This window comes from Polyodon spathula, chromosome 2 (genome assembly GCF_017654505.1).
Source record: "Polyodon spathula isolate WHYD16114869_AA chromosome 2, ASM1765450v1, whole genome shotgun sequence".
Classification (NCBI taxonomy): Eukaryota; Metazoa; Chordata; class Actinopteri; order Acipenseriformes; family Polyodontidae; genus Polyodon; species Polyodon spathula.
In genome coordinates this window covers 25,498,429-25,570,517 of record NC_054535.1, presented here as the reverse complement: position 1 = coordinate 25,570,517, position 72,089 = coordinate 25,498,429, and the positions used below count along the sequence as shown (strand labels likewise).

The 72,089-nt window shown below is 39.9% G+C and overlaps 2 protein-coding genes across 3 annotated transcripts in view; one reads left to right on the top strand and one right to left on the bottom strand.

Moving 5' to 3' along the window:
* Positions 1–29,706: 29,706 nt before the first annotated feature.
* On the bottom strand, positions 29,707–61,326 carry gba2 (glucosidase, beta (bile acid) 2). The gene is made up of 17 exons (XM_041218643.1): positions 59,982–61,326; positions 54,878–54,969; positions 52,231–52,346; positions 47,245–47,463; positions 46,342–46,581; positions 45,044–45,146; positions 42,844–42,997; positions 42,353–42,478; positions 41,875–42,059; positions 41,090–41,194; positions 40,459–40,566; positions 39,894–40,045; positions 37,982–38,088; positions 35,499–35,641; positions 34,904–35,019; positions 33,320–33,511; positions 29,707–30,632 (listed from the first exon to the last, which is right to left on the bottom strand). Exons 1-17 carry the CDS (start codon positions 60,173–60,175, stop codon positions 30,432–30,434), a joined length of 2,553 nt encoding a protein of 850 aa, XP_041074577.1. The 5' UTR covers positions 60,176–61,326; the 3' UTR covers positions 29,707–30,431.
* Positions 61,327–63,600: 2,274 nt separating this feature from the next.
* Positions 63,601–72,089, top strand: part of rgp1 (GP1 homolog, RAB6A GEF complex partner 1) — a 10,605-nt gene continuing 2,116 nt past the window's right edge. Inside the window, exons 1-8 of one of the 2 annotated variants that reach the window (XM_041218631.1) lie at positions 63,601–63,808; positions 64,572–64,701; positions 65,330–65,463; positions 69,205–69,288; positions 69,708–69,857; positions 71,395–71,541; positions 71,661–71,788; position 72,089. The exon at position 72,089 is cut by the window's right edge and continues 177 nt beyond it. In XM_041218631.1, coding sequence (XP_041074565.1) covers positions 64,586–64,701; positions 65,330–65,463; positions 69,205–69,288; positions 69,708–69,857; positions 71,395–71,541; positions 71,661–71,788; position 72,089 — 760 coding nt within the window. In that variant the 5' untranslated portion in view covers positions 63,601–63,808; positions 64,572–64,585. Of the gene's footprint in view, positions 63,809–64,562; positions 64,702–65,329; positions 65,464–69,204; positions 69,289–69,707; positions 69,858–71,394; positions 71,542–71,660; positions 71,789–72,088 lie in introns of both variants that reach the window. The other variant, XM_041218621.1, reaches the window with a different exon arrangement.

Below are 72,089 nucleotides of genomic sequence, written 5' to 3'. Positions count from 1 at the left end.
TTAAAAATTTTGATGAGCAAAACGAACATCAAGAGAATGACAAGAACAACATCCAGGACCCTATTAACAGTGGTGACCAGACAGCAAAAAGAAGGGAGGTCATGATTGAGGTCATGATAGCAAGTTCAATTCGCAGTTTGGACCCCCTTACTACAACAATGTGCTGCCTTCCAGGAGCCTCTGTCACGCACATCACTGAGAACGTGAACAGGCTCCTAGAACGAACAGGAGACGACCCGGTAGTAGTCGTCCACATCGGTACAAACAACATTGGAAGAGACGGACCAAAATCCCTGCAAAACAAATTCAGAGACCTAGGAAGGAAATTAAAAGAGAAAACCAAAACTGTGGTATTTTCTGGGATTCTACCGGCACCTTGCAAAGGATCATATGGACAGCTGGAAATAATTAATCTAAACGCATGGCTGAAGACGTGGTGCACACGAGAAGGCTTCACCTATCTTGATCATTGGACCACATTCTACAACAAAAACTATCTGTATAGATGGGACAGACTGCACTTAAATAAAAAGGGAACCAATCTACTTGGAGAAAAGATCCTCGAGCAGGTTCAGGAACTTTTTTGACCTGAAAAAAGAAACAAGGACCAGGAGTCACAAATGGAGATTAGACAAAGGGGCATTCAGAACAGAAAATAGGAGGCACTTTTTTACACAGAGAATCGTGAGCATCTGGAATCAACTCCCCAGTAATGTTGTTGAAGCTGACACCCTGGGATCCTTCAAGAAGCTGCTTGATGAGATTCTGGGATCAATAAGCTACTAACAACCAAACGAGCAAGATGGGCCTAAGTCCTCCTCTCGTTTGTAAACTTTCTTATGTAATTTACCGTTCCTTCAGAAGATCCTGCCCTGGATTTCTATTAGCTACGTTCAACGTTTTAAAGACCTTTCCAGTCAATCACAAACTCCATTTCAACCTGTGGCGGCTTGTGCTTTCGACTGGTCACAACATGCTCCAACAACACTGCTGTTCTACAACTCTTCCACTGGTGCCTCTCAGTCCATGACTACCACGGTAACGCCCTCCTTGACTGACTGCGGGGAGTGGTAAGTCGCCATGGTGACCAGGCAGCTTCATCCGACACTACAAGTGCCATGCCTCAGTACTGCAATATTCTGGCTTGCTGCTGCGCTTTCACAATCTGCGAGGGCTCATTCATCTCATCGAATTGTGACATCTAAATACTGTGTTAACATATTTATATACATGGCTATTGTCCTAAAACATGTAGCGAAGATATTCAAATCTAAAAGAATATGCAATTGTTCTACACTGACAAGGATTTTAATCACAATAACCAAATATATTCTACCTGGCTTCACTCAAGCCAATGGTTAATTCCAATCATAACCCCTAGATAGCAGTATAACACCACAAATTCTATACAGTCTTTAAGCCGGTTTGCTATCACTGTGAAGCTCGCACACTCCAGTTTTTCTATACATTTCTGCAATTTGTTGTCACTGCAAGGGATTCTCGGGAGTCCCCCTCCTCCTCAACCTTTTGTAGCAACTAACATTCTCCAATTTCAACTCTTCCACTCTTCAAGGACCTGGTCATGAAGCAACCTTACTCAGCTGTTTTTGAGATGCTCAATATCTACTATCATAGTAACATTCAGCTTCCCTGCATCATCCTGTGACTTATTCCTGTTCCCAGATTCATGTTTCCTCATCTGGTGCTGCTCCTCCAATCTGACCAGCTTCATCAAGGCACCTTATTCAACTTTCAAGTCATCATTTCATCAACGTGAGCCGCCAGTCAGACACGGAACCATGTCCTACGATTATCAACATTCCAGTCAATGTCCTCCTACCCCAAATTGACAATAATCTCATAAACTGCTCCCGACTTTCAATACTTTCAATCAATATGTTTTGCAGACACCTTGGAGCAACACATTCTTCATCCTTTTGGGTTCTGCAGCGGTCTCAGATCTCTGCATTCTTCATCTCTCCCAAAAGAAACCCCATCTCTGGCTCCATCTAAATCTGCCTTAACACTGAAAGATTCAGCAGATCCTTACTCTCTGCAGCAGACCACTGCACTCTACCAATGGTAGTCCGCCATTCTCTACTGCAGATCCCTGCTCTCTACAGCTGAGCCTCTGTACACTACTGACAGCACTCCATTGTTTTCTTCCTCAGACCTCTGCTCTGTTCAGCAGATCCCGTCCTCTACTGTTAATCGCTCCTCACTACAGCAGATCTCTGCTCCCTCATCAGATCTGCTCACTACTGCAGCATGCAAAAGTTGCTCTAGTTTACTGTTTAAATCTGCAAGTGCACTTCTCCAGAGCCTCCAACTCTCCAGCCTTCCTCCAATATGCAGATCGTGGCAGCATTCCCACAATCAAGGCTAACGCTAATCCCCATCTAATCAAAATACGGGGCACTTCCCAATCATATTCAGCAATCCTATTCATATCTCCGCTTATCCTCTCAAATGCTGCAGCATTAATACTTGGTTTGAGACGTGGTACGAGACTGGAAATCTGTTTTGATTATGAGCTAAGGAGTTCCACTATTAAGAGAATAACTGGTGTTGCGAAACCCAAATCTCTGAATGTGAGTTTACCTTTTCTATTTCAAGCAGACATGATAGTAGCAAACCGTTGATTGATACTGTATTAACTAACACATAGAATGTCGGCATCTCGTCGCTCTGCCCTCGTTTCTAGAATATGAGGCGCAAAGGCGTCGAGCTTCCCCAGTAGCCGATTCATATGTTCGTTCAGTCCAGCTGCCACCTCAGCCCTCAGTTCCAATTCTCCTTCTGCCTCTACCTTTGGTATCCAAGTTCAGTCAACTGGTCCCATCTGCTTCCACAACCCCCATCCAGAATCCCCTGCTTCTCCAGGTGCTATTTAACTGAATCCTACTCTCAGTAACCTACTATAATCTGCTCAGCATTTTATGTCTGCAGCCCTCGCTCCTTGTTCAAGAGCTCCTATTCTACAGCCTGCTCAGTGTCTTCAACTTTCTGTGCCCAGAATTGAATAATCATAGCCCTTCAATCAAAACCAGATCCTGGCTCTCATCGTCCGTGCTAGGGATTCTTTCCAGCTCCCTCCAGCCTCTCCACACCAGCATTCTGCCTGACCCTCTGTGGGATTCTTAAGAGCTTTCCCTCCTGCCTCACCTTCCTGTCTGTCTATATCAACATACATTCTCCATTTGCTAACTTACACTCTTCAGAAAAGCCGATTCTCCCCCTACAAGGACGTACCTATGGAGATCAGCTGTCTCTCGGCCGCCTTCCATGCTTACTCCATCACTTGGCTGCATACCTCAAAAGAAGGATCAATTCAGCATGGTCGGTTCACTCAACGGTCAAGTATCAAGTCCCCTATCCCCCTTTTCAAGGTATCTCCCCAGCAGAAACCCCCCACCCCCTCAGACCCTCTGTTCATTGATTCCTCTGACTCCTATCCTCACTTGCTTCCACCCTCACCTCCGAACAGGCCTCCCTCCTTTCCTCCACCCTCGCCTCCGAGCAGGCCTCCCTCCTCTCCACCCTCGCCTCAAGAGTAGGCCCCCCTCTCAACTCCACCCTCTCCTCCGAGCAGCCTCCCTACTCGACTCCACTCCCTCCTCCTCTCCTCCACCCTCGCCTCCGAACAGGCTTCCCTGCATTCCTCCATCCTGGCCTCCTTCCTCTCCACCCTCATCTCCAGAGCAGGCCTCCCTCCTCTCCTTCACCCTCGCCTCTGAGCAGATCTCCCTCCTTTCCTCCCCCTCACCTCCAGAGCAGGCCTCCCTCCTCGACTCCACTCTCTCCTCTGAGCAGGCCTCCCTCCTTGCTTCCAGAGTAGGCCTCCCTCCTCTCCAACCTTGCCTCCAGAGCAGGCCTCCCTCTTCGACTTTTTGTGAGGAGCCAGGGGTCCATCCTTTGGGGGGACAAGTGAGTCTCACTTCCCGACCTCAGGGCTAGGCATCAGCATCCCTTAAATTTCAGGGGGGTTCTCACCATGTGAGTCAGAGCGGACCCCCGGCCACACTCTGTCCTTTCGCAGCTCCTGTGCTCACCTTGTCTCACTCAAGGCTCTGTTCCATACTCTGCCTCAATTCGGGACATGGCTACTCTGTGCTCGAGTCCCAAACTAACCTCTATGTCTTGTTCTTATTTCAGGTCTCAGGCAGCGTGATGTCTCTGCCAATTGGGGGTCTAACGAATGCCCCTTTACAGAAGGCGTAGATGCTGGGTACCTCTCCCTCTCTATCTCCTTTCGTGTCCCGGTCTTCCGGGACTGTCTTTCTCCTGAGGGGTGGCTCCCCAAGTCATAACCCTCGTATGTGTTTTCGGTTGCTGGGTCCTTTGCCCCTGGGTCGTGTTGGCATCGCCACCCTCAGTCAGTGACCATCTTTCTATCTGGTTTCTGTTGCTGGGTCCTCTGCCCCTGGGGTATGTCTGCATCACCGCCCTCAGTCAGTGACCACCTTCTATCCTAGCTTCCATGTCCAGCTTCATTGGTCTGCTACTAGAGTTGGCCTCACCCACTCTTCTATCCCAGGTCCGGTCCTACTAACTGCTCCCTTCTGCTTCTTCTGCCCTATCCTTACACCCCCAGCTCACGCCCCGTGAAATATTGTACTACTTTTATGGCTTCCGGTAGACTTTTGCGATTGTGTAGTTTTTTTGATTACATGATGTTAAATAAAAGATCTAAATTATGTTCATATGTGAAGCTGACTTAATGGCCCTGAATATCAAAGCTTTTCTGACCGTCGGGAAGGGCTTTTGTGGCAGTGTTTTAATTTCGGCTGTTTTTCGTGTTCCAAGCAAAAATAAAAAAAATGGCCAGGAAGGATGAGTACTGTGGCAAAACTCCAATTCCGTCAGTATGAGGAAAGTTATGCAAATTAAGTGGGTATCTAATTTACATACTACCCGTGCAAAAATCAAAAGTGTTGATGTGGTCAGGTTGAATATTTTCCATCTAAAGTGGTTCCATCTGTTTCAAAGTCCTAATGGAGGTAGGAACCAATATAAAATGCTGTGGGTGGAGTGGCTCTTTGATTTATGGTGGTGAAGCTCAATATTTGCTAGGGATTGGTATGATTTTAGATTATGGAAGGAATAATGTATCCCAGTATAGAATCACAGACTACACCAAAGGTATACCCCATGGGTGTATCATCAAGGGGCCACCTGTTTGGGTTCACAGAAGAGCAAGTGCTACAAAGATATCGAATGGATAAAGCTCTTGATTTTCTCACATCCAGTGGTGAAGGAATAGTCAATGCAGCTGGGGAAACTGCACAGAAGCCCCAACACTCGGAGGTTTACTGTTTCATACATGTTAACATTCTGAGAATAAAATATTTAACACTTGACTTGGCATGTTTTAGGTTTATAAAAGTATTACATAAAGGTCGGGGCCCACAATAAGGTCCTGCACCAGGGCCCGCCTTTCTCTTCCTCTGCCAGTGCTCATGACTGACTACATTCCCCAGTTCAACCACACACAGGGACCAACACATCCACTATCATTTTAATGCCATGTTTACATGCAAGAGTTTAAAAATTGGAGTGGGATCTCCTAAGGATCCTCCCGGTTTTGTCCATAGTAGCCACGTCCGCTGACACAGGTAAAATAAAACCCCAAGAACAGTTGCTACAACAAAAGAAAAAAAAAAGATTTAAAAAATAAAAAAGGAAACAGGGATAAAGCCCTTACTCACTCAGCTCTGTGCATACCCTCTATGCATTCACTCTGTCTCCCCTTCATTTCCAGCTGTGTCCTCTGGTCCTGGTTTCTGTACTGCACTTAAAGTAATGGTTATAGTTCATTTTGTAAACTACTTTCTACTCTTCTAAAATAGTGAAGATTTTCTGTTTAATTCCTTGCACACATCTGACTAAGGATGTACAGTTTGTAGGAGTCAATATACCATGGACCAGAGATTGCAGTCATTAACAAGCCATCTTCACAGATTGTATTGTGCATGGTCCTGTGGTAGACCTAATTGAGCTATGGAAGTAAGTGGCAGCTTCCGTTTTAAGAGTGGCTGCTGAACAGTGAAGATTAGACCAGAGTGACCACATTTTTCCTAAACTCGCTATCAAACCACAAGCATTGAGAACCATTAGCTTATTCTGACATTAACTCTCAAAACATTGGTCTTAAGATAATCAAACAAACTGTGGGTCATGGTATGTGGCACTGCTAAACAACTTATAACAAAGAAGCCAACCTTTTAGTTTATAGAGGATATCTAATTCAATTTAATTTGTTTTATATCTATAGCCCAATTTTAAAAAAAGAAGAAGAAAAGAGGTTTGTTTTTATTTTTGAAAAGCAGCAATATACCCAAGTAGCCAAGCAAAAATTATATATATGAACTGGAGTCCAAAGTAATAGGCATTCTCTTTCCAGGGCTTAACAGACTGCAAAGGCCATTAGCTCAAATAGTCCAAGACTGTAGGGTCTACGGGGGAGGCAGCAAGCAAGCTATATATATATATATATATATATATTATATATATATATATATATATATATATATAGATATATATTCAGTCATTAATCAACAAAAAAATATAGAAACTGTGCAATAGAAAATGAAAACAGTTCAAACTAATCACAAAAGGTAGAAAGGCAGCACTTAACAATAGCGAGGGGAGTGATTGAACCACCGTCCCCTCTCGTAGATGACAATAGCGTTGACTCAAGTGTCTTTGCTGCCGGTTCGCTCAGCCTCGCTCTACGGCCCAGTTGATCTCTGTTCCGCAGATCCAGCTGTCCGCTTCCTCTTCAGCGCAGGTGTGCGAGTGCTCTGCTTGTCCTCGCTTCGGTCGATCTTCAGTTTTACAAATTAGTAAAGTGAATTAAAAATCCTCCCGAGAAAGTCGGGCGATCACGTATCCCACAAACTAAATATCAAAACAAATCAGTTAAAAAAAAAAAAATAAGATACCCCTCTCATTCAGTATTATTTCTATGTGTTCCCCGTCTTTTCTGTGCCTTTTTTAATAGCTTTTCTGTAGTCTCTCTAGATTTTTCTTCGTTCTCTGTAATGCTTCTCCCCCTTTCCCCCGTTCTCCCGTCAGCTCTTCTGCCCCGTCTTTTTTTTTTTTTTCAGTCCCGCATTAGAAAGAACAAGGCATTTAATCAATTGTATCAAATCAGCTGCAATTCAAAAAGGAAACCAAACGCCTCTTCCACAAAATAAATAAACCACACACTTTTAATTGAATATCAGTTAAACACACAGAGAGAGAGAGAGAGAGAGAGAGAGAGAGAGAGAGAGAGAGAGAGAGAGAATCGTGCAATTAAAGTGACAATACTTAAGTAGTAATAATAATGTGCTCATAAATCAAAACAACTAATCACACCTGCGACAAAACAAACAAAATTAAAAATAAAATCGGCCAGACTTTTTTATTGCTTATACCACGTTATTCATCATATTATCCAAGCGTATTATTTATACAACCCCTATAATCATACAATTCAAACCACATATTAAATCAACTAAGTGTGAATGGATTGACTTCACAGGGGAGGTCGCAGTTACTGTCTGGCAAACTGGGGCTGTATGATCAGTGTTGTCAATCATTCCAAAGACGTCAGATGAGTGATGGTGCTATATAAAGCGCTGGGGAAGTCTGTCTGAGTATTCTTTGCTTCCCTTCATCCACCAAGAGGAAAATTATGCTGTCAACATCTTCTCAGATCTCCTTGAAGAGCGCCATAGACAGCATGCTGAGCTGGAGCAGTCTGAAACCCAGAAAAACACCGCGCGCAAAGGACCTGGGGAAGTCTCCGTGTCTCAAGAGCAAAGATATCTTCAGCATCGTGGTGACCCCCGATCGCATTCCCAAGTTCGTCATACCTTCATTGGACGTGGAGCATTTCATAGTGCAGGTGTGCCCTGAAGGTGACGAGCCCCAGTCCAAATGGAAGGCAGCCTCGGAGCAGCTCAATGGGAGCAATTGCCGAACAAGAAGTGACTCAGACCCGTGCAAAAAGTCTACCAAGAAAACTCTCTGCAAGAATATGTCAATAAAGTCGTTCGAAGGGCCGTTGTTTCCACTTGATCTGGAACAGGTGGTAGATCACTCTGATCCTGCCACCAGAGGAGCGCTATCGCTGCCGCACGTCGCCAAGGTCACCACTCCTTACGGATTCCTGGCGCTGGGGGAAAGCCCTAACATTAGAAGAAAGGAGTCGATGTTTTTCGAGCAGGATCCCAACGATATCAGGACCCTGCTCTCCCAGAGGAAGAAGAGCAACTCGCTATCGAGGAGTTGCTCGAGTCCGCTGAGCAGCTCCAAACAGCAGCTTCCAGCCCAGAGTGAAGAGACACCGGCGCTGCCCATAAAATCCAGTAGATCCGTGTCCTGGGATGCGATCTGTAAAGGCAGTCTATCATCATCTCCCTCTCCTCCATCGCCAAATCCCAAGAAAAACAAGTTCCAAAGCTTAATCAAGAAACACTTTTCCAGTATCAAGCGTATGCGCCCGGGCAGCATCTCCGTGCTCAAAGCGTCCTCTTCAGTGGGCAGGGCAGCATCATCGCACATGCACACAGACAAACCGACTTAGAACTCATCAGACATTGAGGTCTTGCACGCACCAAGCCGCTGCACAGACCTTAAAAAAGACACACACACACACACACACAAACAACATTTCGGGACCCTGGACAAGATCAGACGCTTGCTCGAAACTGAATTTGTATTTTTTTTATGGTAAGTATTCCACTATTACATCCATCCGATAAAACTGCCTGCCAGATCATTCGTTTATTTTATGTGGATCCATGAGCGGCATGCAATACTACCCTAGAACGGCAAGGGAAGCAAGTTGCTCTGTCGGTTTACACATAGCAAAGTGCCATGATCAGTTAAAGTTTTCTAAACAGACAAAAAGCCATTGGCTGTGTACACATTAAAATCAGAAAGAATACAAAACGATTGCACCGTCCAAAAACACTATTGCAGTTTACTATATGAAGAGCGCAATTGTACCTTATTAAGTTTCCTACCTATCCTAGATAAAATATACGTATAATACCAACTGTTGTGTTGTTGTTTTGTTGTTGTTGTTGTTTTTTTTTTTTTTTTTTTTGTTTTTTTTTAAGTTATGGCAGGACAAATTCTCGAACTCCATGGAGTTCACAAAAACTGTTAATTTAAATAAATTAAAGAAATGAACACATCTAGCGTTTCTTTTTTATTTATTAGACGTGTCACTGGTAGTTATTAGTAATGCAAAACTAATACAAAACAAAATCAAGTAGAGAAACGTTTCGGCTAGTGTCTTGTACTAAGTGTACCTTAAAATGCATTAACTGTTGGGCGGTGGTTGTGTGTGTTTGAATTATGATAATTTTATTTATTTTTTAGTTTTTTTTTTAACTTAATTCTTTATTGTTGTTTTAACAGGTCTCTGTTTATACAATTCCACCGCAAATTTGCACAAGGGATATTTTTTGGAACCACCTCTCTGATCACCAAGACGTGGACCACAGCGCATGGTCAGGTGTGCCGGACGTGACGCTGTTTGCTTTGCCTCCCCCCAGTGTGGGCTGAACTGTGTTATCGGTCTGTTTATCTCTCCTTGGGTAATTTATTATGAACCTGTATGTATTCATATTTGTCTTGTGTTAACCAGTTTATTAAATAAACAAAATGTGTTTTATACTACTGTGTCGTTTCTGATGTTAAGCACGAAATTTAAAAACAAATATGATTTTACAGAAAAGAAAAAGGGGGAAGAGTGATAGGTTGGGGTTTCACATAGCCACATAATAATAATAATAATAATAATAATAATAATAATAATAATAATAACTAGCACTGAGAAGCAGTTTTACAGCTTCCAAGTTCAGTACCAGTGGAAATTTTGGCAAGCTGTAGCATTTCAGCACAAGTGTCAGCAACAGATCAGTTTTATGGAGCAGTTTCAATTCAAAATACTTCAATAGTTCATTATCACACGATGCTTTATAACTTTAAACACCATAGTAACCATGTCCCTATCTACACACTGTAAGGAGTTAGAAGCTAATTTTACATTTAACCTTAAGGATTGGTCAAAGGTCACTATCAAGGTCATTTTAATAGAGTATATATGGGTTCCTAAATATGTTGTATAGCAACCAGAACTCCATGTGTACTGTAAAGAATTAAGCTAGTTTTACATTTGATCTTAGAGAGATCAAAGGTCATAGGCAAGGTCATTTTTCGATAGAGTACATATGGTTTCCTAAATGTATTGACATAGGAATGATGCTTATCAACTTTGGAGTTTTAAAATTAAAAAGAAAACGTAGGTCTGGACATTTCATTGTCCCCAGGATGATGCCTACCAAGTTAGGAGTTAATTGGTTAAACAGTTTGGAAACAAAAGCAGTTTGATGTTTGGGCGCATTTTGGTGAATTTGGTGGCAGCCATTTTTATAGTAAAATTTATCAGAGCAACTTCTGCTTTGCAAACTTGAAGCCGGTTTGGTTGCTGTTGACATATGTAAAGTCAATCAGTTCACCGGTTTCCAAGAAGAAGATTTTGAAAGGTTTTTCAAAAAATTTGTCAGGCCACCATCTTGGTTGGTGCAGGAGAGCATTTTATTTTTTTGCTTCTGAACTGTAATCTACATGGGATGATAAATATCAAATTTCGTGATGATTGGTTACACCGCATGCAAACAGGAGCAGTTTGAAGTTGATAAAAAAATGATACTAATAATTAGAGTTGGCAGCAACTTTATGGCTTCCAGGAATAGTACAAGTAACAATACCAGTATCAAATACTTCAGCAAATAGTGCAGAATGGCATTTTTACACATTAACCATGACCCTATGTGCACTCTATTATGAGTTTAATAAGGCAGTTTTACATTTGACCTTTATGAGAGGTCAAGGTCATGGGCAATGGCATTTTTTGATAGAGCATACGTGGGTTACTATATGTGTTCCATAGTAACCATGTCCTGATCTGCACTATACAAGGAGTTATTAGCCAGTTTTGTAAGTTGATGATGTCATGCAACGTGGCCGCCATGTTTTTTATTGTAACAACTTCCCTTGACCAAATCTTAAAGACAACCATACCAGGGTCACATATGCCAATTTTTGGTTCAATCGGATTAGCGTTTTGGTAGAAAAAGATGTTTGTAATTATGACATCTGTACAGTGCGATTTTGATGCTAGTTATGAACACCAGTAAATCTTGGACTATCCCTCAACAAGTATACCAACTTTCAGCAATCTGCAATAAGTCATTTTCAAAAGATGAATTTTTACATTTAGGCAAAAAAAAAATAATTAAATCCAATATGTGGCCAAACTATGTGACCAAACTATGTGTTTCCATGTGAAGCATCTACCATCCTACCGAATTTTGTTAGTTTTGGAGCAACTTTTGACGGAAAGAAGAAGAAGAAGAAGAAGAAGAAGAAGAAGAAGAAGAAGAAGAAGAAGAAGAAGAAGAAGAAGAAGAAGAATCCCAGCAATAATAATAGGCTAAACAATAGGAAGCTTAACAATAATAATAACAATGTTGAACCCTCAAAGATCGCAGACCACGCAGTCTGATTCTCTGATCCTGCAGTTTATTGATTTGATTAAACTATTTCCCCGTGTTGCCAGGAGGTCCCATTGCTTAAGCAAGTTAGCACTCAAATAAAACAAGTAGTTATTTACTTGTTTGGAACATGGTACAGTGGCTGTTGTCATGCATATCTCACTGTTTCTCTATAGATCAACTCTGTCCTATTGCTCTATTGATATTATAGCATCCTGCTACCTGTGGCCGGGGGATGATCTGTGGAAAAGATTCTCTGTAGTAAATAACTGTATAGCAGCAGTGGAGCTGCTCATCACTCCAGTCTGCACTGCACTCAGATATCCCTGAAGCACAATAACGGTAGCCTGAATATATACATGATGGCGCCTGATTACTTATATCTTATTTGAAAAATGAAGATTGGGTTATGTTTAGGCTAAGTGGTAAAGTGTCCTGTCCCATTGGTTGCATGGCTGTGCATCATCTTTTTTTTATTCTCTAAATAATTTCTGTTCATGAACCCATACCAGTGAACAGATTATGTATATTAATCAAAGTTAAAAGGTTATATAATTATTCAAATTTCGGCACAGTTTAGATCCCTGGAGTGGATATTCTGCTAAACCATTCCTTAATGGTTTAGCAGTTTATTTTTACTTTCACAAAAAAGGGTGCAGCTTGGTCTATGCAAAGACATTGATAAATCTGGCCCATAGTACTTGAATTCCCTCAATCTCACCTACATGGAACACTGACAGCAAACATATTGACTTCCTAGATTTAGTATACAAGCAAATTGAATTCCTAGATTCAGTATACAAGCAAAGTCAGTATACAAACATTTCTAATAATGCTTTCATCAGACATAAAAAATATGACTACTGTCACGATCATGGCATCCTTCATATATATGAAGTGTAAGCCATTGAGATATAAATGCAGTATATGGCTTTGTGATAGAAATATAATGATTCTTGGTTGTAAATCACTCTCCCGACCTGTGAGGGTGCTAAGCAGTGAGAAGAGAGTTCCTTGGACGGATTCTCCTGAGAGTTCTTTCGCAGCGTTCAAGCAAAGTCGGCCAGCCAGGGAGGGGGTGAGACTCCATTGCAATAAGGCATTGACCCGGAAGGGAAACAACATGGCAGCTGGAGATTGGAGAGGCGGTTGCACTCGTTTACCAAGGGGTCGGAGAATCGTAATCTGTTCCTTCACTTTGGTTTGTGTAAATAAACTGAGAAGGACTGTGAGAAACCCTGTTCCTAAAAGTATAAGGTACCATGAGTGTTTTGTTTGTTTTGTCTGGTAACTGTCTGGTCTTGCACATTACCAGACAGCTAGCACAGTTCTAGTGCTGTCGCTAAGGGCCAGCACTAAGCCGGAACGTCACTTCACCAACAGTCACTAAATAACCTGTATCACCCACAACAAGCACTACTGCACGCACCCAGGACTGGTGACAGTGTATGTATTATTATGGGTCAGATATTGTGTTTATTGGTTGGGACTGCAATCCCATTATTGTTTATCCTGTGCAGTACACATTGTTGTGTATTGCCAGGGGATTATTGTTTAGGTCACCAGACCTGGAATATAAAAATACAGTTCACTGTTCCAAACTGGATTACAAGGCTCTGTTTGATTACCACACTGCATCACTCCTCCACCTGTTCCAACTCAGCCACTTTGTCAGTGGCTTAAATTAAATTAACAACATACAACAGCTGCTGTACAATATTCTATGCTTAGTGCTAGGCAATGGAAAGGACACCCCACCCCAGCCCAGTTTAAATAATGCATGTCACATTTCCATCTGCACCATGAAACCAGTCCATGAAATCAAATTAATTATCATATCAATCTCATGTGGTTTCAGTATGGAAACTGGGACTGAAACCGGAAATTACACGGTCCAAGATCACCTGTATGGAGCTTTTTATATATGTCTATATGTCATCCACTGATGGTATATGTGAGGTTTGACTGCACGGGACGAAGGCAGAATGGTAGCAAGTGCAGAAACACTGCAGAGTCAGAGGTTGTGGTTCAAGCACAGGGTTGGACACTTTTATCAAATTAAATTAAAAACTAAATACTTTGAAAGTATTTTACAATTAAACAGTTTAGCCTGACCATCTGCTTTCACATGAAAATTAATAGATCATAAAAGAGTAAGTAGCGGGGTTCTGAAAAATTTTGCGTTGCACATCCCCACGTGTTGCTACAACTGTTTAAATAACATACCTGTAATTTTTGTTTAATTGTTAACATCCTGACAACTTTATACACTTACAACTTTAAACTCTGTTTCAAAGCTCTTTTTAAAAGCTATAGTGCACCGGTATTTGAGATCTGTCTTCAAAATCACTGCAGGGAGAGTGATAAAAAAACAAAACAAACATAACAACAAGTGCTCTGGTTTTTCTGTTCTTTACCACATCAAGGATCTTTATTGCTGTGTTATCTGTTTGACAATCTGGGCAACAATCCTTACACTATCAGTGCACTAGAGCGGGCATTTAAAAAAGTCATTATCAACATATGATTGTACATATACTCCATTCATGAGTGGATTCTTAATTCAAGCATAGGGAAACAACAATGTATGAACAGCAGCACTCTGGACACAAATGAGGTCAGAACGTAATGGGTTTCAGAGCATCCCTATGTCACCATATAGCTTGTCAGGAGCAGATTCCAATCTGAAGGGGAAGGGATCCTGTTACTCACTTCAGAATCCCATTAAGCCAGTGCCAATAGATAATGCAGAAATCAAACACGCTGTCCTCCCTTATAAAAGTTTCCCTAGTAAAAGCATAGCAAAGTGCAAATAAAGCACAGTGAAAGCATGGTACAGCATAGGTAAGCATTGTAAAGCATTGAGAGGTATGGTACAGAATATATTAAAATAAAAAAAAAACTTGGTAAACTATGGTAAATGCACAGTATATTTATAGGAACAAAATGGCATCATTACCATGCAAATTTAAAAATAAATAAATAAATATGTGCCTTTAGTTTAACAAAACTAAACTAAAGTACAAATTACTGGAATTCACTAAAATGCAGAACACATTATAACAATAAATACATTCTATGACTCATTATTATTATTATTATTATTATTATTATTATTATTATTATTATTATTAAGAATGTGGGCAGCACTCATTTTAATGGAATAATGCTTGTGAACAAAACACCCAGAATCTCTGAGAAGACTCTCGTCTGAGCCTCCTCACCAGCTCTTAAACTAATGAACCTTGAAAGCAGGGCTGCTGTTGGTGCTGCTCTGTGCTCCTCTGAAGTGCTGTGAGTCATCTTTGCATTTAAATAATCAATTTGAAAAGCTCTAGTCAAGAGAAGACACAGGTTTTATTGAGACGTAGGATCTGATGGACAATGAACTCTCCATGAAGAACTCTTGACTTTTACTTTACAGAGATGGAAAATGTAATAAAAGCTTTAACCTCTCATCATTAGAAGAACAGACAGGATGTTCGATTTCTCATGAACATCACCTGGCTTTCAAGATCAGACCTGACAGCTGTCTTCCTTCCTTCTTGGAGGACAGAAATATTCCAATGCAAAAGGAGTCTGGCATGGGGAGCAGTCACTGGAGAGAGAACTTCAAACACATTCCCTACTACATTTTAGAGTTTAGTTCTTAAAATAAGAGTTGCCTTAAAAAAACCTAAAAATTCTAAAACATAAAAGCAGGCACTTGGACTTACAGTAGATGTCAGTCACAGTGAGTAGACCCTACAGCTAAAAGAAACCTCAGATATGAATCGTTCTAATTTGAATCGTTCTTTTCTTGAATTTCATTCCAGTCATTGGCTGCTGCAAACTGAACTGAGTGACAACCAAAAATTGCCCTGGGAAAAAAAATAGTTTAATAAAACTACTGGATCTTAAGTTGTACAATGAAGAAGAAAACTCCAGTAAACTACACAAGTAAGCAGGCATTTTCCCAGTTCAGGCTCGCTAGATTAACAGATACCAGTGTTTCATTTGCCTTGTATGTAGAGGACTAATTAATCAGATTGTAAAGGACTCAGTGGTGAGTTCTGTAGAGGGCACAGGTGACAAATCTTATAGCAGAATGGTATAAAACATCTAGTTTCATGGCTTTTAGAGACCATGTTTTAAATAACACCACCAGAATCTAAAACAGAAAGTAAAGACATCTGAACTAAAATATATTTGGTGAAATGTGTAAAACAAGATTATCTAGGGTGTTACATAGATTTAGGTGTAATATAAAGAGTTGCAGTGAAGCAGTTAAAAGATAAGATCATTAAAAGCAACTTTGCTTCTTAGTTCTTAGTCTAGATTTTTTATTTGAAAACACAGCACATAAAGTGCTTCTGACATGTACCTACAGCTTTTCAATTCCCCCTAGAACCACATTCTCCCCTTCCTGTGCTTTCAGTTCCTCTTTATAGGGGACTATCAATGTTAATTATCATTAATTATTCTTATAAAGCAGGACACAAAGAACATTGTGGGTGTCTGATGTATTTATGTTCTGTAAGAAAGCAAAATGGATGAATAGATGAAATGGTAGTTCTCTCACAAGCAAAGACTGTATTAGCTGCTCCATCCATAATTAGTTCACTAGTAAAGGAGATAAGATAATGGAGATGTGATGTTTTCCAAACAGCTGTTATTCAGTTTGAACTGAAAAAAATAAATGCTGCAGACAAACAGCCGTCCCCATTGGAAAGATTCCATCACCTCCACCGTTTCCATTAAGGACTGCATGAACCAGGTATGCTTATTATTACCTTAGTGTACGACACAGGTGGGTTGGCTTAGTTTTATGTATTTCACAAAACAGCTTAAACAAACCCTGAGCTCCTCAACTCTTATGTTCCCCAATACAATTCTAAACTGTCAAACTCCCATTATAAAAGTTTACTATGGCATTTTTGCAACAATTCTGCAATTTCCCCATAGCTGCTATAGTAATATAATATCTTTATTTTTTATATAGAGCCTTTCATAGTGGGCCACCATCACTTTACAGAGATAGGCTGTGAACTGTGCATTATATGCAGTGACCTACAATAGGACACTGAGTTAGCATCTCATCTGCAGGATCACACAATGAGTCAGTCAGTGGCAGGGGTGGGATTTGAGCCGGTGACTTTCTGGTTACAAGCCCAGACTACTGGAACACACTGCCTCATTGCTCTATGCATTTACCATAGCTTTTAATATGCTTTACCATTCCTCGTTGGTCTTTACAATGCTTAACTATGTTTTACCATGCTTCCACAGTGCTTTACTACACTTTGCTATGCTTTTACGTTTGTAAAGGTCCCGCACAACCTTTCTTTATTTCAATCGATTTTGAGATGTTTAGACTTTGTTTTTTTCTACACAATTCAATGTGTTGGCGCCCCACTGCAGTAACTTGTTTCTTGCTGATTCCCCCCCCCGCCCCCACTTCACACCAGCATTAGACTTTGTAACCGTGTAGGTGCAAGAATTATTTGCATGGAATCCCTAAAACTCAGTACATTCTAATTAACGCTGTATTCAATTTATTCCCCTACATTCTACTATAGCTAATCATGTAGTGAGGTCAGGCAACGTTATGCATCTGTTAATTACCAATATTACACAAGGTCATTTCTGTGTCTGCAGCAGTTGGCTAACACAGAGGTGGGGTGCAAAGCAACAACCACACACTCCCCATGCAAGCAGCACTGTGCAAAACAGCCAATCTTGTTTGCATGAGCAGTTACAGAGCGTTAACTTTGCCTTACCTGCACAGGATAACACCACTCAGTTACACAAGGAAGCTTGTCACATTTGTGTAAAATATTCTGCTCTGCCATGTTGCTCGTCTTTCTTTAGATAAGTTTTAAAGGTGTGACCAAACGCCTGTCCAGTACAGGTACCAGTGCCAGTACCACACACTCAGGTTTTATCAATAATTTTAATTAACAAACAAATATGGGATTAAAAAATACCATGAACAGTAAGAAAACAGATGCATTTTATCTCACTGTTAATATAAGATTAACCGCCTGTTTCACAATTTAAAAGATTTGTGTTGTGATTGCTTTTCACAGACATTTAGACACCCAATCTAAACTTGACCCATGATTATATTTTTTATAAAACAATTAAAAAAGCTTGACAAAACACAGGACACACCCGCTCATGACATAAATAACATAATTCATGACATATCCTCTATATTATTATTATTATTAGTAGTAGTAGTATAAGCAGCAGTAGTATGTATATAAATAAATGTTCTTCTCTATGTACAGTATTTTTTATATAAAAATAATAATAATCTATGATCATAATCATACAATAGACAGCTTGCAGCAGTAAACTGCAGTTTGGATCCACTGGGACATGTTATTTTCTTCTTCTGTGTCTTGCTGACAAGAGTTTAATGAGGAGCCACATGGGTTTGTGCAACAGTGTTTTTTATTACAATGGGAATGGTAGCTCTGATCAGAGTCGCTTTTCCAGATAATGAAATATCTTTCCTTTGTGTAGAAGTGATCTTCTCATGATGTCTGAGAGTGGGCTGTGTGAGAGTCTGTACAGAGACACAGTCTCAATGGAGTCAGTGTTTATCCTGAATGGCTGTGTGGGCATCACTGTGTAGGTGCGGAGAAAAGACTTTCCTGAACTGGAGCTAAAAATCACATTTATACAGAACAAAGACCTTCAGCATCACAACCGGCACAAAGTCTGAAGCACCCATAGGGAGTCAACCTCATCTGAGTGCATCGTAAAGCATAGAAAAGCATGTTGAAGCACAGGTGAGCCAGCTGAGTCATGGTAAATAAACAAGAGGCAAAATTGCAGTCATCACGAAGTTTCAAGAATGCTGCTAGAAACCAAATTCCCAATGCCAGATACTCCTAGTGGATAGGTGGTGCAGTAGTTAATTACAGAGCCTTTCATGTCTTTTACTTACAATAAAAACCCAGAAAAGCCTTTGGCCAATCAATCCTGCTCAAAAATAGGCTCAAACAAATATGACTTTAAATTTGATTTAAAAGATTAATTAATCCCAGCATTCCTGATATGACTTGGGACAGCTGTCAATCTGCTTCAGAGAGCCAGGGCTGAATGGAAGGGGGTGTCCTGGTGCTCACCTGCAGAGCTGTGACAGGAAGCTTTCACTGTGTCACTGACAGTAGCCAGAAAACTAAAGTGGCTCATTGAGGACATGAAAAAAAAAAATGGAGTAGCTTAAAAACAAAAAGGTCAGTGTCCTGGAGTGGCCCAGTCAAAGACCTCAATCCAATTGAGAATAAGTAGAAAGAGTTGAAAATTGCTGTTCACCAAAGTTCCCTATCCAACTTGACAGAGCTTGAGCAATTTTGCAAAGAAGAGTGGGCAAAAATTGTAGTGTCCAGATGTGCAAAGCTGGTAGAGACTTATCATAATAGACTCATGGCTGTAACTGCTGCCAAAGGTGCATCTACCAAATGACTCAAGGGGCTGAATACTTCTGCTACCAATTATTTTCTGTTTTGTATTTGTAATTAATTTAGAATAATTTGTGGATTTTATTTTTCACTTTGACATTATGGACTTTTTTTTTGTGTTGATCAATGGCAAAAACTCCTAATTAAATCCATTTTTATTCCATGTTGTAACACAATAAAATGTGAAAAAGTCCAAGGGGGGGTGAATACTTTTGAGATCCAATGTAAACCCATTTTTATTTTTATTTAAGAAAGAAAATTCTTAAATAAATCTCTGTAAATTCTCCATGGTAGCTTGTATATAAGGGACAGAATTGAAAGTACAGTATCAGTAGCTACCTGAACTGTGTAGGCTCTAGCGTTAATGAGAACTGTCCACTGCTGTAACTTCCTGAGCACTCAATCAGAAAGCCTCATTAAACCTCATTTACCACTGTGTTTCCTGTAAGTCTCATTATACATAACAATCAAGTCATTATAACTTAATGGTTTTGAGGAACTATAATTTTAAGAAATTAGGTTTAATTTTTGTAAACAAAGCATTGTGATTATCCACTCAAAAGAAGGTTCTCGTTTACAGAGAGAGAGAAAGGGATGCAAAATTATCTTTATGGTAAATTGCATATAAAAGGGGGTAAAAAAAACATTTGAAAAACTTGCCAAAAAGAGAGACTCAAAGCATTTATCTCATATTACTGCCAACAATGCTTCCCCAAAGAGGATCTTACCACAGCCGATGCAGAACCCGAACCTTCAGCCTGAATCAAATACAAACACTGACCCACTACATGCTAATGGAGGTGCAGCTACAGGCCATCCAGATTTCAATACAATTTTATGTACATGGTTACTGCTTGTGATGGTGGATTTTTTATCACTACTATATGTGCACACATGGTGGGTGGAATACAACATGTATGGTTTAATTTATTTGTGGTTAAGACACTCGATTGCAGTGCGTGTGGTATCCAGTTCGCACACTGCCTCTGCTTTGTTACACTAGCTGTAGGAAAACTCACCATAAGACTTGAAAGCATCATTTTGTTTATTTAGGTGAACAGAGTAAAGCAGAATTGCATAGAATTCACTGAAGAGACTTTGTAATATTTATGCAAATACAGTGCAGAAGGTTTGTTTATGCTTTGGGCCTGTACCCAGCTCGTGTCCAGACGAGCTCATACTTCTCACACCTAGTGTCAACTTAGTGTTACACTCTCACCAAGTCTTGGCCGACCTCTTACAGCTGTCAGCTAAGTCTCACCTCAGCTAAGACTCTTTCCTAAATCAATCTTAGATTGGGTAGGTAAATAAATGATGTGGAAAGCGTGCTAATTTCAACTCACACAGCACCACCACGTGCACGGTTTCCATATGCCATGAAGTGCCTAATAGCTGTTAAACCCATAGATCTATCCTGTATCTATTTAAACACTTGACATTTTGGAGACAGGAACACAGGATTATTCACTCAGGCTCATGGTTACTCGGGAGGCTCTGAAGTGATTCAATCCATTTGTTCCAGGAGAGCTTGTCTTGAGGGAAGCTGAGTGCCATTTCCATCATCAAAGCCACATCCCTTAATTAATACCACAGCCTGCTTCACATCAGCTGGCACAGGGCATGTTTAATTACAAAAGACCTCTCCTCTGAAGGTACTGTGCGTCAATGGACAATATTTTGAGTTGTTCTCATTATTTTTATTTATCCTTTTACAGCCTCTTTTACAAGGGTCCTGCTCTTGCATGACTCCTTTGCAGTGTGGATAAGATGCTTGCTTGTGGTGCGTGGGGTCGCCGGTTCATGCCCAGCATCCACCCTGTTATATTACTCCAGTATTGAAACCAAATCACTTGTTTACATTGAAATCTTGCATTGAATTGTTTGCACCTGTAGAACCCTGATTACAGACCCCTTTTGAGCACTTCCTGATTCCAAAGTGAATGGGCCCTGTCTGTTCTCTAGTACCAAAACAATGAAGAAGGGGGCTGTATCAGAGTGTCCTTTTCTCAATGGTGATGTAACAAGCATGAGTTATGTCACCACCGAGAGTTTTCAGGAAATGACAGAACTGGGAAGACCATTTTAGGCTGTATCTTACTTCAGAACAATCAATTTCTCGGAAATACTGCTTTCAATGCTTAAAAGTCAGTCTTTTTAAATTAAAAGCCTTCTATTTGAGGTGTGGGGTGTGTGGGGGTGGTATTGCCCTTTATTAATATTCCTAATCTATAGGAGGCTCATATAAATAAACATAACATTTATTACAAGACACACACTTAAGAGCACTCCAGGGCAATTATGGCGTGTTTCGTAATAGAATATAATTATATCTGTAGGACTGTGTCATTCAGAGCAGTGTACAAACTAATTACTAAAATCAATTATCCTCATCCTAGAGTCTCAGTGCCCATCTCATTAAACGGAATGCATTACTGCTCCTCTTATTTAGATCTCCTTGTAGTTAATTCAGTCACACACCACAACATTATTATTATTATTATTATTATTATTTATTATTATTATTCTTTCATATGTTTTAAACTTTCCATTCTATTCTGTACAGTAAACAAAAGATGACAAGGCCAACAAAAATGTGTCAATTGCACAAACTTGAATTTCCTTTGTTTAAAATAATAATAATACAAATAAAATAAATAAATCTCTCATTGTTACAGTTGTAGGAAACATTTGTATTGGTTACACTATGATTGAAATGTGTGTGTACAGCTTGAAATTGCAGGTTTGACTGAATACACATTTACATTTGGACTGTTAGGGTCCCCGTGTAGTGACTGGGGTTGACCTTTATGTGGCAAATACAGGAAGTATGAATGAGAGAGAAATGTGACTGAGACTGGTAAGCAAGACTGAACAGCTGCACTATTCCCTTTTATACTGTAGGTCTCCTAATACTTAGCTCTTACAATAAAGACTTTTAAACCCACTAAGAACACTCTTCTCCAGTCTCACAGTGCTACTCACTGCTACGCTATGCTTGCTCAGTAGCTTGACTTTGTGCAGGGGTGGCCACCAATCCTGGAGAGCCACAAACCAGCAGGTTTTCTGGGTATATATTCTAATATACTGCTGTGGCAAGGTAGACACCCTGCTTTTGTGAAAATATACCATTTGTATGGGTCAGCAAGAAGGGGCTAATAAAACCATCTCTGCCAAAAAACATAAGAATGTGGTTTATGGGGTCTCCAGAGTGGCACATCCAGTAAAGACTCTCCGCGTGGAGTGCAGGATGCACCCTATAGCCTGGAGATCGCCCAATCAGGTCCAGGCTATTCCACTGCTGGCTGTGGACCGGAGTTCCCAGGGAGCGGCACACAGTTGGCCGAGCGCCACCTGGGACGGGGAAGGTTTAGGTAGGCCAGGGTGTCCTCGGCTCACCACGTACCAGTGACCCCTGTAGACTGTCCGGGCACCTGCGGGCCTGCTTCTGGCCTGCCTGCAAGCAGCCCAGACCTGCGTGGTCCTCCAATGCTGTAGCTCTGAAAGTAGCTGCACGGCAGGCCTGCAGAGTGAAAAGAAGTGGACGGCTGACGGGACGCATTTCAGAGGACGTGTGTGCTCGTCTTCGTCCCTTCCGAGTCAGCGTGGGGGTTGAAGCAGTGAACCAGGCTTAAAAAAATTGAGCATTTCAAAGTTGGGAGAAAATGGGTTAAAAAAACAATTGGCGATTCCAATTAAAAAAAAAAGTAGAAAGTGGTTTGTTGTGGCAAAGTGGTTAATAGTGTGCAGATGCAGGTGATTAAAGAACAGACAGACAGTTGTAATCCAGGTGCAAAGGTTTGTTTTATTTGTTTTGTCCAGTGCCTGATGGCGAAACAAACAGTAAATAATAATGATGTTAACTAATACAGCAGCATGTATTACTTTTTTTTATTATACACCCACACAAAAGACAAAACACATATACAAGTCTGTTAATGCATGAATTAATGCTAGTGGTGCACAAATAGTTTATTGCAACACAGTGCAGGTCTTGTTTGTGCCGGTCTCTGGCGACAGCTCCGAAATCATGTTTAGCCGTCTAGTAATATACAACACAAGACAATTACAGACAAAAAAAAACAAAACACTCACAAACGTTTTTATTTCTCAACGGGTCTCTGTCACAGAGACAGCCGAAGTGGAGGGCGTCAGAACCAGGAAATGAATACACAAAACAGGACGGATGAAATTTAATGATGGCGCTTGCTTGCGCCGGTTTATTGCAAAATAAAAGGGTTGAACAAACAAACAGAAACAGGACACGGCACTGGTAGCCAAAATAAATAGACTAACAAAAACGGACTATACTTAACAAAACACGGTGCACGGACAGACACACTAACAAACACGGTGAGCAGATAAATACAAGTATCGTGCTGGTCCTACCAGCACGCAATAGCAATTGATATTTTAACTCTCCTCTCTCTCCCGTTCTCCACTCACCGAAAACCCAACCGTGAGTATGTGAAAACGTGCATCAGTATATACTGTTATGCTGGGATTCAATTACTAATTAATTATTCACTTGAATCCCAACACGTGAATTAATTATGTGCAACCTCGTGCCCGCATATTAACTACTTTAAATGTACGTGAAGTGATGTACAATCCCATGCCTAAATACAAACATACATTTTAAACACTCGTGTTTACAGACCCGTTTATATCCCGTGTACCAGTGACTATACACCAACATTTAACAAACCACACGCAACATAACAGATAATCCCTCAAAGGCTGGGAGGAAGATTTACCACCAAGAATCTTCAATAATTGTCTTTTTGTCACATTTATTAAATTCCAATTTAACTTGACCACATACTGTATATACAGAGTTAGTTTAGGGCTGAGAGCTGCAGGTTCTGTGTTTTTTTTTTTTTTTTTTTTTTTTTTTAAATGTTCAGTAACTGCTTTGTAATTGAACCCACAGTTAACGAAAATAAAGATAAACATTTTATTTCCACACGCGGAGCCATGACTTGAATTAATTTAGAACATAAGACACCCTTCCATATATATATATATATATATATATATATATATATATATATATATATATATATATATATATATATATATATAAATTCCAATAATGCAGACCCCTTTTCAATGGTAATATTCCCATTGGTCCTTGTTATTCGGTAATTTGTTTTGGTGTTCTACGCACACACCACAGCAGGGGCAATTTATCCTATTAATGAGAATACAGGAATCAAACAATGTTATGCACATGTGAATTAAATATACCAGTAAAACAAATCCAGGAGCAAAGGCAGAATGCAGCAGCAGAGAGAGTAATGAGCTATCTGTAGCAATATCAGTGTTTCTTAATATTCTGATCTCTTGATGTGCAACTCAGATCAGTTGAGATCAGACAGCCAGACTGAGCAGCTAGGCTGTCAGCGAGAGAAAATAAAGCACTAATAACAGACATGGAACACATAAATAAAAAAACACACACACAAAACAAATGCTACTAATTTTAACAACCATGAATAGAGATGATCACTTCATTCTTTTATCAGCACCCTGATCTGCCACATGAATTGCAGAGAAACGTCATCAGCACCTTCCCTCATTAGCACTTGAATGGGGGGGGTCTGTGCTTCTGTAACAGTGCGTCTCCTCTCAATCCTTTGCAGTTTAACATCAAGGCTGCTGGAGCATCTAAACTAATCAGTATCAGCAGGCTGAAGACTGCTGCCAACACTTGCTTGGCATTGTGTCCACGGGGGCGGGGGCAGGCGGACAGGCAGCAATAGGATAACAGGAGAGTGCTCTTCATTAATGCACCTGAACACAACAGGGGAACAATTTTAGCTTCTTTGGTTCTTTGTTGTGTGGGATAAGCAGCAAGGCTTGTTTATCTGCTCTACTCCTTAGCACACACACACACACACACACAGACACACAGACACATACACACTAATACATAAACACACAGGACATTCACACCCACAGCCAGCCCAGCCACATGAACAACAACCACATACAGTACACACACAGGAAATCCACAAAGATGTAGCCAACATACAGAATAGGGCAGGAACCTGACAAATTAATTGTAATGTGAACAAGTTTTACACGCTGGTCACAAAAAAACCTGGCATCCAAATACACTCTGATGGGGTCTTTACTGGGATATAAGAATAGACACAGAGGTAAAGACAAATACTTTACCAGACCCATCCATACACAAGCAACTGGACCCCGGCAATGCACTAATAACTGTCAGACACATAACATAAAGCACTATATCAGAGACTAGAACAGCGTAGGCTGATCCCTTTATTTCTGGCACACATGGGTGCTGCTTCCTGTATAGTGTTGCCCTCTTAGCTGTACAGAGCCATGGGAGGAAGTTGTTGTTTTCTTAAAGACCATCTTCAAAAGTCATTCTAATTGCTTTTTTCACATCCAGATGGTACATTATCTAAATCTGCCTTTAGAACATAAGAACATAAGAACATAAGAAAGTTTACAAACGAGAGGAGGCCATTCGGCCCATCTTGCTCGTTTGGTTGTTAGTAGCTTATTGATCCCAAAATCTCATCAAGCAGCTTCTTGAAGGATCCCAGGGTGTCAGCTTCAACAACATTACTGGGGAGTTGATTCCAGACCCTCACAATTCTCTGTGTAAAAAAGTGTCTCCTATTTTCTGTTCTGAATGCCCCTTTTTCTAAACTCCATTTGTGACCCCTGGTCCTTGTTTCTTTTTTCAGGCTGAAAAAGTCCCTTGCGTCGACACTGTCAATACCTTTTAGAATTTTGAATGCTTGAATTAGGTCGCCACGTAGTCTTCTTTGTTCAAGACTGAACAGATTCAATTCTTTTACCTGTCTGCATATGACATGCCTTTTAAGCCCGGAATAATTCTGGTCGCTCTTCTTTGCACTCTTTCTAGAGCAGCAATATCTTTTTTATAGCGAGGTGACCAGAACTGCACACAATATTCAAGATGAGGTCTTACAAGTGCATTGTACAGTTTTAACATTACTTCCCTTGATTTAAATTCAACACTTTTCACAATGTATCCGAGTATCTTGTTAGCCTTTTTTATAGCTTCCCCACATTGCCTAGATGAAGACATTTCTGAGTCAACAAAAACTCCTAGGTCTTTTTCATAGATTCCTTCTCCAATTTCAATATCTCCCATATGATATTTATAATGTACATTTTTATTTCCTGCGTGCAGTACCTTACACTTTTCTCTATTAAATGTCATTTGCCATGTATCTGCCCAGTTCTGAATCTTGTCTAGATCATTTTGAATGACCTTTGCTGCTGCAACAGTGTTTGCCACTCCTCCTACTTTTGTGTCGTCTGCAAATTTAACAAGTTTGCTTACTATACCAGAATCTAAATCATTAATGTAGATTAGGAATAGCAGAGGCAGGCACTGAACAGCCTGCCAGGCACTGAACAGCCTTCCTCATTGCATTCTATGCAGATTGCACTCTACAGACTTTTCAACTCATAGCCCCACCTACTCTACATACACATATTACTTGACATTAATTAAAATGTTATTATTGTAACTTGAAATAAAGCACAAGCCTGTTTTGTACTTTGAATGTCCCCTGTGATTGAGGGTGACTGCCTGTGAATGTGAAGCTCATGGAAAAGGTACTATATAAATTAAAAAAAGGTAATTTCCTCCATACCTGCACATGTTATAATACTGTAGTTCACAGACAGCCAATCCAGGCCACACTTAAAAACCTCTCAGAAGTTACGGAGAACTTAACTTTTGGGTCGTTCGGATGACTTAATCCATGAAGTTCCATTGTCCTCATTTGAGGCCAGGCTACTTTTTGGAGCATTTTTAACTGGCATCTACCAGTTATTTAAATTTTCTTATTTAACTATATTGTTATGATAACTTACTCTGATGCTGTTAACTGCAAAAGTTAAGTGTAAATGTAACTGTTAATACTGCACCTATAGCCCTTCAGATGCTTTTATGGTGCCTCCATTTTCTATGTGTTGAGCTTCATACCCAGAGTGAAATTTCACTGGTCTGATAAAGTTAACCAAAACCAAGAATTTAATTTTTTTTTTTTTTCTGTGAAGAAATATTGATTTAGAATCTACCAAATTACATAAATAGAGCTTGTGTTCTGATTTTTTCCGTGGAAAATGATGGGTTAGTCAAACCTAATACAGTAGTCTCTGCATATAGGAACACCTCCTAAGAGAACACTTTGCCTAAGGCAGGGCTACTCCACCTTGGTCCTGGTTTTTGTTCTAAAAGTACACTAAATTGATGAATTGGGCCAGTTACGCTTCTGATAAGCATTTAATTGATCCAATTAAGTAATTTAGGATACAGTTGGAACATAAACCAGAAGGGAGAAAGTCCGAAGAGGTTCGAAGGTTAGTTCATTAGCCAGGAATTCAAAGGTAGTTTTCAAACTTCACGCAGTTATTTATTTATTTATTTTTATCTCATTTGACAATGTGTGAATACTATAAATCACACATTAAATGTCACTCACATGTAAAAATGTTATCTTTTGATTTGTATAATGCATATTACGTAAACAAAAGTTGTTGTACTAAAATCCACTACCAAATCATTATGAGTAGCAACTATATGGCACCTCTGCAGGGTTACCAGAGTTCTGACAGAAAAATGGAGACTTCGTTCTTCAAAACAAACCCAAACAACCCATGTTAGAGTACGGATGTTATGGACTTTCAAAAAAACAAGTCCAATCCCGCTTATTATAAGTGGACTTGGCAACTCTGCTGCCGTATCCAAAAGCACGGGTTGTAGTGCTTCAGTAAAATATGTACTGAATACCTGGTGTACAAGACAGTGTAAGAGAAGTGCTATGGTAGAATATGTTTGAAACACACAAACTATACGCTAACACTAATCATTTTAATTTCGAAATCTGAGCACCATCCAGCTCGTGTTATCCAGAGGCAAACCTCTTTTTTTTTCATTCGCAATCTTGACAACAAAGCGTTGTATAGTTAAGGTGTGTTGAAAGAAATGTCAAACTCCTCTGCTGTTTGGGATTTTTATTTATTTATTTTTTAATGTCCAGATGACCGAAAAAAAAAAGGTGAATGCAAAGTGTGCAAACAACTGTTGATGTATTATGGAGACACAACCTATCTCCGGGGTTACTTGATAAGCGTAAGTTCATATTATTAGGCTTCCAGGCCTCCTCCTCTTCTTGAGAGAGAGGCGATAGATTATGAATAACACACTTGACACTGGAGAAAGTTCAGTATCAGTCAGTACTGAGATCGTTGTATCCGGGTCGATCCTGTATTGGGTCGTTCTAATAGGGCTTGAAAAAAATGGTTCTTGTTGTTGGGATCATTAAAAACGGGTGCTCGTTACAGTGAAGATAGCCTGTATATTCTAGAGTAATCATAGAATTCTGACTATAAATATGATTGATTCATTCAAATATGATTTAAGGTTTAGACAATAATCAACTTTGATTCAATTCAATGTTATCATATATCAGTGCTTGTTTCAATATACAAAAACAAACAACGATCTTGTTGAAAGTAAATACCTCTTATTATTAAATAAGAGTAGATTGCATCAGATTGTAGTAATTTGTTTTCAATGTATAATCAGGTATTACACTATGTCCAAGACAAATTAACCATACATTCAGTGTATCCATATTCGAGAAGTAATACATATTTATTGATCCACATTGTCTGGTGGCTAATTGTCTTAGAGAACACTGCTTACTTTCTGAGGGGTGTTCTGTTAGCCAGAGACTACTGTACTTAATTTGAATAATAATAATACTCTGTTGTGCAGTACCGGTGCCATACTGTTTGTTCCTCTCCAGTCACCTGTTTTTCATTCTGAAATGACATTTCCTCCCTTGTTAGCTGGAATAGCCATGCATGACGTAGGTGTCATTAGGGTCCAATTAGCAGCTGCCACACTGCATTGCCATGGCAGCATGGCTATAACTAGCTAAGGGACACAGGTTGTGCCCTCGGTTGGATTTTTTTTGTGTTTTTTTTTTTTTTTTTTTTTGTGTCAATGCTGATGCTCGTGTAAAATATTCTGTTGAAGTACAAAGACTCCTTAATTTTCTCTGTTGGTTTGCCGTGCAACCTAGATTTAGAGGTTGAATAGTAAATACCAAGCAGACATATAAATACTGCCAGCTATAGCTTGAAACCTAAATTTGACCTCGGTAGAATGTCAGCTTTGGTTACGAGACTGCATAGCAGTCAGGCATAATCACTACACAGCTGAGCAACCAGCAATTGTACACAAACAAAGCCCTCTCTGCTTGAACCTTGCCAATCAGCACTGGCTGAGGCGGAAATATTTTAAGAGCATAGTTAACTGCCCAGATCCACCAGAAACCCAAGGGGATTCTTCTCTGCTGCTTTTGTAAAACACGCTTGAAAAATGAAAAATCTCAAAAAAATTCTCTCCACAAGCGGCTATCGTGTCATCAAAGACTTATTTAAACTTCTACCTTATATCCTGAGTAACAAAGGTACACATTATATAGCCCTTAAAGGCACGGGTGGATAAAGTTGGCCCTTCCAACACAGATCCTGAAATAATTAACTATATCATTTAACCTGTTAAACCTCGAGTGGAACGGCCCTCTAAAACTGTGATTGGACACCCCTGCAAATGAAACTTAAAAAGAGTAGATTTGTAGAAGTGCCTTCATATCAGGGTTTTGTCGTTTTTTTAAATGATTGTTTTTTTTTTTATTTGACGAACGCTGACACAGTGTGTGAGAAATTACAAGCCAAAAGACAACAAGACAGTGCTACTTGGAGGGTAAGCTCTGAACTTTGAAATCCCCAGTAAATTTCAAACACTCAATCATAAAACCAAATGAAAAGAAAGAAAATGAAAACAGTAAAACAGGCTTTGGCTGACAGAGACAATAGTGGTTTGCTAGTGCTAGTTATACTGTATAAAACAAATAAATCAATCATTTTAACCTTGCAAATGCGACTAAATGCCAGATAGCCCTGGACAAATCCTGGACACGGAAAAACACACTGCTTTATTTGAAAACAAGCATCTTACTTTTATTCAATAATTGACTCTCACATTTCAGGAGAAAATGTCTAAAAGCTTTACAGTAATTTTCCATAGAAACAGGAGCAGAGAATAGAGACAGTACCAACACCCAGCTCTGAAAAATCAAGATTTAAAGTCAGGTACAGCCGGTGTTGTCTTATTAAAAGGGTAAATATTTACAATAAATACAGTGTGGCAGGGGAACTGCCATTGCTGAGAGAGTGGCATTAATACTGAATAACTGTGGGGGAGGCATATGAGAGAGAGAGAGAGAGAGAGAGAGAGAGAGAGAGAGAGAGAGAGAGAGAGGAGAGGATCTGTACTGTACTGGTATGACACATCCTTCTTCCAGCTGAGGTGTGCAACGGGGGTCAGAGTTCATGGTGTGGCACTCTCCCCAGCCTCTCTCCTCTCCAGTGCCAACTGCATGGCCCAGATGCTGAGTGGCCGCATGTAGGCCAGCGAGCGGAAGACGTTCTTCTCACAGTACGCCTCAGGGGTCTGGAAGGCCATGCCCAACCTCTCCCACACCGTCCGGTAGCACCCCTCCGCCGTGTGGAATCCCTCCTCCACCAGGCCCTGGCACAGCAGGAGCAAACACTTCAGGCTTTTTTGGCAAGAGCATTTATTTCAGCTGTTATCTCTAGCTTTTTCTGGACTTTACCGTAACATTATGCGAGTGGTTCCCAACTATTCCGATCAAGTCCTAAATTTAGTTAAAACAACCCATTGATCTAATTCAATTAAAATTTAGGACATGACTAGAATCTTGATGGCTGGAATTGGGAACATTAGCATACCATACGTAGAAGACACAACAAAGAGAAATTCAATTAATATGTCTGTACAGTACAACAAAATGAACCCAATAAGGACAGAAATAAGACTACCAGCAGGGTTCATACGCTATTTTTCCAAGTGAAATCAAAGACTTTAAAAAGCACTTTCTATGACCACACACATTATAAATTTCCAGGACCAAAAATTAACGTCATGCTACGATGCACAAGCGTTTTACAGTTAAAACCGCAACTGCATCCAAGAAACAACAACACTTTGCACACGAAGTCATCACAAAACTGCCAAAACAACCAACCAATTAGGACTAATAAATTACTCTTTTTTTCTTGCATGTCTGTTTTTAACTGTACATGCGGGTAACAAATAAAACAAATTCTTAAAACAGGTGCAGGTCTTGTGCTAAATGCCTTCGATTATAAAATCTATAAAAATTAACAACAATATCTTACAGGCATCTAAAAAGGTAGACATGATTTATGAATATGGCTCCTTTTCAATACTAGAATTAACAGATAATCTTACTTGGCTGTTTACTTAGCTTTTTTTTTTATGTTTGTGGAAGTTCAATTTTATCTTGAAGGGAACTGAGGTCACACTCTTTCTTTAGCAGTTCTCCTCATGCTCTTGAATTTACTAATCCTCGTTAAGTGTCCTAATGATTCCTCGTGCAAGTTTGCAACTTCAAGCTCCTTATTCACCGAAAAAGCTCACTCAGCACTTGCCTGGCTATGCGAAAGAAGCAGCAAGTTTTGAATAACTTTCCACAAATCTGCAGAAGATATAACTGGACATCAACTCGGTCATTCATTTCATAATCTTTGAATCTTGCGGGTGAGTAGTGGTTTTTAAATTACGTTTAATGCCCATATTATACCGTGTAACAATTTTTTTTTTTTTTTTTGTTCCTGGGTAGTAAGTGTTATTTCCTAATAGTTTATGCCTCAAAAGTATAGAAAATGGCTATTATTCCCCACAAACTTTGCTTTTGTGATCAGGACAGTGATATTTCAAAATATCACTATTTCCAATGGGAAAACGGGCAAATGTGTGTCTTTTCGTTCACTTAAAGTCAGAAAAAAACAACATATGAATCCAAATTAACATGTATTTATACTAAAGTAATACAAAAATGACTACAAAAGATTTAGAAGTGAGTAGTTTTTCGAGATTTATGATTATACAGTATAATCATAAATCTCAAAAAACTACTCGCTTCTAAATATCACTGTCCTGATCACAAAAGCAAAGTTTGTGGGGAATAATAGCCATTTTCTATACTTTTGAGGCATAAGCTATTAGGAAATAACACTTACTACCCAGGAACAAAAATTGTGTTACATAGTGTTGTTATTTCAGACTTGAAGCAAATCGGTTTTGGTTACAAAAGACAGCACTGTCCTACAGGCACTCAAACCTGAACTACTTGAAGGCCTACTACGACTACTTGAAGATGCAGCTACACACAGAGATTTAACTGATGAGCCAAAGTAATCTTTAATGTTCATTGCACTACCCTCTTTTCTGACTTTTAAAACCACAATGTTTTTGCCCTCGCATGTGACTTTTTAGCACCGACTTGCCCGTGTTGCTGATGTCAAAGTTTCTCATACAACACTGACACCATGCCTTATATTGATTGCTTTCATCTTCCTGCAGCATCTCTGTAGGTCTTGTTTTCATATCGATTGCTTTCGTCTTCCTGCAGCGTCACTGTTGGACTTGTTTTTATACTGATTGCTTTTGTCTTCCTGCAGCATCACTGTAGGTCTTGTTTTCAAGCCATCTTCCATTGAAATGGCACTTGCCAGGCATTTTCGAATTAAAGCGTTTTGACGATGGCACTCTAGAACTAAACACACAACTAACTGAACTGTTAAGCAGCAACCACAATCTCTGTCAAGCACAGAACACACTTGACTGACAAGGCGTGAACCAATCCAAAAGCACAGAACAGTGCGCCAAACCCAGTTAGGTCATATCCGAATGGTTGTTTCAAATATTTTTGTGGGGCTTAAATGTGGAATGCAACAAGTAAAAAAATTAAACCAAGAATACAATTAAAATAAAATTTAAAAATCCATGACTTTCATGGCCCTATAATAAAAAGCCAGTTTTCCAGGACTGGATTTTGTTAAAGTAATTTTCCAGGACTTTCCAGGTTTTTCCAGGTTTTCAAGCACCCATACCAACCCTGGCTATTGCATACTAGTTTCACCCATTCCAAATTACTATGAGCTTGATTAGCAACAGTGTACAGGTAGCAAGCCTTGGGTGTGCCTTATGGATCAAACTGCTATGCAATGGGAGTCTTCTTTCCATCCCTACTATATGTAAAATAAATAGAAGATTCAAATAGTAGTATGTCCGAGCAGTAGCACTGTCCATTAAAACAAAATGTTATTTATGTGCAATATAATATCAAAGAAAAGGGATGCTCAAAATGAAAATCCGAGTCTGAGTCTCACCTCATGTATCATGGTGGCAGCGAGCCCGTACACCACGCCAATCCACACCTCGTCCGACTGCACGCTGGATGTGTCGGGAACACCCTCCGGTCTCATCCCGTTCACAGCTCCCATGGTACCATTAGCAAAGCTCATGACGTTGAGATCGAAGATAGTCTTCAGAGCGCTGTGAATGTTGGACTTGGGGAACACCTGGGGGAGAAAACAAACAGACAAAAAAAAAAAAAGGTCAGGATCAGTTATTTTTCCTGACTGGAAAATAAATAAATAAACCCTAGAAAACAGCTGCATACCAACAGTAAAGACTGCCTCATAGAGTGGTGTGCATCAGACATTAAAACAATGTGGCAGTGAAACAGTTCATTTACACTGAACACAGGATATGGAATTTGACTGAAAGAATCACAGAACATAGCTGCGCACCAGCTGTAAAAGCAGTCTATGTAACAGAGGCTCATTTTCACCAGGTAACAGTGTAAATGGCACTGCTACACGAACAGATTACTCTGACTGCGATCTGCACAGAAATCAAGTGCTCATAATCAGGAATGCACAAAAACAAAGTTAATTCAAAAAGTAGCACACATTTTTATTTAAAATTCTTGATTGTGTTTTGTTCGTTGCGTTTCATTTATGCCTGGCTATGGTATGGAACCCTCATACACAGGAATGCAGAATAATTTTTTAATTTTTTTTTTTTATTTTAAGTCGCATACATTTGTATTTTAAATGCTTCATTGCGTTATAACAAATTCAACGATAACAACTGCATTTTCCTGTTGCGATCTGCTTTAAAACATGCGAGCGAGTGTGACGGACTTGACAGTGATAATAGGCAGTCCTGCAAAAACGTACGCGTCCCCTCATTTTGTTGAAACACCAAATTGCACAATGTCATTCAAAACAGCTGACTTTGAGTCATTTTCAACATAACGGAACATTAAAGTAAACTAATTTGTTTTAATAGATGCTACATTATTTTCACTGATGTGTATTTGGAGTTTACAAGTTTTTTTTTTTTAATTGATGAGCCGGTTGCCGTTCCAACCCCCCGTCCCCCATCATGGAACAGATATCAATACATTGGGTTGTATAAGCAGGTAAAGATTACTGATGCAGCATTGCCACTGGGAATGCAAAACTCATAGTCCAGGGTGCATGGCACACGCATCAAAAATACAGCAGCAGCCATACATAGGTTATTAAAATGTGCCATGCACCCTGGACTATGGCATGAATGATAGGTCAAAACACATTGAAATTGAAACTGAAGGCAGAATTAAAGAATACAATGTATTTCAAAACAAAATGCCGCATGACCCCAATGTGCTAGCCAACCAGTGAACAAAGCATTGCTCTTTGCTAGTTAATAGCCATCAGACAAGAAATAATCAATTTGTCAATTTTAATTTAAAAAGTTTACGAACGTATGTTATTTTAGCAAAAGTGGACCTTTGTGCAGCACTGAAAAGTGAGAGCCCAGAAAAAAAGTTGCTCTGCTGCTTCTCTGTGACGCAGAGAAGGCTGATGAGTGAAACAGACAAAGGATGTTCACAGATGACTGTTTGTTTTCTCTTTTCAGACCTGGAACTCCTCGTCTCCTATTCCTGAAGCCCTGAGAAACCAGTGGCCGGCGCACTGGTCTGACATCACGCTGTTGGAATAGGACTTCCCACTGTTGTCATAGTTGTAGTATTTACCTGAAACACAACAGCAGAGGGGGGAGGGAGTCAATGTTAGCACACAAGTGTTTTCCGTTTACAGGTGAACTAACAAAATAAATACATTTTCTTGTAAAGAAAAACTACAAATACAGAAATGCATTCTAGAAGCAGTGTAGTTCCATAATACAGCCTTGCAAAGACAAACTACAATACAAATGTAAACCACCTGTGAAAATTAAGTTATGCTTAATTATGTACCCGAATGCCAGTCTGTATGTGACTAACAAAACACAAAAACAGGGATGGAAATAGCAATTGGATCCATTCCTGGTTTTACTAGGAGTTTCAAAGACACACCTGAGCTTGTTACCTATACACTGTGGATTATCAATCTCGTAATAAAAACAGAAACGGGTGAAACTGCAAGCAGTCTGACTTCCAACCATCTAGAGAAAAGATTATCAGAAATGCGCTAAACAGACAAAGCCTCGTTTAAAAGTGGCAGCCTTACTCACCATTCCACAGGATCTTCTCAAAGGACGCTGTACCTCTCTCCAGCACGTCAATGTACTTCTGATACACAGCATCGTCCTTCAGGATCTGAGCCATCTTACACATGACACAGACAGAGGCTAGCCACAGACCTCCACAGTATGCACTGACAAGAGAGAAGGGTGGAGGGGTAAAGATCAACAACAGTATGCACTGTTGATACAGAGAGACAGGGTAAGTATCTCACACAGACACAAAGACACAAAGAGTTTGCACTGCTCACACAGTCAGACATCGGCACAGGCACCAGCTACATGGGCACCAATATTCTGGAAAACGGGCCCAGCACCACCCATGTTTGAGCTTATATACAATAATTGTTGTTACCATTTGATGGGAACAATGGGGAAATATGCAACAAAAGTGCAGAAGGATCAAATAACCCACAAAAGCTTTGTTTTCGTTGGTTAGGGATCCATCAGCACTTTCTTGTATATTTTCCATATTCAATGAGGCTTTGTCATTTATCCTCTGTATACACCATTTTATAGTACAAACAATGCATCATATATAAGCAACTTGTGCTATAGTCAAATCAGACATTGTAACTACATAACCACAATAATTTTACATAAGGATAATAGATATTGGGTTTACTGAAAACGTTACAGTAAAATGATGACTTAGGCAGCATTATTGAGGAGTTTGGTGAATAACAGTGATCAGGACATTAATTCATCCGTATGTACAACTCAGAAGAGGTATGTGATAAACACAGTGAACCAGGGTGGGGCAGGGCTGGAGATGCGGTGCCCGGCGTTATGTTGATATGCAATGCCTTTTAAACCTAACTATTCAACTTAAACAGAGCATGTTGTGTAATGCTATTTTTTATATAAAATAAATTGGACCCGACGAGCCGGACACGTGCAGAATAAATGGACCGCAAAGAGATTTTAGTATAGGGGAATCTGCCCTTTTTGCCACCGCTAGCCATTTGTTCACAACTGATACAGTACGGTTTTATAATCTGTTAACTCACCATCACACTTAAATTCAAATGGTTTATTCAATCTTTTCAAATGTGACGATGCACACTGATTGGATTATTAAATCTTTCCAGAACCGCTGCATATTGCCTCGTTTTGTGTTCTGATTCCCTTGAGCTCACCTCAAACCTGGGTGATAAAGTGTATTTAATCTTCAGTTATGAGACAGTAATGGGTAGTATTTCACATGTTCCACCAGGTGGCACCATTCCACCCTGTACAAATATAGCTGGAGTCATCTAAAACGTGTTTAATATTTTTCAAAAGTCCAGTACTCTAGAACTCAACATTTTTAAAAGGGAAAAATGCAGTTTTCTGTACTACAAGATTAGTAGTACCAGTAAGCAATAACTTTTCCATTGTTGTTTTCCAAATTAGTTATAATAATAATAATTATAATAATACAGTTTTCCCACAATATTATATTATATATAATATTATTGTGGGAAAACTGTATTATTATTATTATTATTATTATTATTATTTAAAAAATGTAAACAAAGACGAGGGCAGAAGTCCGATATTGATTTAAAAAAAAAAAAAAAAAAAAAACACAATAAAACTCACCCTACACCAACATTGGTTTGACCCATAGTTCTTTCTGCACTATTTACAACAGCTAATGTTAGCAGCAGTGTGACTGCAACAGTAGATGCTGGACATAATTAATTAAGTATAGGCTATATGGTTGTTTATTTTGGTGTGTTTTATTCTCTGCTAATTAAATTATTTGCATTGGGGAGTTGAAAGGCAAGAGAGAACCAGACTGTTATTTGTTTTTTTAAATAAGGATGTTAGTAGCTTTTATATATATACACCCCCCACCCAGAGTTTTCTACATGAACATTAGGAATGGACCTAGGAGAGACCATTTTGATGGAATTCCATCTACAGATGGAAAACTTTCACCCATGCTAGTGTGTGCCTAGAAAATACGGAAATGTTATTAAAATAAAATTGGAAACCACAAGGTCAGTCACAAACAACAGCTTTTATCAGCAACGTGGAAAAAACACAGCACAAGTCAGGAGTTCAGTGATCACGGGAGTTCCAAAGGTTAAAAGATATAAATAATAGTCTAAACTCTTTACAGGTATATGTAGCAGGCAGTGCACAAAATAAATGTCGCTGTAAGGAGCTGGGAGAGGCTTCTAATGTCATGCCTGAGGAGCGGGGTGATGCAATCGCATTTAACTCAAACGTTTCTGTACAGTGCATATCAGTGACCTCCCTTAGGGTTACAGGGGAAGCTTTAGAAAAGAACACATTACTTTTGCCGCTGTAAAAACAATCATGATTGTTACTACATTTTTATTCACAAATCCTTACCGATCACTTATTTCTGTATTTGATCAATTATTTTGTGTTTGATCAATCAATCTATGTGAAACATCACTGAATATGCTGGGTCATCCCAAGTTTAGAAAAGGCTGGATGAATTCCTGTCCCCAACTCACCTAGGTCCGGTGACAGTCCACCCATCATAGGTCTGATCTGCGTACCCCGAGTTCTCAATCAGCCCGTCTCCATCAGTGTCGAATTTCAGCTCAGACTCCATCACAGCCTGAACATAGAGGTTACTGTCTGTTCATACAAAGCTACATTACAAGATGGCAGACCTATCAGCCAACAGTACACACACAAGTACCAGAGAAGACTGTCAGCTTACTGCATACAGCATCTCTCCACTGACACATATAATACTGTTTTATTCACACATAAAGCAACATTAAAGATCACAGAACTGTTAGCTCACAGCACACTCGCGTCTCTACTAATACAGTGTTATACACAGAGGAGACTGTCAGCTCCTTGACCCACACACAGCTAGGTACCAGGGAGCACATTAGAAGATTGGAATTAGTTTGAACACATGGAAATACATCAGACCCGACAATGCATCCAGACTCGGCTACTACTGCAATCTGATGTTACTCAGTAGCGAAACAATGCCCTGTGACATCACAGGTTTAACAATACAAGTCCCAATTCACTTGCCCACAAAAAATGAAGATATTCTAAAACTAAGAAAACATGCCGGCCCTGCTGGTGACAAACTGCTTGCTTTGTCTTGATGTTTGTTTTTGTTTTTTTTAAGAAGACAAAATAATAATTTAGAAAACTAGTAAGAAAACCATAAAAATATATATGAAAAACACTTTTGGTGATGTTTATTTCCTTGCTTTTACTGAAAAGACTGTTTTACTTTTCAAGACGCTGTTTGCACTGTGCTGCTGGCCTCTGCAGGTGCTGTGCCTGCCACACAGCCAGGGCAGTGCTGGAAAGGCTGGGAGCTAGGTTCAGAATTTATCATGGATTACTCTGCATTTAGCTTTAGATCTTTTAGTGGAAGGACATTTAACCTGACAGGAAATTTCAAACAGCTTTTTTTGAAAAACACCCAGCTCAAACGGTTATAATTAATACAAAAATAAATCTATATCAAATATAGAAAAAAATAAGTCCTTTAATTATGGACAACATTAGTTTTCACATCACCAAAAAAAAAAAAAAAAACAGTAATAATAATGTAAAATGCACCTCTTCTTTTACAAGGACAATAAAAAATAAAAGTGCTAAAGTTGACAACAGTGTCAAGTTCAAGATATGCTGAGAGACTAAGATCAATAAAGGGAAGTCTCTCCTCCCTGGTACAGCCTCAGCACAAAAACAAATGAGAACCACTAATCTCATCTAGCACCCCCATTAAAACTGTACAGCACCCGGGGTTCTGCCCTTCCGATTACTCTTTCAGAGCTAAATAACTTCAGGGATGGAAATAAGACTCCATTGTACAGCACTTTGATACATTCCTGGTTTCACTCGGAGTCCAATAAGTCACAACGGAACTTTTTGCTTATAAACTGTGGCTAACCAAGATTGTAGTAAAAGCAGGGATGGGTGAAACTGCTATGTAATAGGAGTCTTACTTCCATCCAACATTTGCCTTTAGTGTGTATACAGTAGTAATTATACATTGCAAGGTAATTTAATATTCAGTATTTCTTCATAATCTGCTTCCACACACACTCATAGTCTCGCACACACCAAAATTGCAGTCACTTAAACTCTATTGGGGCGCTTCTTTTCATTTATGCTAGTGGTTACTAAGACTCCAGCCATATTAAAGTTGAAACATTTAGAAAATAAAGCAAAATTTACAGGAATGGAAATAAGACTCTCTCTGCACACCATTTAATCCAATCCTGGTTTTACCAGGCGTCAAATAAGACACATCTGAGCTTGTTACCCATACATGGTGGCTAATCAAGCTTGTAGCAAAAGCTGGGATGCGTGAATCTCCTACGCAATGGGAGTCTTACTTCCATCCCTTTTGTCTGTTTATATCGACTGGTCTTCAAAGTGTACCTGGCAGACGGGCCACAGATCGGTGAGGTAGGTGTGGTCGTGGGTGAGGTGATAGTCCCGGTACACCTGTAGCACAAACTTCAGGTTCAGGTCCTTCCAGTCAGCTGTGTCATGGATCAGGTAGGCATTCACTTTCTCCCAGGGTTCATCATCTGCAGAGGCATTTGAATATAAAAACAAGGTTACTATAGTGTCTGCATATGCAGGGATATATGGGCTTATGTCCAGGGATGGAAATAAGACTTCCATTGTGCAAAGTTTAAAAGACATACCTGAGCTTGTGACCTGTAAACACTGTGGATAATCAAGCTCATTCAGACCTGGAATGTGCAAAACTGCAGAATGACTGCAAACATCATTTAAAATTGTAACATGAAATTAGAAGCTATGTATACTAGTAAGTTATTCAATTGCTTTGGTGTAACTTTAAAGTGATGTTTATTCAATGGGGCCATACAGCTTCAGCAATGCAGAGAGTTTAAAATGACACAATATCTGAAAGTTGGTTTGTTTTCTTATTTCAGGGAGTTGGTCCCTAGCCAGAGCTTCAACGGTCTGTCCTGACCTGGGTCTCCAATGTCATGAGGCACCACATTCCTTGTCTTTGCCTTGGACACTCTGCCACTCATCAGGTGCAGGCGCTGCGTGCAATCCTCCTTCACCACTGAGGCAGCTGAGAGAGAAAAACATCAGACAACATCACTATCAACCCCCACACTGCTCTACAACCAGCTCCTTCACCTCCGAGGTAGCCGAGAGACTAGCCCAGGGATGGAAATAAGGTTTTACTACAAGCTTGATTAATCACAGTGTATAGGTAGCAAGTTCAGGTGTGTTTTAATAAACACAATAAAATCAGGAATGTTATGCAATGGGAGTCAATTACATCCCTAAAGCCAATATTGGCACACATTTCAACCCCTCACACTATACCCCACATAGCTGCGTCTTTCATTCCTCCCTTTCACCAACAAGAAATGAGACTTGCACTGCATAGCAGATCCATTCCTGGTTTTACTATTAGTTTAATAAGACACACCTAAGCTTGTTGCCCATATACTGTAGCTAATCAAGCTTGTAGTAAAACCTGGAATGGGTGAAACTGCTGTGTAATAGGAGTCTTATTTCCATCCCTGCCTTTTCCCAGAGCCCATCCTCTCCTCCCAGTACAGATCCCCAGTACTGCTAGCACTCACCAACATCATACTGCAGACTCAGCTCCAGTTTGGGCCACAGCATAATCAATGCAAACGAGGCGTAGAAGTGCACATCGTAGGTGTTGTACATCCGGTACTCCTGTCCTGAAATGCACACATCAGCAGAGGTCATTATTATCACAGTATCCTGATCCATTGTAAACATTTTTAAAAACCCTTTAATACTGCAAGTGAAAGTTAAGGTAAATGTATATGACAGTTTGGAGGGTAAAAGACTGTTTACATAGGAGCTTTAAAACAAACATTCATGGCCAGTTGGTTTCACAGACCCTGATAGCACTAATCCTAATCTAACTAGTGCTAGTTAGAGGACATGAAACCAACAATGCATATAGACTCACAGCCTCATAGTAAAGTAAGGGTGGGCCAAGTTGGTCCTTACAGTCCTGGTCTTTGTTCCAGCCATGTTCTAAATTGTTTAAATGACCCAATTAAAAACCTCTATCCACACCCTGAAGTAGTACATTATCTCATTTTACCTGTTAAACCAGGAGTGGAATGGCCTTCCAGGACTATGTTTGGACACCCACCCCTGGCTTCAGGTGTAATAGTCCAGCTCGCCTCTTCCTCAGGCTACTCTTGGTTTTACAGTCCAGTCGAAATTATTCTGTTGGCCAATACCACACCTCTAAAGTTCATGCCTCTCTCCGCCTCCCTTTACAAAAGAGAACCTAGACCAGTAATCCTCAAACCCTTGCCCCACGCTGGTAACAACGTGAACACCGTTGCGCAGAGGATCACTCCTCACAGGTTCAGAAACACACCTTCTAAATAGGCGAAGCGTCCAAACTCGCGGAGCACGGGGGGCAGTGTGGGGAGACCCCCCTGCTCCGAGCGCAGCCCCCCGGTAATGTCAGCATCCGAGGGGACCTCCACCCACACCGTTCCCCCATCAGACAGGAAGTAGAGCTCGTTGAACAGGGCTGACTTGTACCAGGCAGGGAGGCTCCTAAGGTGAGGGAGGGAGCAGTTTTAGAACTAAACATAGGCATACTGTATACATAGCGGAGGGAAATGCGCTATATAAATTTGTTGTTTTTCATCAATGGTAGTTTAATAAATAACCTAACATTTTTATTTTGTTAAATGTAACACATACCCTAAACATGTCTACTCTGTTCAAATTCAGAGCTGGTGGAACTGTGCAATCAAACATGTGGTAAAAACAATCTTGCATGCAATGAAGTCCCTGTGCTGAACAGCCTTTCCCCTCTCATTCAGGGCACAGGGTACTTACTGTACCTATTCTCTAGGATGGGTCTCTGCCAGTCCTCAATCTTGCGCTCCCAGTCTCTGTAGTGTGTGAGAGTATAGTGACTGAGCTCGGGGGCAGCATTGCCACTGCTGCCAAAGAACCGTGTGTACCGTCTGCAAAAGACACACACAGAGAGACAGGGTAAGACACTCATGGAACAGAGGCGCAAAGAGACAGGGACAGGGAAAGAGAGGTCGACCAGACAGAGACAGACTGGGTGTGACATGCAGGGACACAGACAGAGTGAGACAAGCCACTTAAGAAAAATATGCAGCTTCTTTTTCAATTGGCTGGACAGGGTGATGCAGTCGATCACCATGACAGATTCCCTCAGAGAACCAGCTCTCCAAACCAATGTGCCTAGGTGCTCTCCAACTGCTACTGCACCCAACACACTTTCACGAGGATGGGGACTTCCGTAGCAACAGTGAAGCGTGTGCCATCGGTGAAGATCACACACAGAAACAAAAACACCCACCTCAGGTGCTCCCGCTCCTCTGATCCAAAGTGGATTCTGGGCATGTCCCACACCAGGCTGAACTCCAGCGTGTTTTGTCCCAACGCAGGCAAAGTACAGCGCGCTGCCACTGCCGCTGCCGTCTTGTCACCTTTTTGTGTGGGAGGGCTGGGTCCTGCACAGAGAAGGGAGAGTGGAAGGGTGAGTAAGAGGGAGAGTTCCTTTGAACACTGTGTGAGAGGAGCGAGCCACCTCTCTCTCACACTCACTGTCTGAGCTGTGTGGTCAGTTCCTGGTTTGTACAGTGAAACTGGAATTACCTGGATGAGGCAACACTTTCATCTAGTTTATTATTTAACTAGGTAAGGCTGCCAAGGACAGATTGTTATTTACAGTGTTTACCTGGGGAATACAAGAGTGGTTACAGAACCAGGAATGTATCAAACTGCTATGCAACAGGAGTTTTATTGCCACCCCTGCATTAGTCAGAGGTTTTAGCCTGGTTGACATTCCTCGTCTCCCTGCTCTTAAGGGTGATCTTTACCATCCACAAAAAGCTCAACTCAAAATGTTTCTTTAGTGCAACATCTACAATATTCAATTATTTCTCCTCAGGTAATCTTTCTGTGAAGCTCAGGTTCCAGGTTTTACAACAAGCTTCATTAGCCGCAGTGTATAGGTAACAAGCTCACATGTGTCTTACTAAACCAGGAATGGATCAAACTGCTATCCAATGGGAGTCTTATTTCGATCCCACAAGTCACATAAGTCTGAAGAGTAATCTGAAGGACAGAAATCCGGGAAGCTGTAAAGTTTTAATGGGGGCGCTACACATTTTCACACAGAAATGCAGCCACTGCGCAGTCTCTGAAACGTTTTAACGAGTGTGTAAAATACCCTTAAACATGAAATTGTGCAATCTATGCCGGTGCAACACAGTCATAACCCTTTCACACAGCCAAAGAGATTTCGCACGTACAACTTTCAAACCTGTCAATCACCAGATTGTTCTCATGGATAACAAGGCTGTTCTAGTGCAATCTTAAACACTGACAAGACCTAATACATGCACACAGTGCTTAAGCAATGACAATAACACCGACCCTAAGAAGCGCATATTCAAAATCATACCACGTTTATTTGAAAGATTATTGTACGTACTTGGGTTAGATGTTTACAATCACGTATTCTATATCATATACAAAGTATAAGTAATTCAAATTAAAAAAAGCCTGTATACATGTTTTGTAATGGTTTTGTATTTAAATGGTTCAAAAAACAAAAAACACACCCCAAAAACATTAGTTTGACCCACGGTCTGAACTATTACCAGCGATGTGTATGCAAAAGAAGCCACTGGTAGATTACAAAAACGATTAATTAAACTTAGGCTTAGCAGTTGTTAACTTATTATGTTTTTATTCTCTATTAAGTTAAATTCATTGAAAAAGACAAGAGAAACAGATCGTTATTTTTATGGTTTTGGTTTAATATAATATAGCAGGCTAATGTTGCCATTGTTCTTTGTTGAAATTAATGCTCAGATTTCATACTTTGTTGTGTATTACTCATTTAATCAAATCAAGTAGTGTAAGAAGTTGCTTGTATCATTCATGGAGTTTTCCAAATCAAGTAAGCTTATTTGTGTGTTAAAAACGACTAGAGTTGCAGCCAGTGTTATCTTTCTTAAAGGCACTCAAGCTGAAATTCTAAAGTAATTTAAAGTAGGCTACAAACGTGGCAGCGGACTGTCTATCTTTAGCATAGCCAAGAACTTGCAGACTTAATGCAACTGTGTTGAGATTTTAAAAAGAAAGCATGATGAGATTTTTAACTGGGAGGTACCGGCGCTATGACTCTGCACGCCCAGAGGATCTGTGGCTGTGCCTCAGCACTGCATGCACACCCCTTACTTACTTACCTCAGCACTGCATGCACACCCCTTACTACGCTATAGTGACATACATGTTGACTTTGAAACCACACCCACTATAGCGCTTCAGTGGCTTTCACACAGGCAGTTATGATGGTTCAGAGATGGCATAAAATATGACGGCTCTGTGGCGGTACAGGCAATTCAGACTGACCTATAAGCCACTTCAGTGACGGTACTGAACCATCATAACTCATCTGTGTGAAAGCATCTCTAGATGAGACACCCCTTTAAACCCGCTGCTGGCAATCCGTTAGCCCACTGGTGCTCCAGGGGGAAGCAGAGTACCTGCGGGAGAGTCCAGCTGCCCGTCCGTGATTAGGTCTGTCCAGAGAGCTCGGCACGTCCCAGTCGGGCTGAAAGCAGTCTGGTGGCTGAGGTGTCTGCCAGGCTGGGGGTGGAGAGAGAAAGAAACAAAGAGCAAGGATGGAAATACGATTCCTGCTCCATAGCAGTTTCACCCATTCCAAGTGTTTAGTCACAGTGTACATGTAGAGTAACAAGCTCAGGTGTGTTTTGTTAAACTCGTAGTGAAACAAAGAATGGATCAAAATGCTATGGAATGGAAGTCATATTAGTATTCCCCAGGCAATTGCTATAAATATGCAAAGTTTCATGCAGATCTGTCTTCACTGAGTATTTCGGTTCTTCAGCTAGAACTGGAAGAGGAAGGTTTGTTTTAACAGCTTATTTCTCTTCATCTGTCAAGACACAGTACAATTCAGCTATGTGTACATAAAAAGTAGTGTGCTATTAAAACAGCAGCTGTGTCAATACCCTTGCTTTCCCATGAAGTTTACTCCTGTTAATGATATTTTATATATATGAGAACCAGGTGAGAGAGATTAAGGGTGTGTATTCTATCTGGTTTGAAAAATGTAATATCAAATTTAACAAAGCAACAGTATATCATTGCAGTGGATTGTAAAACATGCCAGCACCATCTAGTGCTTGAAGTGAGACTGCAATGCAAAGAGATTATTGGGGGAGTTTATATCATTAATAATAATGAAAGGAGCCGGAATGTGATCAAAGGGGCTGAAGGACTTTAAATAATACATTCTTACGGTTATCGATGAATAATCATATCTGACTTCAGCCTGGGCTGCCAAGCATGTTGGTAAGAGTCCCAAAATAAGAAATTCTGTTCTAAAACAAGAACTCTTTCCATTTCTATCCAGTTGCGGTTCCAATACCCTCCTCGACTGCATAAACTATCTTACATTAGAAAAATCACGAATGAGAGCAGGCCATCAAGTTTATCATGCTCATCCTGTTCTAGGAAGCCTATTGTCCCAGTGATTCAGCATCAACATGACTAGGTCTCCCATTCCAGACCCCCACCTATCTCTGTGTGAAGTGCCTCCTACCTTCTGTCCCAAGTATTTCTCCATTAACTTCCAACTATGTCCTCTGGTCCTGATTTCTGTGCTGCACTTAAAGTATTGATTGGGATAAAATGATGTCAACTCCTTTAAAGATTGTACATCAAGTCCCCTCTAGTTCTGTGTTCTAGGCTAAACGATTCAGATCCTTAAACCTCCTCTCCGCTCTATTTCTCCTCCTCCTCCTCCTCCTCCTCTCACCTGTGCCCTGGCTGCAATGGCCATGGTGTAGGGGTTGATGTGTGTGCAGTGGTGCAGCAGGACCCCAGACACCATCTCGCCCTCCTTCTCCAAGTGAAATGGTTCGTTCCAGTGGCCCCCCTTCTTATCGTCCTTGGTCCCGATCCCGTTTCTCATGGTGAACATGATGGTGACCTCGAGGGCAAAGTCATTCCGGTTCTCGATTTCCCAAATGAATACACCCGCCGGCAGACTGGAGTCCTGAGAGGGAGGGAGAGGGACAGGGAGAAAGAGACAGACAGAGACACAGACAGACAAAGTGAGCACACTGGAGTCCTAACCACCTCTATACCACTTTCATCCTAAATCACACTGCTTACCTAAGCAAGATACCTGTGTGCATGGAGGAAATAAGACTCCCATTGCAAAGCAGTTTCACCCATTCCAGGTTCAAATACAAGCTTGATTAGCCAGTGTATAGGTAACAAGCTCGGGTGAACTTTTAGTAAAAACAGGAATGGATCAAATTGCAATGGAATTTGTAGTATTAGTTCCATCCCCATGTGGGGTCTTGAAAGTGGAGTATTTTATATACAAAATTCAGCTGATCCTATTCAAAAGGTATATTGCTTATCTTCTACTTTTTACATGCTATTCTTTTTGATCACATTAAGTAGCTGATCCAGATGTTTTGGTTTGGGGAAAACAGCCAAAGGGAATGAGCTAACTGAAGAGGTTTTCACTGTAGTTTAGTTTTATAATACAGAATTAAATCCAGACTCTGCACTGAACAGACTGCATTGCGTCATGGCTGAATGTTGAGGCGACATCAGTTTTCAACAATGCTATTCGTGCAAAAGAGCACTGACTATTTGTACCTGCCACAGTGTGAAGAGGAGAGAGGGCTAGGGAGAGGAGGTGTACCTGGTAGTCGTGTGGAATGATGGGAGACACCTGTCTGCAGGTCAAGGTGACGTTCTGGCCCGGCAGGTCGTAGACGGTCCAGGCACGGGGGTACAGAGCATGGTAGAAAGCGTAACTGCCGCAAAAGCCCCAGTTCCAGCCCTGCAGGGTGTGCGGCCGCTCCACTGACAGGACCTGTTGGTACAGAGTCTGACCGCCCCTGCGCAGACACACTGTAAACTGAGAGAGAGAGAGAGGCAATATTAACACTGAACAGAGAGCATGTATAAGTGATTATGTGGAGAAATAAAAGGTTATTAGGAATTAACTATTATCAATGATGGTGCATCTACATCGGGTATTAACACGACAGTAAAATTCAAACAAGTGCGAGATGTCGGGGTCTAAGAACAGTTATTGATATTTAAAGGAAAACACAACCAGCAACATACACCAACACATTCTCATAGCCATCAACACAATAAAAACACATTCTTTGCTCTCGGGCCCCTCCCACGTCACATCAAAACAAGCTTCTCTTTCATTGGTAAACACTGTATATAGCTCTTGTGGCAGAGTAGGGGGAGGAGGAGAAAAGCTGTAGTAAAAGGAGGGAGCTACAGGACTGCAACTCCCAGAATGCCCTGGGACTACAGGAAAGAGGAAGCACCTGAGGCCAATTAAGGCCTGCCTAAAAGGCAAGAGAAGGCCTGCAGCCAGGGCTGTCGTGAAACAGGCTAACGAAGGAACAGTCCTGTGCTGCCAGGCTGACCAGCCGACTGAACAGGTACTGTGTTTGTGATGGAGAAAGTTTAATTTAGTACTCCAAAAAGGAGTTTTCTTCTGATTACTATAAATATTATAAATGCTTGTATATTAAACTGCAGGTTCTGTGTTGGTGTGTGTAAGGGTGAAAAGTAAGCCTCAGCCAGGTAGGCTACGTTACACTCTTGATATGATTACGCGAATTAAAAAAAAAAAAAAAGCATAATGCTGTCAATAATAGCAGCAGCACTGTTTTTTTTCTCCACAGTTCTATTTCCTCATATTTCAACTTACCATGGAAAATATTTAGTACCCGACAGGGTCAGCTTTTACTTTCCTGAACACAAGCCAACCCTTTTCCAAAACCACCTTTAACCTACAGACAATCTTCATGTACTGTACACTCACACTAGAATATTCCCAATAATATGTGCAACAGAAGGTCCAAAACAAGTTTATTTTACAAGTTATCACCTGTATAGATAGACAGTATAAAGGCTGGTGGTGGATTAGACTTCCTCTAAAAAGGAAACTTTCACATTTCTGTCAGGTCACTTACTGCACAACTCAGGGATGGAAATAAGACACACATTGCATAGCAGTTTCACCCATTCCAGGTTTTTCTAGGAACTTGATTAGGCACAGTGTATACTGTAGGTAACAAGCTCAGATGTATCTTATTAAACTCATAGTGCTATGCAACGGGGGTCTTATTTTCATACCTGTACAACTACAAAAACAACAACTACAATTCAATTGGTAACTGATTGCTGTGCTTTTAATAGCAACATGCACAGATAACAATTCCCAAGAGTCACCTGCTCAACTACAAAAGTGTGCACAATTTTTTAGTTTTTTTTTGCAAACTATGACAGTAACATAGGTGACTGGTTTCAGACACTGATTAGCACTAATCTTGGACTACATACACTACCTTACATGAGGTAACTCAGGGATGGAAATATCTCCTACTGCATACATTCCAGGTGTGAATACGAGCTTGAATAGCCACAGTGCATAGGTACAGGCTCAGGTGTGCATTATTAAACTCGCAGTAAAACCAGGAATGGATCAAACTGCTATGCAATAGCGTTTCTCCAAGACAAGCTGTCAGATCAACTTATTGAATAATGCTGTGTTTAGTTTAACCTCAGTGACAGAGAGGCCAGCACTAGGTGCTCTAACCACACAATGCAGGAGGGTTGTCACTTATAAACCACAAGAGGTTATCAAACAGATAAAACATACAGTTCTACTACTGTAAAGGGTTAAAGTACAAAACTATGATTTTGGGTGCAGCTGTGTGTGTGCAGTGTATGCTGCTGGAATGTTTTATTGCCTGAGAAAGGGGAAATAAAGTGAACAGAACTAACCTTGACCTGACCTGGTGCAAGCTGAAATTGTCGTTCAAAATGTCGCTGACACACAGATAAGCCAGCAACTAAGCTTTGCATGCAAAGGCAGGTAAAAACCGTAGGCATTTAGCAGGTGCATTTGAGAAGCATCAAGGTCCTCCATGATCACACACCAGTGCTGTGTCCAACAATTCTTCCAGAAACTGGTAACTGATATCATTGCTTAATTTGTTAATAACTAATGCCTCATTATAAGTCCCCACTTGTTGCTACAACTGTTACCTGTACATACCTGTACTTGATCAGCCATTTTGAAAAGAGCTCTGAAAAGTGATTTAAAGTTTTAAGTATAAAAAGTTGTTAGGATGTTAAATGAAAAGAAATTACAGGTACATTATTTAAAACAGTTGTAGCAACACGTGCGGACGTGTAACTCTACATTTTTCAGAATACCCGCTGTAATAGTGCGACTTGATTATTGGAACCAATATAGCAAACTTAAATTCTACTTAAAATCCTTGTTGTGTGCGCTCCTTTATACAGAGAAATACATAAATAATTGAGTGTCTTTACACAGAGACTAAATCTGAGCACTTGAGAAAGATGAATATATGTTTTATTTTATTTATTATTTTTTATTGTTTAAGCATAACACAAAACAGCAACAAACAATGGCTTGGTTCGAATGTGTTTGTTAATCTAGAATGAACAGGAATAACAATTTGATCATGGCTCATGTTGAAGGAGAATAAATATAGACTTTGATCCTCAATTCATTTTCAATGGACATTGACTTCTAACAACAAGTTTAATCTATTTCGGTGGGTGGTTACCTAGATACTGTGTTTAACCCTTCAAACAGCTCCGTCAGCTTACAACAGTGTTCCTTAGTCTGCCCGTCAATGTGGACAGGATATGCTGGGGCCACCAAGAGTACAATGTCATACTAAATTAGGAAACTTTCCTAAGTTACCTACATTTGGATGAAAAGCTCATTGTTTTACTAAGAACTCAGGGGTTGCCCAACACAAGATTTTTGTGAGGGACAACAAGGTTTGTCATTTTACTTTGGCCATTGGACAAATTTATTTTTCCTATGTTCACTAGAAAGACACCCAAATTTCTGGAAACGGAATTAAGCAAGTCTAGCACCTACGCACAAAATCTTTTAAACTCAAGCCCCTGGATCCATTCCGTCATTTAGAATGCATCATCAGAAAAAAGTTGTGCGCCAATCCATTGCAAACTAGATGTGTTAATATCGTACTTCAAAGTGCTGGGGTGCAGTGGAGGCTTTGTATTAAATATACATAATTTTTTATTAAAATACTGAAACTAATAAAACTGTTAATTCTTACATAACTTTGAACACAAAAAATGTTAAATGTAGTACAAACTTAATGATCTGCAAATGCTGATGGAAAAATGTGTTATTACGTTTCTACTAGCCTACAATAATGTTGTTACGCAACACAAGAAAAACACACATATGATTGCACAACACGGTTGTCAAAGCATCAGGAACATTACAACACTCGCTTCTGTAATAAATATATATCTAAAAGTTGGGAAGCTAGCAACGAGCTACCGAAAATACTTTACATACTGCCCCTCTTTTCTGACTGTTAAGCCCTGACCGCTCTTGTCCTGTCAAAGTCTTTGTAATCTTTGCTGGATTTATCATAAAGTAATTTTTGTTTGGTGGCACACGCAATTAGATTTTCCATTTTGTTCAGGGTACTGCAAGAACCCACGTGTCTTCCCAGTCGTTTTTCATTTGTCAATGTCATTTTTAACACACGTCAAATCGGATCAAACCAAACTTGTTTCGATTCCCAAAGTTTACTGTTTAGAAGCATTTGAAGACCAACTTTCCCTGGCAAATTTTATTTTTTTTTTCCTTTTGATTTTAGCATTGCTAAACTAATTTGCTATTTACCATATCTACAGATTTTTTTTTTTTTAAAGCTATATTTAAAAACTATTAAAACCAAGATTGACAACTATGTTTCAAATGATAGAAATGAAATGCTTACATGATATTATCTGTACAATATATTATTTTAAAATAAAACACCGACCAAGACTATGGCAATGTGCTTATGTATTAATTCATATATGTATTTATTTTTCAGGGAGAGTAGTGCAGGGAAAGAATGTTGCCTTCCCAAAAAATTAAATAAATAGATAAATAAAAAGAAAGAAAGAAAGAAAGAAAGAAAGAAAGAAAGAAAGAAAGAAAGCCATCAGGGTATGAAACCGGGATCACCCTGCTGCAGCAGTGTTCCAGTTAGCCATCACGGGACAAGATGTTAGATGAGGAAAAATAGCTGTAAAATGTTGTACACTGTTTAAAAAAAATAAGTATATAATTAAGTTAAATAATTTGATGGAGGCTACTGTAAATATTGTGCGCATTTTGTTAGAAAAAAAAGTAAAAAATGCAGAGAAACTTGACAGGTTAGACACAAGTCTTTTACAAATCTGGTTCAGCAGTTACAAAACTGAATGTCAAGAAAAATCAGAATTCCACAAAGCAGCAGTAATAATTGGCAGTGACTTCATATCTGTAACAAAACAAACAAAAGACCTGTACATCAGGATTTGGATTCAGCTTAGAGAAAGCGTGGGGGGGGAGCCAGGCAGAAGCTGTTTTTATATTTGAATAACTCCCGAGTTCTGCTTATTACCGTTGTACTCTTAGTATGTTAATGTGTTCCAAACTGCACAGAAAGGAACATATCCTTAAAGTATGTTACACATTTGTGGAGGTGAGGTAGGGTCACAGGAAAGCTTCTGTGTATCTTAAAGAATTTAGTGAACCAGTCAAGCTGCAAGGCTAGATCAGCCCCTGTCAATGAACAGCTGATTGCCCTGATGAACCTACCTGATCGGCGATGACGGTTTTGTAGTGGTACATTCCTGGTTTCAGCTGCCACCTGCAGAACTCCCCCCGCCAGCCCTTGGTAATGGTGCCACCCCCAAACCCACCCAGTGGGGCTCCTGTGGACAGACACAGACAAAAAAAAAAAAAAAAAGTGTAATTGCACACATTAAAACAAAAAAAGGGTTTTGATTTAGTAATAAAAGGGGGAGAAAGGCATGCTAGCCTGAATTCTGTTTAATGCATAACCTTTTTTGCAGCTAAAGTTTCATGATCTTTATATAAACTAATCCCTTTATTCAAAGTGCTTCGGTGAGATTGTTTTTATTGCAGAACAGGAACTACATCCCAAGAAACACATGCCAGCAGCTCTGTGTACCGGAGGGCTTGTGAGAGGAGTTCAATGCAGACTGTGAAAGATAAACAAGTGCATTCAGCACCGGTTGAACAAGGAAAGGGTGTGGACCCTGGGCAAGAAACATGCACACAGCATGGACAGGTTTGATTGCCTCAAACATTACCGAATAATCGTCCCCTTACTATGTGTAGTAAAGATAATATGCCAAATACATGGTGTCAAAACATCAGAAAAATCAGGGTTGGCCAAAGGTGGCCCTTCCAGTATTGGTTTTTGTTCTGACCTTAACTTGTTTAATTGAACCAATTAAACCTCCATCCAGACCCTGAAGTAGTTAATTATCTCATTTTACCTGTTAGACCTGGAGTGGAATGGACCTCCAGGACAGTGATTAGACACCTCTGTTCTAAATTATTAAAAGGAGCAGTCTTAAGTAGATTGTGTTGTCTTACAGCAGCTGAACTTTAATCCCCTTGTTAACTGTGCACTTTTATTCTATCATGTCACCTTGTAGTTTAATTTTGTGTAAATGTGTGTGTGTGTGTGTAGCTTGGAGTCCTGGCTTGTTGCCACGAGAAAGAGCAGGACTGCTTCTCATTCCCACAATCCTACTGGAAAATGTCATAGTGCAGTCGAGAGTTCAACTCTAAATAAGCGCATAATACAATTGCAGGACAAACCAAGTTCAAGAGAGGGATGTTAAACTGAACGAAACAAGTCAGTCTGAACGCTGCTTCAAAGCCCCTGCAGCAGCGAAAACAGCAGCAAACCCCACAGGGCAAAACAGAGCAGAACAGAACTGGATATCCCCATACAGTAGTCATAGCAAAAACATTTAAAAATATGGGGCATGATACTGTCTGGATTCATGAGACCAGTAGATACAGTGAGTGGGTTTGGTCACTGCTCTAGTCCAGATGCTGAAGGAGTTCCAGAGCTTCTAGATTATTCCATCCTCTTCTGGATCTCTTTAAAGGCCCAGATCCAAAACAGGGTTTTACTGTATCAGCATCTGCCATGGCAAGTAATGACTAATGGTGCAACAATTAACCGGATATCGACGTATCATATCATACTAGTGGTATGTACTGTGATAAAGATTGAATGCACAACATTGCTTATTCTAGCTCAAATGGCTCTTCAGTGAATATAATTGGTATGAATACATACTCTCCCCTAACAAGTTTTAACAAAATAGTCCATCATTAAAATGAGCATTTTATCTTCTTAGGCATCACACAAGTAGCCCATCGGGACCATCACTTGTATTGTTATACATCTGGTATATCGTGAAAAGTATCAGATCATGATGTTAATGTAACGTTACACTCCAACTAATGACCATGGAGATGCAGGACTAGATCCTCTCTCTAGGAAGAATCGCATTACTGTCTTAATACTGCGTGCAGTGCACCCCGCTCTACATGACCAGGCTGGAATTCCATCACAGGTTTCTGGTGACACTGCAGAAGCACCGTGACCAAACTTGAACAGAGAGTCAAGATCACCTGAACCCGTGGTAGAATGACAACATTGCATATAAAGAAAATATATAAATAAGAAGTCTTAATACGGTGCACTTAAAAAAAAAACAGCCTGAAATGGAATCCGTAAAGTTGTTAACAAAAAGTTATTTAAAAAAAAAAAGGAGGTATTTTGATGATCAGACTCTGTGACCTCTAAACTCAGGAAGCACCAGGCTGAGAGAGAACTAATGGCATGGGTCTCAAACAGGAATGGCCCACCCTGAGGATGTGGTTGGAACACAAAACCTGCTCTGTGTAAAATCACTGGATCAGAAGCTACAGCCAATAGCAGAAGTGCAAGATTCATTTATTCTTAACCAAGCTCAAGAAGGAAATTCACACACACAGGTACAGACACACCACACACAGATAGAAACACATATACCACACACAGATAAAAACACAAATACACACACAGGTACAGCCACTGAGATACCACACACAGATAGAAACACAGATACCACACACACAAAGTTTAAAATAAAAAGCAGCAGCTGGAAAAATCTGAAGCACACTGCAGCTGAGCACCACATGCTGTATGAAGCATATTAGGAGAGCATTAATAAACAACGATGCACAATATCAATTGCTTGAGAGAGGTGTTCTACCCAGGTCCTTTGTCTGCTATCAACGTTAGTTGTCTTAAGGTTATTTATGTTATACAGTAGAATTCAATTTGGAAAGTAAAGCAACAATTTTTCTTTAAAAAAAAAAAAAATGAATATGTGGGAACTTTACAAATTCCTCTAAATGTTCTTGCCCATACCGTAAATCTGTCGCAGGGGAAGAGAGTTGATCATGTCGATAAAAGGAGCCTTCTTTTCCACCTGAGTTTTCCTGTACCACCATTTCAAATACCTGTAGAGAGAGAGAGAGAAACAAAACAGTACTGAACACACATGAAAACAGACAGGCAGACAGTCCCCAAGCAGGTCTTCATACAAGGGGGGGGGGGGGGGGGGGGGGGCAGACGGCAGAGGACAGCACCACAAACAGACAGGAACTATAGCAGCCCTGAGCTGCATTTCAAAAATTCAATGCAAACCTGGTCAGAAGCAGTTACTGTTGAAAAGACAAACCCATGCCTGGATGGATGGAGAAGTCATTTAGTTCTAAAGGGCAGCTTTCAGCAGGGTGAAGCAATCCACAGTGACTAACAGAAATGTGGTTTGACTTGCTTCTAAAATCTGCTCTAACTTGATCTTCACAATTCTATAGGTTTACTAGTTTGTCAAGCTCTAGGGGAGGAGGAATGCATTAAACAGAGGCCTGACTGCACAAACATGCTCAATATTGAGAAATTGAGGGCAATTCAGTAACCCAGAACTGGGCGCAGAACTACTATGAATTTCTTACCCAGACAGTCACAGCAAAATAACTAACATGAACTTCTTACCCTGAGACAGTCACAACAAATGAACTTACCCAGACACAGTCACAACAAAAGAACTAGTATGAACTTCTTACCCAGACACAATCACAACAAAATAACTAGCATGAACTTCTTAGCCAGACAGTCACAACAGAAGTGAAACAGACAGACTTTTCTAAATAGTATAGTTTAAACTTAGATTATAAACTTGGCTAAAACGATAAAGAAATACAGCATGGAGAGGGCGGGGACTATGGGAGCAGTACTTCATATACAGGGGGTATAAACACACGCCGTGGTTAGACACACAGGGCAAGACACAACAGCAAGCCTGGGTCTGATTTTCGTACTCTACATTATAAAGTATAGGGGGCAGAAGCTAACAAATAGAAGCAGCAGAATCTATGCATGGTTCTAGTACTCAGTACAGTACCCAGTTGTTGGGGAGTCTTGTTTATTAATCTTTTTTTTTTTTTTTTTTTGGTAAGCAAAGGTATGTTTTATTTAGACTTTTTTTTTGTCTTCTTCAGAACGGCTTGGGAAGCCTATTGTTAGTAAGGATTATGCTTATTATTTTTCATTCCTCCAGAGTTGCTCGAAAACTCACCAGATTCGGTAGGTTGGTAGATGCTTATGGGAAGATGGACAATGCTAAAGAACTTATGTCATAAGTCACATGGTTTGGCTGCCATATTGGATTGAAAAAAAAAAATGTAAAAATGTGACTTTTGAAAACCACTTATTGCAGAGTGCTGACAGTTGGTATAGTTGTTGAGGGATAGTCCAAGATTAACTGGTGTTTGTAAGAAGCTGATTGGTTGTGTGGTATGGAGGCCATGCTGCATGACATCAAAATCACATGCTGCAGAGGTCATAATCACAAACTACAAAGATTTGCTCTTTCCAAATCAATTTTTTTTTTGGTTTTAAGAGGATGCAGGGAGCAGTGGAAGCATTTTTACTACTTTAATATAAACAAAATTATTGGAGAGGGATGAAAAGGGGGGATGTTGTCTTTCACATCTGTTTTTTAGAAAAGCACCGCTGTTATTGCATGTTTTATTAAATGTCCTGCATTGCTTTTCTCTTGATTGGTTGTTACTCTGACTGGTGATGGATTTATATAACTTTTTGTTTTGAATTTACTTTGACCCCCAACTGGTACAAATCAACACAAACAAGGTTATAAAAATAATTGTAAAAAATAAGTATAATTAATAATATATATATATATATATATATATATATATATATATATATATATATATATATATATATATATATATATATATATATATACACACACACCACACACACACACACACACACACAGCAATGGAAAAAATTAAGAGACCACTGCAAAATTATCAGTTTCTCTGGTTTTACTATTTATAGGTATGTGTTTGGGTAAAATGAACATTTTTGTTTTATTCTATAAACTACTGACAACATTTCTCCCAAATTCCAAATAAAAATATTGTCATTTAGAGCATTTATTTGCAGAAAATGACAACTGGTCAAAATAACAAAAAAGATGCAGTGTTGTCAGACCTTGAATAATGCAAAGAAAATAAGTTCATATTCATTTTTAAACAACACAATACTAATGTTTTAACTTAGGAAGAGTTCAGAAATCAATATTTGGTGGAATAACCCTGATTTTCAATCACAGCTTTCATGCGTCTTGGCATGCTCTCCACCAGTCTTTCACATTGATGTTGGGTGACTTTATGCCACTCCTGGCGCAAAAATTCAAGCAGCTCGGCTTTGTTTGATGGCTTGTGACCATCCATCTTCCTCTTGATCACATTCCAGAGGTTTTCAATGGGGTTCAGGTCTGGAGATTGGGCTGGCCATGACAGGGTCTTGATCTGGTGGTCCTCCATCCACACCTTGATTGACCTGGCTGTGTGGCATGGAGCATTGTCCTGCTGGAAAAAACAATCCTCAGAGTTGGGGAACATTGTCAGAGCAGAAGGAAGCAAGTTTTCTTCCAGGACAACCTTGTACTTGGCTTGATTCATGCGTCCTTCACAAAGACAAATCTGCCCGATTCCAGCCTTGCTGAAGCACCCCCAGATCATCACTGATCCTCCACCACATTTCACAGTGGGTGCGAGACACTGTGGCTTGTAGGCCTCTCCAGGTCTCCGTCTAACCATTAGATGACCAGGTGTTGGGCAAAGCTGAAAATTGGACTCAGAGAAGATGACCTTACTCCAGTCCTCTACGGTCCAATCCTTATGGTCTTTTGCAAACCTCAGCCTGGCTCTTCTTTGCTTCTCATTGATGAAGGGCTTTTTTCTAGCTTTGCACGACTTCAGCCCTGCCCCTAGGAGCCTGTTTCGAACCGTCCTCGCCGTGCACTTCACCCCAGCTGCCGTTTGCCATTCTTTTTGTAGGTCACTTGATGTCATCCTACGGTTGCTGAGTGACATTCGAATGAGTTGGCGGTCATCCCGGTCAGTGGAGAGTCGTTTTCACCCTCTGCCAGTCTGTAGCTTTGTTGTCCCCAATGTGTGCTGCTCGACCTTGTTCTTATGAACCGCCGTCTTTGAAATTTTAAGGATGGAAGCAACCCGACACTCACTGTATCCCTCTGCCAGTAAAGCCAGAACTGAACCCTTCTTTTCCTCACTCAAAACTTTCCTTTTCAACTCTTTGGGCATGGTCAATAGTTATTTTTTGATTCCAATTACTTTTGAGGTACTACTAGCACTGTTTTGCCATCCAGCTGGTCCTATTGCAAGAGGATAGTGATGACCACAGGAGTGGTTTTCATACTTTTCCTCGTTAAATAAGATTTGGTTCAGGTGATCCCCTAATCAGTACCTCATTCAGTAGAATGAGGTGTGCCTGCGTTGGAATTCAACAGACACTGGAATGGAACAGCTGCCATACATGTAGAGATGATGATTTAAGAAAAATTTGCAGTGGTCTCAATTTTTTCCAGAACTGTGTGTGTGTGTGTGTGTGTGTGTGTGTGTGTGTGTGTGTGTGTCTGTCTCTCTCTCTCTCTCTCTCTCTCTCTCTCTCGCTATATATTATATATATATAATATATAATATATATATAATATATAATATAATATATAGATATATATATTGACTATATACTTAATTATGAAAAAAAATTTTCGAAAAAACGTTTGTAAAAGCTTTACTTGCAATGTTGCACAGTAATCCACAGCTCCACATGTATTACAGCGGGGTTTTTTTAGCATTCATAACATCGATGAATCTGCTTTTTTGGAGATATAAAAATACTTTTTTTTTTTCTAGAAACAGAATATTGTGACAAAAGAAGAAAAATGTACTTGTCTGACATGCAAAGTAAAACGGTAAAACTTGTTGTCCCGGGAGTCGGGTGATAAGAGTTGCACACCCCCGACTGTAGGGAACTCTCTTACCCTGTTGGGCAAAAATGGGGCCTTAATCCTGGAGTAAATCACCACACAGGGATGGAAATATGACTCCCATTATGTAGCAGTTTGATCCATTCCTGGTTGATTAGCCAGTGGCTCAGCAACAAGCTCAGGTGTGTTATTAAACTCAGTAAAACCAGGAATGTGTCACACTGCTATGCAATGGAAGTCTTACTTCACCTTTGCTGATTTTTCTGTGCGAGAGTGTCAATACAGAGATCAATACAATACAACAGTGATTGCAGAGATACAATCCCCAATGCACAGCAGTTTGATCAATTCCTGGTTTTACTGCCAGGTCAATGACACACCTGACATTGTTACCTGTACACCGTGGCTAACCAAGCTCATATGAAAATGGGTGAAGCTGCGATGCAATAGTCTTATTTCCATTCCTGCAATTTCCCCAGTGGTGGGATTATTTGCACATTGCCATGATAGGCTACATAAGGTTGCGGTTTACAAAAGAACGGAAGTCCAACCACCTTCCTCGAGCAGGTCATTGTGCAACTACAGGTAAGGTGCCCAAAAACATAATAACTCCACCAATGGGGAGTTACTATGTTTTTGCTGTATTCATTATTCTCATGTTTGTGCAAGGGTCCTACAGAACTAGCTAGAAAACTACCTAGTGTATGGGGGAACTATTAAAATCAACAAAAAGCTGCATCGGTCACCCACTCGCATAACAACCTGAACAGTTTGTGTTGCTTTTGAGTAAAGCTACACTGACCCACAATCTGCACAGCCTTACCAATTGAGATGGTGCACATTTTCCATTTTCTTTTTACATGCAGTTTTAATGCAAAACAGATACAGGCGTGGAAATAAGACTCCTGTTACATAGCATTTTCACCTGTTCCAGGTTTTACTACAAGCAATTGATTCACATAGTGTATAGGTAACAAGCTTAGATGTGTCATATTAAAGTCACAGTAAAACCAGGATTGAAAAAAACTGCAATGCAATGTGAGCCTTGTTTATATATGGGGATGTACATTCAGACAGGACTTAACAGCTACCTGCCAGTACTGCTGATGTGGACACCCGAGAGATGAGAATTGCGATGCTTACCTGACTCCCAATCCCAGGTGCTGCACGATGTTTGAAAGGGAAACGTTGCTTGCCTGAAACGGTTTCCTCTTCTCCCGGAATTCATGAGCCAAGCAGATGCGCCAGCCGAACTCGGGCACGCCGACACCTTTCGTAGTGGACGCGAACTTTTTCATCAGCGCGGCGGAGGTGCTAGCTTCGTCAGCTTCCATCATCCTCGATCTACTGATAGTACTGAGAACCGTGCTACACTTGACTAACTACTAACGCTTCTACTAGTAACGCTCAAGAATAAACAAACAAATACGTTCCAGTACTACTTGCAGACTCCGCTATAAAGAATGTAACCTAATTTAAAACCTATACCTTTCCTTAGTTTCTTAAATACTGCCTTTGATTGTACTTCACTTTGTTAAAAAAGACAATTCTGTAGATCTGCTTCAGCACAGACCAGTAAACACAAACGCAATTATGTTTAGAAACACAAAGTAGACCAAGTCCATCCCTAAACACGTGACCACGCAGCAGCCCGAGATTATCATCAACAATAATACTAATAAAAATTATTAAAAACAAATGTCATAACATGATTGTAGACAAGCTCCTTAATGATGCCGATGCGATCTGTTTATATACTAATTCACGACCACCAATCAATGTATAATTTATAATAACTTAATTCTCTTTTTGTATTACTAGTTTCCTGAATGTGATTTAAAAATGATTGTTTATTATCGCGAGCTGCCAACTGGATACTTTTGATAATCTTTCTACGTCATTAGCGATTGACCAGCCATCGACCCACAACGCGCAATACCTAGCACAACCCTGTCAGAGTACCTTCAGTAAAAATGAACTCGCATTGCCTCTCCGCATAAATGAAAGACTGCAACCTCAATTCACCCCCCAATCGCCGCCTTTTAAACCAATTCAAGCACCTATTGCATTGCACAACTATGGTGAATGTTTCCAATTCACAGCCCCCTCGACGTTATTATACCCCAAATACGCACCTCAACCCAAACAAATCGCAGAATGTTAACTTACCATCAACAACATCATTAATTAACTATCACAATTGCAGAACCTCGTAACCTTGCCTATGGTCTTGCACGTCTCTTTTCTCACTTGCGATTTTTTTAATTTTTTCACACTCCTCTCATTTCTATTTCAATGAGAGATTTTTTTTTTTTTAAGGTCCTTTTTATTTATTCATAAAAAAAAAAAATCTATTTGTTATTTTTTTTTTAAAGCCCAATAGCAAAAGTACTAATGCAAAAGGTATAATGTACGTAACAGTACTAATAGCAGCATCAGTAAATGTATCTGCTTCCCCGAAGCCGCAACAGATCCAGGATCTCTGCAAAGCCATTGGAGCCATGCTCAAATACCACCCCCGCTATCGCGGGCAGGAGGGGGGTGTTAAACATGTAACTGTGTAATTAACAATACGACACTTGACAAAGTCGGACAACCTCATATACTAAATTATATATAAAATCAGTTTAACTGTATAACAGTATTTATCCAACGTATTGGCGAATATTGTAATGTCTAATTTGTAGCAATCACGTGTCACCCCTCAGTTACTGTGAAACTTTTAAGCGCCCATTCTTGTACCGGAGCTCATCAAACTAATAGGGGTGCACGGTTTTTACACTTTGAATTAATCTTTATGTATGGAAAATATGCAGCAGCAAGGTCGTCGTCTTTCTAGTATATACACAAAAGAGAACGTAAAATAATATTCTTTTTAAAAAAATGAGGTATTTAGTTGATTTTCTGAATGCGTCTAATCTGACTGCTACCCCCGTATTTCTGTTTTCATACTGCCCCATTGGTGCCACGAAAGCACCAAGGAAGGGATACAGGAAGTCTACAGTAAGTCTAAAGACCAACCAAAGATTTTCCCTCAGTGAATAATTGAATGCGGGAGATACAGTATTTGTAGCTAGCATTCACTGAGTACTTATGTGATGCTACACAGTATAAAAGTCGAAACAGTCCACCGTGGTCGTTTTTTTTTTTTTTTTTTTTTTTTGCACTGATAACATATTGGAATTTGTAGTGTCACAAAACCAGTTTGTGCTGTCAGTTGACAGAACTCGTAAAACCTGTTTCAGTCGGGGGGGGGGAATACAAGTAGCTGAGAAGGGTGTGCGTAGGCTTGGCCCTTAGCAACACCGTGGAATGTTGTCTGGTCAGTTCAGAGTACCGAGCAGTTTAACATAATAGCAACCGAATGCACGGCTCCCATCATATACAGGGGTTACAGTTTTGTCCAATGGCTTTCAGCACCCCCACAATAAAAACTGTTCCAGCGCCACTTCTTTGGGGCAGATAATGGGGTGTGGCATATTGTTAAAAACAAAACCATAGAACGTATTCTCTCTCTGGCGCTCTGTGCACAGTTTGGGGTTCTGACTTCAGCTCTTTATCTATATTGTACAGGTTGCATTGTTTGCGCCTTTTCAATGGGGCTGCTCTTTTGTTAGAGAGCAAACGTGGTTAGTTTACATTATGGTCTGGGTTATACTGAGCCTGCATTTCTCAAACATTGAATTGTGTACTGTAGTGTCCTGTAATGTACTGTGCTTTAGTGTACTGTGCTGTAGTCTACTGTACTGTAATGTACTATACTGTGGTGTACTGTACTGTAGTGTACTATGCTGTAGTCTACTGTACTATATATACTGTGTACTGTGGTGTACTGTACTGTAGTGTACCGTGGTGTAGTGTACTGTGCTGTACTGTAGTGTACTGTATTGTTTGTACCAACAGCAGGGGAGCAGGTTTTCAGGATGGTGTTCCTTATTTCTGTCATTTTTCTAATAATACAATACAAATACAATTCACATTTCTATAGCACCTTTCCTCACAAGGATCCCAAAGCACTTCACACACACACACACACACACACACACACACACACACACACACACACACACACACACATAAATAAATACAATAAAAAAATTACAATGAAACTGTTATATTTAAAACAACCTAATACAAATAGGAATAAAACACAAATTTAAAAGAGACAAAAATATTAAAATATTTTTAATTGTACAATTGTAAAATAAAAACAAAATAAAAAACAGATAAAAGCTAGTTTATAAAAATAGAACAATTAAAATAATCTCAAATAAAAATGTAATACAATTAAAATAATAATAATAAAACAAAATCCTACATCCAGCATGGGGCAGAGGCTTGCACAGCAAAACACAGGAAAGTGGAAAGCATGACAAAAAAAATGCTATTAAAATACCTGGTTAAAACTATTGTGAATATAGAACACATCATGTAACCGGTATGTGTGTAATAGTGATAAATCATGCTTATTAATATCACTGCAGCCCTCACCTTAGCCTGTTGATTATTACAGGCTCGATTATAGTTTAGTATAAATTATAAAATTATAAATTATAAAAGTGTATTAAAGTGCAGTGAACGAGCTTGTTGGCTATTTTAACTGATTCGCATTAATGTGCAAACATATAACCATGCATGCAATGGATAATATTATATACTAAAATTACAGATAGAATCGTGTAGATGGATTGTTCTCAAAACATGTACATTTGTGAAATGAGTGGCTGTCACTTTAAGAAACCACACAGGGAAAGGTGCTGGTCGTGTAAACCGTGGGCATTGTGGACATTTTTTGTTTTGTTTTGTTGCCCTGCCGATGTGCGGTTCTGGTTTTGAGTCGATCACCGAACGCAGGAGGATGTGACAGGTCGGAATCGGTTGATTTAGATCTGGGTCGGTACTGAGACTTGAAAACAAGGAACTGACCATACTACTATTAGCCAGGAGAACTGAAAACCGCGAAAGTTCCGGTAATTTACGTTGCTCTGTCTGGAAATCTTAAGTTAAAACTGAATTTCGCTGTGTTTTTGTGTTTAATCATGTTGTTGTTGATTATCAGAGGTAATGCTCTGTGGAGACACAACGTAAGCAAACATAAATCTTATTAAGATATCAGCAGTGTTTTGTTCGTTAAACTAGACAACTCTTTTTTATCGTTACTAAAGCTGTAAGTCCTCTTACGTCATTCCAATTATTATTAATAATCAGATTGCAAAGTGTTTGAGAAAATTCCCTCCGGCCACCGTGTGCAGTAATGAAAAATGGCTTTAAACCTGCTTCGAGGAGACCTAGCTTGAGGCAGCTTTGCTGTATCAAATCTCAAGTCTCCCTTGGTGTGCCATGCAGTGGCCTGAAACCTAAATTACAATTATTCCCGCAGTTTAATTCTCATACCTGCTGAGACAAATATGCCGGTCTGTCCAATAAATGCCTCTTCAGTTTTGCTCCATAGCATAAAGAAGGGAAGCATCACATTAACGGGTCCTAATGGGTTTAGAAAAGCACACTGTTTAAACATACTGATTTTAACTGTCTGTATCGTTACCGCATAGCGCTGTCTTTATTTCTAAAGGTGTTGTTTGCCTGTAGTTCTCCATATCTAAGCCATTTAGAACACTTCATTCTTGAAGGTGTGCTGCAAGGCTCCTGGTTGTGAAACGGAATGCACTGTGACTGCAACAGTGTGTGTTTCAGTGTATTTTTCTGTGTTTTTGTATTTTAAAGTGTTTCAAGAGGACGCAGTCAGCATGATTGAGGTAGTGGCCACCCTGTCTCGTGGCCCAGTCTTCCTGGCAGGAGAGACGCTGGAGTGTCTCATCACCTTCACCAACCCCCTCTCCCACCGCTCCACATCCGCGACCAGGTAACAATCTCTCCTCACTCTCCCTCCTTCCTCACTCCCTCACCTCAGTCTCCCTTACTCTCCCTCCTCACTTGTCCTCCCTACTCTTTCTCTTCTCGCCCTTCCTCCTCACTCTCCCACCTCACTCATCCTCCCCACTCTCCCTACTCTTTCTCCTCTCGCTCTTCCTCCTAACTCTCCCTCCTCACTCGTCCTCTCCACTTCCCCTACTCTCCCTCCTCACTCTTCCTCCTTTTACTTCCACTCCCTTCTCTTCGTCCCTCCTCACTCTCCCTCCTCTATCACTGCTACACTGACAGCAGGTAACACTCCCTCACTTCCTTCTCCCTGACCATCTTCCCTTTCTATATATTTTTTATTATCGCCGCCTGGGGATATAGTGGAGACAGCTGTACATATGACCATCTGTATGTCAACATTACATTTTTCCATATGCCTGGAGAACCACTTATTCAATTGTTCATGGAACTTGGTATTATATTATCCACTACTTACATCATCCCAGTTTATTGCAGGCAGTCGTTTTATATCAGACAAATAGCGTTTTCCATTTGCCATTCCCATTGATTTCAGTAACAAAGATATTGTTTATACCATGTCAGCACATTGCTTTTCCTCTCTGTCACAGTGAGATGCTGGCCTGGGCGAGCGCTCAGATCCTCTGCCAGTTTCACGGCAGCGAGAACCGGGTGGCACTGCCGTCTGAGGGGCCCAAACAGGACGTGCAGGCAAAGAGCGACACCGTGCTCGTCCCCAACAGAGGTGAGAGAGAACAGGAATGTCATTTTAATATATATATATATATATATATACACCACACACACACACACACACACACACACAGGTGTGTGTATTTGCATATATATATATGGCATCTACTATATATATATATACCGTAGATATATAATTTTAATAATCTGATTTTAATGAGCAGAAAACCACTGACGCGGTTGCCACATTGTAACTTACATATACACACACACTGCTGTGCAAAAGTCTTAGACACATTTTCCTACTCTGATTCATAATGAGCATCAACAGTTTACTCAAAGCTTCCACTAGTGTTTTCTACTATTATAACAACCTTGACTTTTCAGCGGACAAAGTGGCTGTCGCCACCCGGCTGGAAAAACCTGATCCACCCGTTTTGCAGATGCTACTGTGCCTTTAACAATAAGGATTGATTGCGCTTCTAACAAACTAGATCAGTTGCACGTTGCTGGGTGAAAAAAAAATCTTGGAACTACTTGACAGCTGTGTTACGTCTTGACACAACATTTAACCAAACAGAGAGTTGAAGGGGCGGGTTTCTTTGTTAAGCGTTTCAAGATGTCAAAATGTGAAAGATGACTGCTAAAAAAAAAAAAAATTAAATGTGAAAAATTACTGCTGGATTATTACACTCCAGTTTCATGCAACAGTTATGATGGTGATCAAACATGTGTGAGTACTGTTGTGTAAAAAAAAAAAAAAAAAAAAAAAAAGTTAAAATGAACAGTTGCATTAAAAAAAAAAATGTAGACCAGCAAGAAACAAAAACTTAACATAAAGAAAGCAATTTAAGTGAAGCAATAAGCTCAATAATTAATTAAGCTAAAAAGGAAGTGAAAAGGTTACCTTTTTTTGTGAAATCCAGTAACCCTACATTATCTTTCCCCAGTCACATTAGCGTGCCTAAATAAGCCTGGTAATTTACCATAATAAAAAACACTAATGAAAAAGAAAATGTAGAACTTAAAAAAGCGCAACCAGATAGTCAATGAAAGACAATGCATTATTCATATTCTATGTCGTATTATATATTTAAGGTAAGGCAGGTTTATTTTTCCGTTAAAAGTGCTCCCGTCTATAATGTTCATGCCACCTGGCTGTACAGAATTCCTGGGGAGAACTCTGTCAAGGTGTGGTATCCGAAGCATAATCAACACGTACAGAGAAACATCATCTGTAATTGACAAACCCAGGACTGGAAGACCCAAAAAGCTGTCTATACTTGAAGACAATATCCTTAAGGAATAGAAAGAAGACAAGCATTGAATTGACAGCAGAACTGGCACAAGGCACAGGTGTCGTTGTCCATCCACCAACAGTCCAAAGCACCTTTGACATTTGTTCCATAGACCAATTTCTCTGTTCTTGTGCATATTTTAGCCTTTTAGTCTTGTTCCACTTTCTTAACAGAGATATTCTTACTGCAACACATCTTTTAATTCCTGATTTCAAGAGTGACCTTCGTAATGTTTATTTGATGGAGTCTGTATCGTCTGATGTGAAAACACTGAGCTTCATGTCTTTGTCATCTGACATATGTTCGAAAGGCAGTTTAACTACAATGTACAAAAATGGAAAAAAAATGCATTTTGGATGCAATCCAAAAGTTTTAAGTTAATTTATTTCAAGGTGTTTCAGACAAAAGTCCTTAAGAGGTTGTAATCTTGACATTTTCTAATGATCGATTAATCACACCTGTTTGCTATTGATATTGAGTTGTATTAAACGATAATGAGTAAGTAATACAAAGTATTGCAAATGTTTCATAATGCCAGCTAATGTTTAATATACACATATTTACTTACATGTAATTTGACAGTTGGAAAATGTTTGCTTGTTTACCTTCCAGTTTCCCCAAAGTTTTCTTTTTCGTGCAACGTTTTTTGATACTGTTTTACACGATTACTGTACATGTGCTTAGTTGAAAATATTTCATTAATCATTAAAAGTAAAACATTTATATATATATATATATATATAGATATATATATATAATATATATATATATAGATACGCCCATATTATATAGCGCCCACTAATGTATGATGTTTGCCATCGTTATAAGTGGTACTTATGAACTCCAATGAAGCTCAGAGCAGCTCCAAGCAGGTAAAGGGAGATTCAGAGAAGAGTGATGATTCAGTATTGGAGCTGCATAAACCACACCACTTACAGTGATTGCAGACATCACAATATGGTAAGGGAAGTGTAAAACTGTTTGCTCTTTAAAAGCTTTATAGTGTGCCATGCAGCTAACGCTGGCTCTTACGTGCAGTGAAGAGGAGGGGTTCACTGGTTCACACCCAGCCTCTGCCCTGTTACACACACACACACACACACAGAGGTTCATTTCTAGAAGCAAAGCTACAGTACAAGGGCCTGAAGAGTGAACTCGCTGCACTGTATCATTTCTAAGAGCGGTGTCCCTGTTTATACTACAAGTGTGGCTATATCTAGCGTGGTATACATTTGTGTTATTCCACTCGAGTAGGTAACATGCTTACCGGAACTAGTTTCAAATGTGTCTTTGTTCATTTTCCAATCCAGTCATGTTCTGCTGAAGTTCAGGACGGAGCTGTGGATCGGTAGTTCAAACAGTACTGCCACCCATACGTGTTTTATACAACTTTTTTTACATCTTTAAAATCTCTGATGTAATTTCATATATCTGCTGTTTTTTTTTTTTTTTTTTTTTTTGTTTAGTTTTATTTAGACCCTGATTTCCTTGTGAATGAGAAATACCATTGCCAACCTACCTGCTTCTGACTTATCCAACCTGTAACCCCTTCATTAACATTACTGACCTGCCTGCTTCATTAACACTGTTAAAGAGACTGCCTGAATTAAAATGAACGATTTAAATCAGTAGATATTGCCAGAAGTTTTCTTAGACAATTGAAACAAAAATAAAGAAAAAAACATAGACAACATAGAGGCTGCAAATTGACAGATTGAGCTCAAGGTTCTATCTGAAAAGACAGATGAGGCAATAAACAGGGTTCAAAATGTATCTGCGTCAAAGCATAATCTGTTGAAAAAGAAAGTAAAGATCTGCCTGGTAAAATAATCCCTGAATTAATTGATTTAATAGAAAAAATGTAAAAATTGTATTGCTGTTTATTTTAAGTACTTGTGGTAAAAACAGAATACTTAAGAGGATGCCCTTACATGGGACATCCTGCAGTGCATAAAAACTGTAGACCATGAATGATCATTCAGTAAACTCTACATATCCTTATCTAGCTGTGGAGATGCTTTGCCCTGAGACCCCATCAACATTCAGCACTGAAACGCAACGATGCAGCTTCCTTACAGACAGCTGATTAAAGTTGGATAGGAATCTGACCTTGCATCTCTGATTCCAAGACTCTGCAATGGCTGGGCATCACAGATATCATGGACTCTGTTTATAACTGTCCAGCTTGGATGTGGACCATTTTTTTGGAAAGAAGTAAAATAGTAAAATGAGTGACAATTTGTGGGTCTTTATATGTTAACCTTCTGAGTTCCTTGTTACTGATTGTATCATGTACAGGGATATTTCTCTCTCGCAACAAATGGAATAGCGCTTGATAAAAATGCAAGATGGCTGACCAATCTGAGTGTCATAAAATGAGTTTTTACTCATTGTACACACGTTGGCAATGACTTTGTGCCAAGTTTGTAGCCCTGTGTAGTGAATAGGATCGTCATGAGATGGTGTTTCCATTCCTGGTGTTCTTCTCATTGCAGGGGAGCGGGGGCAGTGCATGCTTTCAACTCCTCCAAAGATTCTGTTCTGTGACCTAAGACTGGACCCAGGAGAGTCCAAATCCTGTAAGTTTATTTCTTACCATCTTCTGTATATTTCAAATGTTTTTCTTAATGCATCGTTTTTTTTTTTTTTTTGTTTTTTTTTTTAATGCTAGTGGAAAGAATAACGAAAGTAAAATGAATAATGTCTCGCTTCTAAATGTAAACTGGAATTGTTCTATTGCTTTTATTTTATATTACTGTTTTTATGATTTGTTTTAAGTGTTTTGTCCTGTTTGAACGATTTGTCTTTGATTCTATAATGTTTCTTGCCACCTTCTCCTGCCAGGACTTCTTCGAAAATGAGATGTTTATCCACACCAACTACTGGTTAAATAAATACATTTGTAATGTCTGTCCCTCTCTCCCCCTCCACCTGTCCTCCCTTGCTCTCACCCCTCTCTTTCTTTCTCTTTCTCTCTCGCTCTCACTCTCTGCTCCAGACTCGTACTGTGAAACTGTGCCGCTGGATGCCCCACCCACATTCCGCGGTCAGTCTGTGAAGTACGTCTACAAGCTGACAATTGGCTGCCAACGCGTCAACTCTCCAATCAAACTGCTGCGGGTCCCCTTCAGGGTGCTAGTGGTGCACGGTCAGAGCTTTCCCATTGGCTAATACCTTCCAAACTGCTAAGTGACTGTTTGCAAAATGGACAAATTCATAGTAATTAATTAAAAGTAATTAATAGTCTGTTTTTGAATTAGAAGTTATCAAATTACATAGGAACATAACAGCATAAGATAGAAGGGCATTTGGCCCATCTGTGCTCATCTGGTATTGTCCTAAAACTGTAAATACTTGGATTTAAGTAGACTTTTAGTAAATCTTATTAATGATTTTTAATTTCTTTACTTGAGAACTATCAACAACAAAAAGAATACATTCAAGTTATTTAAAAGCAATTCTTAGTAATTTTACATGATTTGCAGTAATTGGGCATCTCTTTAAAGAGTAAGTAGAGGGGTTCTGAACAGTATAGCATTATACGTCGTCACGGGTTGCTACAACTGTTTAAATAACATACCTGTAATCTTTTCATTGTTAACATCCTGACAACTTTTTACACTTAACTGTAAAGCATGTTTAAAAGCTATTTTAAAAATGGCAGCTCTAGTGCACAGGGGTTTTAGATCTGACTTCTAAATCACAGCAGGAAGAGCAATTAAAAAAAATTAATGAATGAATGAATTTATTAATTAATTAAGCATAACAAGTGCTCTGGCTTTTCAGTTCCGTACCACATCATGTATTGTTATCGCTGTGTTACCTGTTTGACAGTGTGGGCAATAACCCTTACACTATCAGTGCAATAGAGCGGATATTTTGAAAAAAAACTTTGAAACAGGCTTTAAAACTGTAAATGTAAAAAGCAGTCAGGAAAAATGACTGGTATGTTATTTAAACATGTGTAGCAACACGTGGGGATGTGTTAACATTATATTTTTCAGAACCCCGCTGTACTGGTAGCTTGTATGAGTTTGCACACCTGCTGCTGGTCCACATCTACTACTGTTAAAGCTGAGGGAACACAGTCACTTCGTGGCTTGGAGCTTGATTTCAGGCCACTGCGTGGCACACCAGTGGAGATTTGGGGTTTGATACAGCAAAGTTGCCTCAAACTAGGTCTCCTGGAACCAGGTTTTAGCCACTGTTCCTGAAAAGTGCCTTTGTGTTCCCACTGCTTAATACCTCATAAATCATCTATGGTAACTTCATATTTTCATGTTTATGGGCAAAATATAATGACAGCATTCACTTTGACCTTTGATGGCTGTCATATTGGAATTATGTGACTTTAAGACCTAACGCTTATAGATATTTAATTTATACTCTGTACACATGAAGTGTATTGTGTGAATCCCTATGTCATTGTAAGAGCCTCATCACTAGTAAGCATTTTCAAATGGTGACTTCATAATTTCAGGGTATAAGAAGAAGAAACAACAATGTTGAATTTAATACTTTTTGTTGGACCAAGATAGGAGTTGAGTGAAGACCACATAGGTCCCTTCATGAAATATATCAACTTGAACATTGCTTCTTTCTTGCAGTGGACCACTAAGGCTCTGGTATCAATAGTTTGAAGTGTGAGTAGTAAACCCTTTTGTATGCATTGTCTCCCCCTTCAGGTCTGGAGGACCCCCCATTCCCCAGAGACGAGGTGGTGGCCCCTTCAAACCCCTTCCTGGAGGAGGAAGAAGGGGTGAAGAAGGACTCACGCCTGCTGGAGATCGCCACAGAGATGCTCATGATGACCACATCACGCCGCAGCCAGCGTCAGTCTGCCTGTTTACCTGTTTTTCTGCCTGCCTGCCTGTCTGTCTGTGTCTGTCTGTCAGTGCACCATCAGTGCCTCACACACTCCATACTCTGATAGAGACTTGTCTCCTGACAGACCTGTTCAACATCACTAATGTACGAGGGAAGGTGGGGAAATTCTGCATTTTCAAGATGGTGTACAGGATCGGAGAGGACATTGTGGGGACCTTTGACTTCTCCGAGGGAGACATCCCCTGTCTCCAGGTTAGTGATCTAGCAGAATCAGTTATTTAACCTACATGCCATGATTGAGGCTGAATGTTGAGATGACCTCTGCTTCACCCTTTTCCAGTTGTGTCTGAGCTATGTCTGTGAGCTGTGCTGTAGATAGTGTTATTCTGAGCCCCTTGTGTTATCTCTCCCCTTAGTTCTTGGTAAGCTGGGCAGGGTTAGTGTTTGTTCTGAGCTGCCTGTGTTTTTCCTCCCTCAGTTCTGGTTGAACTGTATCTGTGAGCTGTGCTGGGAAAGTGTTATTGTAACCCTCTCATGCTCTTTTCCCCTCAGT

What these genes read in the sequence shown, in the direction of transcription:
- gba2 (XM_041218643.1), bottom strand. Translation starts at nt 60,175, where the DNA reads ATGATGGAAGCTGACGAAGCTAGCACCTCCGCCGCGCTGATGAAAAAG. An exon ending in TCCCCTGCGACAGATTTACG is followed by an intron (nt 52,347 to 54,877) that starts GTATGGGCAAGA and finishes GTCTGTCCACAG; the next exon opens with GAGCCCCACTGGGTGGGTTT. An exon ending in GAGGAGCGGGAGCACCTGAG is followed by an intron (nt 42,479 to 42,843) that starts GTGGGTGTTTTT and finishes TGTCTTTTGCAG; the next exon opens with ACGGTACACACGGTTCTTTG.